We start from the raw sequence: 72,089 nt of genomic DNA, 5'->3' as shown, positions 1-72,089 counted from the left end.
CAGAAAATTTGTGGTTCTCAATCATCATCAATCATTCATAGTATTGCGGGTCCTGAGCCCGAACAAAGAATTTGTTCATCTGTTCCTCCTCTAAGGTAGGTCTAACCTTAGTAGCTTCGAACCTCTAGCGAGTAGGATACTCGCAAAACGTTTCTGTGGGCTTCTTTTTTAGATTCTGAATATAGCACACATTCGGTGCATTCTCCGTGTTGAACTTGAACCTGCTCATAAAGTTAGATGTCATGCTTACCTAGCTTGACCACTTCTTTGGATCTTGGCTAATGTACCAAGACAAAGCATCTCCCTTCAGACTCCTCATGAAAAGCTTCATGCGGATTCTTTCGTCTTTCCCTACTCCAACCAGCTTGTCACAATATGTTCTCAAATGGATCCTTGGATCCCCTGTACCATCAAACATCTCGAAATTAGGAGGTTTTTACCCCTCGGGTAGTTTGACATCGGGCTGTATACAAAGATCTTCATAGTTCAGCCTCTCGATTCCCTTGCTTCTTTCAACGCCTTGAATCCGGCTAGTCAATTTCTTAAGTTCCTCAGCCAGGTTCCTGATGAGCAAGTATTTATCATCAGACTCGGGTGTGCTTGAGATAGGTTGGGTGGAGTGTGGCATGGTCTCCATGTATATGGGGGTGTTATTGTAGGTGTGAAAGTGGTCATTCGTGGAGTTTTGGAGTTCTGGGATGAGTAGCGGAGCATTATTTGGGATATGGCAGGTGTTGCATTGGTTTTTTGGTGGAATGGTATGATGGTGAGGAGTGGGATGGTTCTGTTGCTTTGGGATATTCTGCGGAGGTGTAGGGTTTTGAGTGCTGGGAAAGGTGATATCTGGGATGCTGAGGGAAAATGACAGGCTTGCCAGATTCCAAACCTGATCGAGCTCTTCCTGGAATTTCAGCAATTTCTGTTCAAGTTGGGATACATTTTCCTTAGGAACCGGAGTACCATGACCATTAGTGACCTCTACCCGTTCAGTTGAATTCTCCTTTCTGCCGTTGTTCAAATCTTCCATCTTTCCCTTGTTCTTGTTTTTGACAAGACTAAGAGGAGAAGTGGGTGGAGGGCCCCTGGATCTCGTGGAATAGGATGATGTTGCCAGAGTACATGGACTAACCTTTGGGTAAGAGAATAATAAAGACAAAAACAAAGAAAAAGGTAACCAAGTTAGTGAGTACCATAGAAAGTGTTGCAGTATTTAAACACATAATGCAGGAATGTAAATCGTGTCCTAATTTGGGGACCTCTTTGTGCCCGAGGTAGGCCTAGTGACAGATTGATTTGGAGAACTCAGGACGCTAAATGCCTCATTTTATTGATAAAAAGTAGACGAATCCCAAATTGATACTAAATAAACAAGAAATAAAAAGTCACTAATGGCCCTTGGCCTTATTACATTTTATAAAGCGAAAAGACAAACTCTTATCTACTTGGTCCCAGAAGGCCTTCCCCAGATTCAGTATCTTTGGCTCCGTCGAACAGTTTCCCCAACTCGCGAAGTCTCAGCAATAGGTAAGCTCTGGCTAGATGTTCGCCTTCGTTTCCTTCAGCATTTTGGCAGTCTTCGACCCTCTTGAGAAACTTTCTTTGCCATTACACTATGCCTCGCTCCAAATATCCTAGCCGCTTGTTGGCACTGACAACCATGTCCTTCCATTCCTCAATCAGCTTCTGGTTGGATTCTTGTATCTCGCGGTGTTCGCCTTCGTGCTCCCGGATTCTTTTGCGTAGTTGGTTGTATTTGACCTGTGCCTCGACCCTTTCATCTATGATCCTATGAACTCGAGCAAACCCTAGCTGGCCCAGACCATCATGGTTGTCTTCCAACCAACCTGAGTAGAAAGGAGCACAACCAGCATGATATCTGTCTGGCTCGATGGTATCTCTCCCCATTATGATCTTGCAGTTCCACATATGCTGAGCCTGGCACTTGTAAGGACTATCATCATCTTGGAAGTCAGCACGAAAATGACTCATCTTGTCGACCCTAGGTATCACCTGCTTCCTACTCGCTTGTTTCATAACTCGGAGAGGGACATAAGGATAGGTTCCTCTCAGACCAATCAATATCAGGAAAGGTGCATCTCTGGATCGGGCGATGAACTCCTTGGTTGGAAACCACTTGAACATCCATTGAACATGTTCTTCAGTCAGATTATCAAATAACTCCAACCATCCCTTGGCATCCTCAGGCTGAGCGAACATATCGGGGACGTAATTCATTCGCTTTGGATGATGGAAAGCGATATGATCATCCCAGTCTCTTCGCCTAATCTCTTGTTGGTATTCACCCCTTTGGAGATGTTCCATGAGCCAAAGTTGAAGTAATAAATTGCAGCCTTCGAAGCGTTTTGCTCCTTATTGACACTTCTCTAAGGCTCAATATATGTCGGCAATGATAATGGGTATGATGCTAAATGGCTGCCCACTGATTCCTTCCATTAGGGTTTTAGTTACCATAGCCAGCCTTGTGTGGATTCTTGCTTTCTTCATCGGAAACACTATCAGCCCCAGGAAACAAAGCATGAATAGGAAGACCCTTCGATGGATGTGCCCCAAGGATGTGATGGCAAACTCGTCAGGGTAGGCACGGTAGGATTTGCTGTGACCGTACATTTCGTACAAATAGTCAAAAGGGATGTAGAACTACTTCAGACATGTCAATTCTGGATTCTTCTTTAAACCCATCATTTTGAGGAAGCCCCTGCCCTTGTGGTTCTTAAACATTAGCAAACCCGGAGTTCCCCATACTAGACCGGCTAATCCTCCTATCTCCTCTAGCAAGGGTGTCATTTCAATGTCCCCAAAGCGGAACACAGCCCTTTCACAATCCCAAAACAGTGTGACAACTTCTATGATCTTGTTATTGGGTTGGATTTCCAGGAGGGAAGGCAGATTTCTCAAATATTTTTGAACAAGAGTTTGATCACTAGAGTGAAGATCCTTCCACTAGCTTAGCAGTCTTGGGTGGATGTTGGTGACCATGCCGAATCTAGGGACTTCGTGCCTCATATTTCTGCAAGACAAATAAGGTTAGGCCCTTACCCCCACCAGACTTGACTATTTAATATCAACAATTAACATAAAGCATTTAGTTTTCCAAATAAATGCACAAAATGTAGCGATGTCCGTTTGGGTTCAGGGAAACCAGGTGGACTTTGGACAAGGCTATCTTAAAGGGTCATTATGTGGACAACATAACTGACCCGGCTAGGTTTGACCATGATGCATGCACAACTTGAACAGAGTAAGGTTTCTATGGGGTTTTAGACTGGTACCCTTGAGAGAACAACTCAAGGGGAAAGGCACAGAACCGTTGACTACACCGCTGATCGACTGGTTTTACCGCAAATATGCCTTTCTGAATTTAGGGAGTAACAATATAGGAAGAGTGCAACCATTCATTATAAGTGTTGCTATGGTATTTGTTTGGCACGAGTGGAGTATGATGTTGAGCATGATTATGCAATAATTAAAAGCATGTTGGCACGTATTTGCACGTTAAAAAAGTGATAAATATAATAGTTTCATAATTTAAGCAGTAATACAGGAAAGAAATAAAGAAGATAAGTCAGTTTTGCAGTTGGAAAAGATATTAAATGCTTAAAGGAATTAAACAAGTAATTTCACATAAACGAGGTACGAATTCACAAGAACAATCAGAAATGGTAAAAGCCTAAGAATCCCCAGTAGAGTCGCCATGCTGTCGTGCCCCCTTTTTTCCCTCTTGGTGCAATCGGGAGGTCGGGTTTATGATATTTGGTATGGGACAACTCATTTCTTTTGGAAACTGGGTTTTGCATTTGAAGAGTCGCCACCTAATGAGTTAAGGTGCATTAGGACACCTATAAAGTTCATTTCTAAGTTTGTTTGATAACTAGAGATAGGGTAAGAGCTTGAAATTATCCTAAAGGAAAGATGTTAGGCACCCCTCAGGATCTATTAGTGTGGTTCCCGTCCAGACAGTTTATTTTGTATTTGGGGAATTTAGTAAATAGACAAGTATTGGCTCAAATAGTAGGGGTTTAAATTTAAGCACATAAGAGTTAGAAAGAACAATTACAAGAAGAGTTTTGAAAGAAGTTTGCAAATAAAAAGGAAAGGGGTTCCTAGGTTTATATTTAATATGGATCACATCAATGCGATACCCGGTATGACACTCCTCAGAAGAGGGGATACACGTAGCATTAGCGCACCGGTCATCATATCCATATCTAACCTTCCCACCCCGTTAAGGTATTAAATCGCGGATTGGTCTCGATCTCTATTGCATGCTATTACCCGTCCCATTCCTATCAGTCCCGGAGGAACTTAGGACTACTATTCCTAAAGGGGAGGGATATTGGGCTGACTTTTGGCGTCAAAAAGGTGAAAAATCTAAGAGGACATACAAAACACATAATACTGCACATTAGGGGGAATCATGTAAACAAATAAAGGCTCATGTATACCTACTCAAGTGAAACACATAAATAGCATGACTTAAACATATATTTAGGGTCTGAATTTAAAAATACTAAGGTAAGTGAATTCCAATTTGTTGAGGCAGACCAGTTTATTACATAACTCAGATAAGAAGTCCGAATCAGGCCTGCCTGCTGGTTGTAGCAATTATTAATTAAACAAAGGCGGATTCAATTTTATGGTTATTATTAACTAAGGTTTGCCTAAGCGTTTAGGTGAGATCCTATAGACATGGTGTCTCTTCAAGATGAGGCAAAGTAGTTACAATTGAAGACGAATGATTTGAAGTCTTACATGCATGCTTTATAAACCGTACTAATAGGAAGTGAGAGAGTTGTTTAAACACTAGTTGAGGACAGCTGATTTTAGATTAGTCTGATTTCGGATTCTATAAACACTGATTATTACTAATTTAATTCCTATAGACATAATATCTAGTCGAACGTGAATTGAAGCATGCCGTATTCCTATAAGCATAATTTCTATGAAAGGGGTATTGATTTAAACAATGACATGATATCTGATTTTAACTAGTTAGTTCCTAAGCATGGTGTTTAAGTGTGATAATGCAGAAATTAAGACAAGTCCTATAGACAGGTTCTCTAAATGCAGAGTTCACTATGCAGAATTTAGGACCTATAGGCATATTATCTAGATGTAGAACATATGGAATTTTAATGAAAGTAGATCTTATAGGCATGGTATCTAGACACAGAGTTAAACATGTAGAGCAACAGATCTTATACGCATGATATCTAAATTGCAGAAGTAAATATGCAGAATTTTAGGTCCTATAGATATGATATCTACCCTTGAGCATACATAATTACCCAACCCCTTTTCACTAGCCAAGCCCCAAATGTTTATTATAAAATTATTACAGACTAGATAATGAATTACATCAAGGAAGAACAAAAGAAAAAGTTACAACCAGAGGAAGCCTGATTATTGACTTCCTCTATGAGTTACGGTACAAACCACCTCAAATGCCATTGTTTCAAAGCCTTTCTCAGACTTGAGTGTGTCAAAATTCCCTAAGGGTCTCAAGAGGACCCCCGACAGTGCTCATACCCAAGTAACCAGATAGAGATAAGTGCAGTATGGAAGGACCAACCCTTATGTGTCCAAGTTCAGAGGGAGCTTATAGGTCCCAAAGCAAGGCTCACACAAGAGGGGCAATACCTAAGTATAAGAGTATAGTGGAAGTGCAGGAGCAGAGGTTTGTTAAAATCTGGATTGAGAAGAGTAAGGGATAAGGGTGGTTTGAAAAACAGTAGTAGTAAAGCACATTATCAGCAATTGCATAAAGGGGCAGGGGTTTAGGAATACACTGTTGATGGCATACGACCCTGAGAGGGGTTAAGTCTGGACATGCACAACAATAAGTGAAGCTAGCATGCCCATAAGCCAGCCAAAAGACATAACACATAGAGAGGATATGAAACATATGACCCAGGGAGGGTCAGGTTTAGGTCATGCACAGTAGTGTCTGATGCTGACATGCCCTCAAACCAATATACAAACACATAGGGGATATGGGGGTATTGGGGTTCATACATAAGAAAACATTAATTCAGAAAAAGGAAAGGGCAGATTATAGCATGCTTGATAATGAAACTCGATTAAACATAAGCAGGAAACAAGCAAGAGTGAAGGAAATAGTAAAGAAACATGTTTTCTGTTGATGATGAAGATTAATCAGAACATACCGTTAAAGAAGCAAATGCAAAAAGAAAAGCAGGCAAATTTCCTCTGCCTAGCCTTGGCTTTCAGCCGGCTAGATAAGGCAGCAACACAAGTAGTAACAGAGAAAAGAGAGAGAGCTTTTAGAGAAGTGTGTGTTTTGAACTCTAGTGTTCGTGTGTTAGAAAGAAGAGGGGTGTTGGGTATTTATAGCCTTTTTAAAACATGTGAGAAATAAGGTAATAAGTAAAGTTCAATACAAATATGGAAATAATCAACAGTCAGAATCAATCAACTAAGTGATTCCCCTTTAATTGAGGAATCACTTGTTTAACGGGGCTAACAGATTCAAAATAAGGAAAGAAAATCAGTTTGTAGGCAGACTGATTATTGCCATAAAAGAAGTAGTAAAACATTAAGTAAGCAATCGAGTCTAAGTACAGAAATACACTTATTTTGGGAAAAAGATTCAGCAAGGCAAAATAAGGACATGAATCAATTAGCTTTAATAGGCGAGTAAAATTAGAGTTTCACAAAGGAAAAGTTTGAAATCAGTCCCAAGATTGAAGTTCAATCAAAGAAGGAACCTCAACATATAAATAGAGTGCACAAACACTAGACATGTGAGGCCAAACCTATTGGCAAAAGAAACAGCATGCAATAGTAGCACAAAGTTCAGTAGATAGCAAACATTCGAAGCATGATAGTCAAATAGGTCAAGTCAAGTTGAATCAATGGTGAAGAAAAAATAGAGTATCAGAAGCATGCAAAGGTCTCACAGTAACAGATGAGAAACCTTTTGAAAAGTTAGGGTTTCAAGCATAGTCGAGTTTTAAAGATAGTAGAAACCCATAGTTAGAGGAATCACATGAAGGAAAAAGAGATTCCAAAACAAGGAACTTCAAATCGAGTCAAGTATTTAAACGAACAGTTTCATACCCAAAGACATAGGGTTTTTCAACAATAATAGACCTTAAAAGATGATAAACAAACAAATCAAACAAAACTTAACTAAAGAAGCACTCTTCTAACAAACAACCAAAAGAAATTAGGATTTTCAACATGCTAACTCAGATAGAAGAACAACACGAGCAAAGCATAGCAAAAACATGTCAAAAATCAGAGAAGAGATTTGAAATAACTTAACAGAAAAACCCTAATCGGAAAAGATAAAGAGTTTTGAAAGCAAAGTTAAAGAAACTTTGAGAAAAATGCTTAAAAGTTCAAAGCAAGCATAGATCTAAAGTAGATCTTAAAGAAATCGTAAGATCTTAGAGATTAGGGTTTCAGAAGAACCCAAAAGCAACGAGAAAGGCCTTGAAAGTTACGGATCTAACCAGGAGAGTCAAAGGTCTGACTCAAACGGCCATGGCTGGCCCGAGAAAGGTTAGGGGTGACCAGAGAAAGGTCATCGGGCAAAGACTGGACCAAATCCCTTCAGAGTCTAGTAATGAGACCACAGAACCAAACACATAGAAGCCTTGGAAGGCTAGTATAGATCTCCGATGACCTCGGAAGGCCATGGATTAGGGTGGCGGCGGCTAGGTTTTGAGGGTGTTGTAGAGAGGATTTGGGAGAGGAGGGATTCAGAGGTGGCATATAGTAATAAATGATAGGGTTTAGGGGGGTCTTTTGGGTTTAATTAGGAAAGGGCAGCCGGTGGCCGTTGATATAAATGATCAACAACTGAGATTTAAAGGGTTAGGTGGGGATCCGGGTATAGATCAATTTAGTTGGGTTGGGGTCGGGTATGAGTAGGAATTGGGTCAGGGTAAATTTGGTTTAAATTGGGGTAGAATTTAGGCCATAATTGAAATGAAATTTGGCTAGATTTTAAATAGCCATTCTTTCCCATTTATTTTTAAAAAATAGTAAATTAAATCCTGAAAATAAATTTAAAGTACTAAAATGACTTGTAACACATAATTATCAATTTTAAAATACCGGACTTAATTTTTATGAATATAAACGCAATTAAATCTTAAAAGGGGCTAATTTTGCAATTATATGCAATTTAGCTTTAAAAATACTAAATAAATTTGTAAAAATATGCAAAAAAATATATTAGATATATTTTAGTACAAATATAAGAATCCAATAAATGAATCACCAAAAATGATAATTTTGAGAATTATTATTGGGTTTTATGAGTAAAATAGGGGAATACATACTTATACATGCATACATATGCTATTTTAAAAGTATTTTGCATATTAAAAATATATAGAGTAAAATTGGGTATCAACACCCCGTGGTCTGGCCGCGCCAAGTGACAAGTGCACATGTGCCTCTGTCGCCCCACCGATATCCCTCGCCAGCGCCCAACCGCAGGCAGATTCCAATAGCGCCATGCACGCAGACAGCGCCGCCCACGCAGACCCTGATGCCAATGACTATGTTGTTGACAATGAACCTGTTTCTGCCTTGTAGAAAACTAAGTCCTTTTCATTGTAAATGTAGAGTAGTTTTATAACTTTATTCCATGTACTTCCATTATGTTTGTCTAGCTTAATCAAGTCTAGTCTTGTAGCTTTGGCTTATTTTTTTTAAGCATTATTAGGGGGGATCAAGCATTCAAAACTTTCTAGCAAGCAAACAATTCTCTGTACTAGTGTCTCTCCCCCTCGACACCGCGTTGCCTTTTTGTAATAGTTTTCATTAATGCAATCAAGCTTTCTTTTATTCTCAATTCTCATTTTTGTTCTCTAAATTGCTCTTGACATTAGTTTTACCGTACGACACTGACAATCTCGTCTAGCGTACGGAGGGGACCTCAGTTGGCGGACAGTAACTGCATAGACATCAGTTGCTTAATCTTACGTCGCCCTCCCAAGGAAACTCAGGAAGGCGCCGCGTAACAGATCCTATGGCATTGTGATTAACCATATAGTTGAATGAAGCTCCTCTAATAATAGTTTTCTACCATGCCTTTAAAGATCCAAAACTACATGAATTTCATAACCCATATCTATCAAAATCCAAAAATACCCAAATCAAATTTTCTTACTTGTCCTCTTTCAACAGTATCACATATCAGTCTCAAATCTCAGTAAAAGAGGGTTAAACTAAACCCCAATCAGCAAATTCCTAATGCAACAAAGACCTAGTAAAAAGACAAACATAACAGCAATAAAAAGGAACTAGCATATTTCAACAGATATAATCTTGATGCAAATAAACAACATACTCATAACATAAGCAAAAACAACACTTTTCTACCATGCTTTCACTAGATCAAAGATCTCATACTCACATTAACCCAAAATCTATCAAAATCCAAAAGTACCCAAATCAACTTTATTACTCCTAAAAGTAACAGTACTGAAACCTTTACAATTTCAAAAAGAAAACGTAGCATTTATCAACAAATATAAGCTGAGATCTTAATGCAAATAAGCAACATACTCATAACATAAGCAATGACAACAGTTTTCCACCATGCATTCATTAGATGCATACATTTCAATAACCCAAAATAAATCAAAATCAAAAATACCCAAATCAACTTCACTTACACCTTTCTACCAACAATATCAGATGTGAAGCTCTTTACACTTTAAACTTTCAGGAAAATCATAAACGTAACATGCTGATTATCAAAATACAGCGAAAAAAGCTAAAACTTTCAGCAAAAGACAAGCCAGAATCTTGATACGGATAAACAACATACTCATATGACGTAACATAATTAAAAACGGAAATTTTCTACCACGCATTATAAAATCCAAGATTGGAAATATTTCATTAACCAAAACCTAACAAAATCCAAAAATACCCAAATCAACTTCACTGACTACATCCATTTCCAAAAAGCAACATAGTACTAATAATTCAAAATATAACGAAATGACTAGAACGTTTTTAGCAAAGATAAGCTGGGATCTTGATATGAATAAACAACAAACTCATAGCATAAGCCATCATAACAAACACAGCCCCAGCCAAAGCAATGACAAAAAGGTTTCTACCATGGATTCATACGATACAAGATAGCATGCATTTCACAAAGCAAATATATAAAAATCCAAAAATACCCAAATCAATTTCACTTACTCCTCTTCTACCAACGCTATTGTTTACCTATAAACGGTATAGTTGAATTTATACATGATTTATAGACAAGTGAATCAATTTTATCCCAAAATAATAAATAAATTAGATAAAAATGTAAGACTTAGGCTTGAAGTTGAGATAAAATAGCAGAAATCTTGATTCCGGGAGCAGAGATTCCGGAGGTAGTAATAATAATATTAACAAGCAAGAAGATAAACTATAATTGAGCTTTTGCATAGAATGTAATATTAGTTTGTCAGAAAATTCGTCCCCCTTACAGAGGTTATAGAACTCACTATTTATACTGGTGCGGGTGCTAGGGAATAAGGTCCTAGGATCGAGCCCCTATTAAATGACAATTATGAGGGCCATTGAAGAATGTGTAATGGTAGGTAGTGAATGCCATATTCTCTATATCAGACCGTACATTTAGTGTTATAGAATATTCTCCATTAAATGCTACCAGGCAGGGGCAAAGCTATGTTGGTCGAAGGGTGGTTAACTGACCACCCTTCGCCGAAAAATTATACTACATAAATTGATTAAAAATAGATGTTGAACACCCTTTAATAGTCCCCTAGCAAAGGGTGTTCAAAATATGAACACCCTTATTGAATTTCCTAGCTTCGTCACTGTTACCGGGTGGCAGATATTTAATTGGACTTATGAATATCATTCTTTTCGAGATCGTTGCCTTCGGACCAGACTGTCTTCTATCTTCGGCTCCATGTTGTTTGAGCAAATAGCTACTAAACTAATTAATAACAAACTAACGGAGTGAATCTCATTTGAACTCAATAATTTCTAGATCAAATGGAATGAAATTCTACTATAATGAAAACGGTTTAGAAGTGTTAAGTGATATACTCGACGCATTATGATTAGGAAAATATATAATAACCTGAAAATGCTATGAATGCAAGAAAGAATAATGGTCAAAATATAAAGGGACTATCACCTAATGATTGTGTGATTGGATGCCTCCTCTTTCTGATGATGTGAAACGATATGCAGCCGATATGAATGTAGAATCCAGAGATTTATGGATGAAATTTAAACAAAATGTGCTTGAGTAAAGTGAGTAAGACAATTCTTTCGTATATTCTTCTCTCCTTTTTATAATATGCTCCCTCTTCTTTCAAAGTGGCAGTCCCCTCATGTTTACCAACTTCTCCTATTTATAAGGGACATTTCCCCAAAAACCCCTAAAAAGTACAACATAAAGAATATCCAAAAGGCATATTCTTCCTGTGTCTTTCTAAGTTTAGACTACCATTACTATCTTATTTCGGCTGCCGCTCTTGGTCGTCGCCCTTTGTCATAACGGCCATCAGTCGTTGTGTTGTGGTGAACTCATTTTATGTCTTGCTTATCTGCTGTTGTGGTGGCCAAATTTTGACCCATACAGTTAGTCCTCCGCTTGTTGAGGTCGTGGCCCTGCACGTCCTTGATAAGCGGACATCGTCCGTTTCCGTTGGAGAATTTGGTTGTCGAATTATGTTGGTTTGACCGAGGCCGAGAGAGCGATGCGTTCCACGGAACCTTGGTTGATGTAGTTTATCGAGATGTGATGTCACACCTACGTGCGTCATCATTACGCACATTCTCGAGATAGCGTCTGATTGCTTGTCGCTTTGGTTTTAGTGCCATTGGCAGTCTTCCACTTTGATTCTCGCACCATCCAACCCTATAAATAGGTGAAGTTTTTGTTTTTTAGGAACTTTTAGTCATTTCCTTCCTTGTTTATGTATTGCTTCCTTTAGTCATCTTTTTCAGTTCTTTAGCTTAGTTTCAGTAACTCCGCTTCTCGTCTTTCCATTCAGTCACCGCTACTCATTCTAGGTTTACCAGCACACCTTTTATTACCAAGATGCCTTGAACCCACCGTGCATGTGATGAGGTTTCGGACGCCACACCGTTGTCCATGGCCCCTCCTTCTGGTAGCGAGGATGTAGCGGTTGAGGAAGAAGACAGTTTCCCCATCATAGAAGAGATACTCCCCAGAAACCCAATATCCAGGAATAATTTCCATAAAGAACCTGTATCTTCCCTTGTTCCAGTAATCTCTGAGACTGGGCCAACTTACATAAATGAACTCCGGTCTACGTACAATATTCCTCCTCATGTCAAGATGGTTCCATCTGGGAGGGACCTCGTGGAGGTTCAAAGATCGGGATATTGTGCTTTTTATGTGTATCCTTTTGTGATCGGTCATACCCTCCCTCTTCTTCCGTTGGTGGATGAGTTTTGTCGATTCAAAAAAGTCTACCCGGCGCATCTATCTCCTTATACGTATAAGATTTTTCTGGTGTCGACAAAGTACGCGGAGTTGGCTGGGTGTGAGGTTGGCATTCACCATTTTTTACATTTATTTTCCCCTAGTTTTCATAGAGGTACCATGATACATCTGTGACATCGTGGGACAGGGGGGTTGGTGGTTAGAACGGATGATAGGGCGAGCCGAAAGTTTTGGCACAAATATTTCTTCATTAAAATGGAGCACTTGGTGTCAGACCCCGCTGGATTTCTAGAGCAGTGGAATCATAAATGTAGGTGTTGATGGCGTATGCCTGTTGTTTACTTTTGTTATTTCTAATTTTTATTTACCCTTGGCTTTTCTGTGCAGCTGAGAGGCGTGCACCCTTTCCCGACATCAGCATTGAGGATTGGGTAGCTCGCGTGTTACCTTACGCGGTGGGGACTCGAGATTGGCCCGCCTTCATCAAACGCTTTGGGCCTTGTTTGCCTTGTTTATTGATACGACCTCTTGTTTGCCTTGTTTATTGATACGACCTCTTTGTGGTGATAGGTTGTAGGACTTCCAAGAAGAAGGCTCCGGTCCCGGCATTTTGCCAGGCCGTCGCATCGGCGGGGATGCAATTTACCTTCGCTGAGCCTGTCCGAGGGGATCGTACTCAAACTGTACCAATAAGGGATTCTCCTCTTGACGTCATTATACGTGATGATTGAGGAAAAGGAGGAGGGTGGAACTTGGGAAGGCCATTGCCACCATTCTTGAAAAGAAAAGAGTTGTTGCTTCGGGAGTGGCGTCCTCGCCTAGGTCAGTCATAAGAACTGTTTTTATGGCGGATGCTATTTTGCCAAGGAGGTCCCCTAGAGCCGAAGGGGTATGTCAAGGTGGGGGATTTGTATGATCTACTGAGGGTGGTGTGTCATCTGCTATTGGAGGGGGTGGAATGGTACATGCCGAGGATGATGTTTCAGGTTCGGACATCGATCCCGAAGATGTACGAGCTTTCTTGGAGAGACATACTCATGTGGAAGTGAGGATGGAGGGTCCTTACTGGCACATAGTCATCCCCATATATTACGACTTGTTGGCGAATTTTGAGCAGGTAGCGTCGGCGTTTGCCCCTTTGTGTGCTGCTTCCGAGAATGCGGCGCTTAAGGCAATGAGTGATGCAGAGCTATTGTGGAGTATTTCCGGAATGGCTTTGCGGGTAAGTGTTTTTCTCTTCTTTTTTTTTTGAATTCATTTTTTATACTTGACCGATTTAAGCTGGCTTTCTTTCCTCTACATGTTAGACCCTCATCATGGAGATCGAGCGTAATCGTAGGGATAAGCGAAAGATGGTCGTTTTTGGGAAAGTGGCCTCCAAATACAAGGAGTACCACACCAAGCATCGTGCGTTGGCCTATGTCTTTACTCAGGACAATGATTTTCAGCTATTCTGTAACGGGCTTAAGCAGAAGGAGAAAGAGTTGACGCAAAAGGTCAAAGAGCTGAAAGAGTGGGACGAAGAGCTGATGAAGGCCAATGCCCGATGTAGTGAAGTTGAGGCGGTCCTTAAGGCCAAGGAGGATGAGTTTGAGGTGAGAAAGGGGGTGATGGCTGAGAACGTTGACCTTCAAGCATGGATGGCCACCTTAGCTGCTGGGCTCGATCGAAGGAAGGCGGAGGTTGTCGATCTGAGGGGCGAGCTGAGTGTTAAGGCTGATGGATTGGCTCGTGCTGAGAGGGTTATGGCGACTGCCATCTCTGAGGTAGCGTCTTTGGAAGATGCCCTTCGCGTTTGTAGATCTGAACGGGGCAATGAGATGGAGACGTCCGCACTCAAGGTAGCGAGGTTTGAGGAACGTATCTAAGATTTGGAGGCGAAGTTGTCCGTGTTGAATGAACAAGTTACTGCTTTGAAGGCGGAGGAACTGCGATGGCAGTCACAACCCTCTACGTCTCATGCTTTGGCTGATCCCATCGTACCGCGGGAATTATATGAAATATGGGTCCACGCCGAGGCTCAACTTGACGTGTACAAGTCCCTGCAAGCCAAAGGGAATGTTTTCGAGGCAAAACTTCGGGATGTATGTGTCAAAGCACGTGCAACTCGTGAGGTCTGTGGTTATGACCCCAGTACGCCTGACGGGGACGATGTTGATGATGATGATGCGGACAAACTCGCCTCTGATTCTTGGTATAATGAGGAGTATGCCACGGGGGATGATGTGGCGTAGGATTTTGTTGTATTTATTTTTTTCTTTGCTATTTTTGTGAGGGCGTCCTTGAGCCCTTTGTAAGAAAAACTTTTGTAATATATCTAGTTGTAATGGACTGATTACTTTTTGCTATGTACCTCTGAATTAATATTTTTGTTTGTTGCGAGGGGGTCTCCGGTTTTTCAGCCTCGTATGATGTTTTGTCATAGACGACCATAGATCTTAGTAACTCGAACAAGGTTATAGATCTTTGTAGCCTCGTGTGATGTTTTGGGACGACGTCGGACATCAAGTAATTCGAACAACATCGAAGATTAGACGATTAGGCCGAGGTTTTTTTAGCGAAGGTCTTTGGCCGTAGGGGTGTTATTTTGAGTTGTTCGAAATGTTAACCCGCTGTAATTCGAGCGAAGTCGAATATTAAATGATTCGAGCGAGGTCAAATTTTTCATTTGGCAATGGCTTTTGGCCGTAGGGGTGTTATTTCGAGTTGGTCAAAGTGTTAACCCATTGTAATTCGAGCGAGGTCAAATATTCAATGATTCGAGCCAAGTTAAAAATTTCATTTGGCGATGGCCTCTAGCCACAGGGCTGTTATTTCGAGTTGGTCGAAATGTTAACTCGTCATAATTCGAAAGAGGTCGAATATTAAATGATTCGAGCGAGGTCGAATATTAAATGATTCGAGCGAGGTCGAATATTAAATGATTCGAGCGAGGTCAAAATTTTCATTTGGCAATGGCCTCTGGCCGTAGGGGTGTTATTTCGAGTTGTTCGAAATGTTAACCCGTTGTAATTCGAACGAGGTCGAATATTCAATAATTCGAGCGAGGTTAAATTTTTCACTTGGCGATGGCCTCTGGCCGTAGGGGTGTTATTTCGAGTTAGTTGAAATATTAACCTGTTGTAATTCGAACGAGGTCGAATGTTAGATTGCAAAATAATGATGGAGAGTAGAATGTTGCTTTATTTCATTTCCTGGAGTATTGTACATGTCGATTTCATATATAATATTGTAGCTTCCCTGTATCTAGTCCCTTCGTTGTTCGGCCTAGAGAGCTCGTCGGCAGGCGGGGCGATGGATTATAGTTAACTTTGAGACGTCCTCCTTATTGCCTCGTTAAAAACTTCCCCGAGAAAACCCGATTGGGACAAAACCTAGGTGAGGAAAAAAGAGTACGACTTGAGGGGCGTCATCTTTCAGAAGTTGAAGTGTTTGGGATGGGCGACGTTCCAGTTATTTTGTAGTAGTTTTCCTTCCATTGTTTCTAATTGGAATGCCCCTTTGCTTGCTGCTGCTGCAATTTTGTACGGCCCGTCCCAAATGGTTCCTAGTTTTCCTTCTTTTGGGTTTTTGGTCGCTTGTGTTTTGGCCTTGAGGACATAGTCCCCAACTACGATCGTATTTTGGCCTTCTTGTTGTAGTACCTTTCCGCTTGTTATTTCTGGGCTACCATCCTTAAATGAGCCATGTCTCTTCGTTCTTCTACTTTGTCGAGGTCTTGTTTCCTGTTCTTATCGTTGTTCGGTTCGCTTTCATTTGAGTATCTCAGGCTAGGTTCTCTGACCTCAACGGGTATAATGGCGCCAGTCTCGTAGACTAATGAATATGGCATTTCACCTTTGCTTGTTTTGGCGTGGTGCGGTAGGACCATAATACCTCTGGTAGCAATTCCAGCCATAACCCTTTGGCGTCCTCAAGCTTTTTCTTTAGGATATTCAATATTGTTTTGTTGGAGGATTCTACTTGACCATTACCAGCGGGATGGTATGGCGTGGAGAGTATTCGTTTGATGTGCTATTTTTCGAAGAACTCAATCGTCTTTTTTCCGGTGAACTGAGGTTTATTATCGCAACTATTTTCTTTGGGGATGCCGAAGCGGCATATGATGTTTTTCCATATGAATGTGATGCCTTCCTGTTTGCGTATTTGGGCGAACGCACCTGCTTCTACCAATTTGGAAAAGTAGTCAGTTAAAACTAAAAGGAAACGTGTCTTACCTCACCCTGCTGGGAGGGGTCCGACGATGTGCACTCCCCATTTGATGAACGGCCATGGTGAAGTGACGGAGTGAAGGAGTTCGCCTGCTTGGTGTAGCATGGGTGCGTACTTCTGGCACTGCTCGTATCTTTTGACGTAATCTGCGGCTTCCTTTTTCATAGTGGGCTAGTAGTACCCTACCCGAATGAGGCATCTGACGAGGGCTCAGTTGCCTGTATGGGCACCGCAGTGTCCCTCGTGTACTTCTTCAAGCACGCGCCTTGTTTTGTTGGGCTCTAAGCACTTTGCCAAGGGGCCTCCGAACGTTCTTTTTTAAAGTTTGTGATTTATGAGGCTATACCTGGCCGCCTGCATTCGAAGCTTTTTGGCTTCCTTTTTGTCTTGTGGGAGTGTTCCCTCCTGCAAATATGTTATGATGCGGTTGCGCTAATCACAAGTCAAGTTTATAGAATGTACCTCGATTTGGTCTATTGATGAGTGGAGGAGGGTGATCATGTTCTCCTTGGTGATATTTTTGGTTGATGCTGCTAGTTTGGCGAGGCCATCTGCTTCGATATTTTGCGCCCAGGGTATCTGGTCTAGTCATCATTCATCGAATTCTGGTAGTAGCTTATAGATTTATGCCCGGTATTTCCGTAGCCTTTGCTCCTTGATTTGGAAAGTCCCAGTAAATTGGTTGATGACGAGTTGTGAGTCGCATATGAGGATACCATATTTGAGGGCCAATTTCAGTCCTGCAATTGCGTCCTCATATTCGGCCTCGTTGTTAGTCATTTCGGGGCACCGTATGGATTGGAGAATCACTTCGCATGTTGGGACTTCAAGTACGAGTCCCAGTCCAGACCCCGATGCATTAGATACGCCGGCGGTGTCGAGGACCCAGAGGTCGGGTTGCCCAAGGGAGGTGCGGAGTGCTTCCTGCTCGACCTCGGACAATATTTCTGCACTGAAGTCGATGACAAAGTCGGCGAGTACCTGCGACTTTATCACAGTTCGCGGCTGATACGTTATATAGTGCTCGCTCAATTCTATGGCCCATTTGGCCAATTTTCCCGACAGTTCGGGTTTATGCAGGATGCTTCTGAGGGGAAAGGTCGTCACCACTAATATGGGGTGACATTAAAAATATGGTCTAAGCTTTCGTGAAGCTATGACCAATGTTAGAGCCATTTTTCGAGGTGGGGATACCTCGTTTCGACGTCAACCAAGGTTTTGCTAATATAATAAATCGGAGATTGCGTACCTTTGTTTTTGCGGACCAAAACTGCGCTTACCACTCTTTTAGTTTTCTCTAGCATCGATGCAATCTGAATTTCACTGAATCCCATTGTCTTTCTTAAGCACATTAAAAAATTTATGGCATTTGTCGGATGACCGTGAGATGAACCTTGATAGGGCAGCTATCCAGCCAGCCAGGTTTTGTACCTGTTTTTGCTGGTTAATATTTCGGGTATTCCTTCGATGGTCTTGATCTGATATGGATTGACCTCGATGCCTCTTTGTGATACCAAGAAACCGAGGAATTTGCATGAGGTTATGCCGAAGGCACATTTTTTGGGATTTAGCTTCATTCCATATCGTCTTAATATGTCGAAGGCCTCTGTAAGTGGTCGATGTGGTCCTCTTTCCTTTTGGATTTGACCAACATTTCAACGATGTAAACCTCCATTGTTTTGCCGAGTTGGTCTTTAAACATTTTGGTAACCAACCTTTGATATGTGGCCCCTGCATTCTTTAACCCGAAAGGCATGACTTTGTAGCAATACGTTCCCTGATGGGTGATGAAAGTCGTTTTCTCCTGGTCTTCCTCCTCCATGAGGATTTGGTTGTAAACTGTTGTTGAATCGATGAGTTGGTCGACATGAGCAGTGGAAAAGAGTCTTTCGGGCATGCCTTGTTCAGATCTGTGAAATCTACGCACATCCGCCATTTCCCGTTTTTCTTCTTTACCATGACCATGTTTGTGACCCATTGGGGATATTATGATTCTCAAATAGAATCGTTGGCGAGCAACATATCAACTTCAACGCTGACGGCCTCATTGATTGTGGCATTGAACTTTCTCCTTTATTTCTGCACCGGTGGATAGAGCGGGTCGACATTCATCTTATGCATAGTGATGTCTTTTGGAATGCCTGGCATATCTGAATGGGAGAAAGCAAGCATGTCGACATTGTCAGTTAAGAATTTATGAAATATACCTGGTTCCAAGAGATTGTGTTCGATATAATCCTTCTTTGTGCCATCATTGTTGTCTAGTTGGACGGGATCGAGATCTTCTATTGTTGACTTAATTTCTTCCACGATGTCGTGATCCTTGATAACATCTATCTATGTGTCGGATTTGGTTCCCAACATTGCTAATTGCTATGCTTCTGCGTTCGTTCTCTTTAGTTGCTGGGTATGTGTGCAATCTTGAGCGATGCGGTATCATTCTTGTGTAGTGCGTTGTTCGCCTCGGATGCTGAATATTCCCCATGGGGTAGGGAACTTGATTACTTAATAGAGGATTGATGGGATGTCCCTCATGGCGTGTATCCACGGCCGCCCTATGATGGCGTTGTAGACCGTATCTTGGTCCATGGTATGAAACGTTGTTTCTAAGGTGACTCCCCGGCTAGAATGGGTAGCATTATTTCTCTAAGTTTGCTCGATTGCATTATTAAAAACCGTTAGTGTTAAGCAACATGGTATTATCTTATCTTCGAGCCTCATCTGTACGAGGACTCGATGGTGGATAATACATGTGTCGCTTCCGTCGTCCACCATTATTCTTTTCACATCAGTATCTGAAATACATAAAGTAATAATAAGAGCATCGTAATAAGGGAAAGACAAACTGTCAGTATCTGACTTATCGAAGATGATACTATCTTCTAGGTCATCATACTGTTCGTGAGTGATCGACCGCTTGAGTTTGTGTGTACTGGTGAATTTCATATGGTTGATTGCTATCCCATCGCCTCCACCGATGATCATTTGGATAATGCGAGCGGGGGAGGGGGGCTTTGGAGGTCCCTAGGATTGTTCGCGTCCGCGAGCAAAGTTGGCTCACCCTCAGTAGTTCCCTCAAGCGTCCCTGGTTCAGCATTCTCACTACCTCCTGCCGCAGACCTATGCAATCTTCGGTCTTGTGACCCCACTCCTGCTGAAATTCATAGAGAGCATTCGAATTCCGAGTATTTGGATCGGATTTCATCTTTTGTGGCCATTTTACCTTTGTGCTGAGCTTTTCTAGTGCGTACACTATTTCTGAAGGGAAAACACAAAAATTGTGAGCAGATAAGAGTGGAGGCATACCTCTTTCGTTTCGCTGAGTCCCTGTGTAACAGGGAGGGCCATCTGTATGCCAAGCTGGTGGTGGGACGATTGTTCTGATGTAGGGCTGATATCTTTCTCGGCTGAGATAGGGACCCAATTGATCCTTTCAACTGTCGTTACGGCGATCCTTCCTTGATTCTTCTTGAACTGATGTCAGCCATTGGATCAGACCGTTGAGGTAGTCCTCGTCGGATCTTACCTCGGCGCAGTAGGCATTGTGGATTTCTTCCTAGGTGGTGGGAGGATATTTCATGAGTCTGCTCAGTAGTTTTCTGGTTGCTCTCGACCCGTTCCTGCTCAACCCATTCTAGAAGACCACTACCGCCGTCCCCTCTAACACATTTGGTAATTCTTATCCTATTAAACCGGGCGAGGAAGTCCCTAAGTCCCTTGCTAGGTGATTGCCTAACAGTGAATATATCATTCACCCTGGCTTCCGTCTTTTTAGCCCCTGCGTGAGCGGTGACAAGCTTGTTCGCCATTTCCTCGAACGTCGCTATTGACCGCACCGATAGTTGTGAATACCAGGTTAGGGATCCCCTTGTTAGGGTTTCACCGAATCTTTTCAGTAGCACTGACGGTACTTGCTCCTTTGAAAGGTCATTGCCCCTCACCGTTGTGGCATAGTGAACGGTATGATTTTCTAGGTCCATAGTGCCATCGTATATCTTTATATATGGTGGCATTTTGAAGGTTTTTGGGATGGTATGAGGGCTGCTCCTTTGCTGTACGGTTGTTCGATGAATCGACCAGCGTCTTGTTTTGGTAATAACTTTGGGGCGCCCGGTATTTTGTCGACCCTTTCTTGATGTTCCTTCATCTGATCACGAAGTGCCTTGTTTTCATTTTCCATTTCTTCCACTTTCTTCAGAATGGTTGTGAATGCGTCATTACCTGCATTAATAGTGGCATGAGTGTTACATGTTTGGGGGGCGTCCTGTTCTCCAGTGGTTGTCATGATGTCTATGTGTATAGTATCTCTGTTCTCCCTTGGGACGGGTTTATCGAGTATGTTGTTCAGAGTGCTTGTTATCCACTCTTCCAGTAGTCTTTTTATTGCTGATAGTGATCCTCTGTTGTTGACATGGAGGTTCCCTTTTCGCGTGAAGCAGTTTCGCTCTCGCGGGGGGAGGCGAAGCACTCCGTCTGGGTGTTGCAATCGGTGTCACATTTTCATCGTTTCCCTGCCATCTTCGTTGATTGTGTTCAAGATGTTGGTAGCGACACCTGCTATCATTTTCAACCTCGCATCTCCTTTTCCTGCTATTGTTAGTGGTGCAAACGAGGAAGAGATGTTTTTTTATGATCTAGAAAGAACTATAGTTTCAACTAGAGACCTCCCCCCAGACGATGCCAAATTGTTTGAGCAAATAGTTGCTAAACTAATTAATAACAAACTAACGGAGTGAATCTCAGTTGAACTCAATAATTTCTAGATCAAATGGAATGAAATTCTACTATAATGAGAACGGTTTAGAAGCGTTAAGTGATATACTCGACGCGTTATGATTAGCAAAATATATAATAACCTGAAAATGCAATGAATGCAAGAAATGATAATGGTCAAAATATAAATGGACTGTCACCCAATGATTGTGTAATTGGATACCTCCTCTTTCTGATGACGTGAAACAATATGCAGCCGATATGAATGTGGAATCCAGAGATTTATGGATGAAAGTTAAATAACATATGCTTGAGTAAAGTGAGTAAGACAATTCTTTCGTATATTCTTCTCTCCTTTTTACAATGTGCTTCCTCTTCTTTCAAAGTGGCAACCGCCTCTTGTTTACTAACTCCTCCTATTTATAAGGGACATTTTCCCAAAAACCCTAAAAAGTACAACATAAAGAATATCCAAAAGGCATATTCTTCCTGTCTCTTTCTAAGTTTAGACTACCATTACTATCTTATTTCGGCTGCCCACTCTTGGTCGTCGTCCTTTGTCACAACGACCATCAGTCGTTGTGTTGTGGTGACCTTGTTCCATGTCTTGCTTATCTGCTGTTGTGGTGGACAAATTTGGACCCATACACACGTGTCTCTTCCTTATGCGATCATAAAATATAAACATATTTTATCCTATATAGATAGTCCCCTGCTTTCCGGTGGCATGTGAGCACATGATTTTTGCCCTATATGTATTACTCCAACAAATTCAAAATAAAATAATTTCTGTCAGTGTTTGCAATTTTGTCGGATTTTGTGGCATTTTCTGTTAATTGTTTGCATTTTGTTTGTGCATTTTAATTGATGAGAAAATAAAAAAAATATGTTGCATTTGCATTTAGGATTTAATTTACATTTTTAGGATTAATAGAGAAATCAATTATTTTATAAAAAATGGGAAAAATCACAAAAATAGTTTATTTTGCACTTTTACTTTTAATGTCGAATTTTGGTAGTTTTTCCCTTTAATTTGATTTTTTATTATTGGTAGTAACAATTATTAGGGTTAATTAATTTAATATGGTAGGATAATTTGGTTTAGGATTCAGTTTAAGTTTTAATTTCAATTTTGGAAAAGAAAAAGATTTTTGTTAAAAAGAAAAAGAAAGAAAAATGAATTGGAAAAAGGAAGGAAGTAAAGAAGGTTCAAATTTGGGCTCAAATGCGGTCCAACCGTCCCAGCCCAAATGAAGCCATTCAATACCTGACCCAATCCACGCCTGACCCGGTCCGGATCCCCCCCAAACGAAATGACGTCGTTTCGATCAGTGTTGATCTGAGCCGTTGATCTCCACTTGATCGAATGGCTCAGAACTAAAGCTTGGGGAGTATTTATATGTCCAAATCTGTCCCACCCCCCTCAAAACCCTTCTGCTCAACACCCCACCAGAACACCCAAGCTTAACCCTAACGGAGCCGCCCCAATTTCTACCACCATCCACCGGCGGCGCCACCTCCAAACGCCACCAAAATAACACCCCATGACCCTCTCACTCCCCTCTTTCTAAATCTCGGACCGATTTCCTTCGAATCTGCCCAGAACTTCTCGAATCTTGGTCTGAAGAGAAAACCCTAAAATCCCAAAGTCCAAATCAATGGGTGTGCTGAAGGTTTCAGACTGCAACAGACTTTATTCGCGTATTTTCACATGAAAATACACGATTAAGGGCTATTCCGGTCAGGAATTTGAAAAGCCCTGCAAAGTTTGTCGAATCGGCTTCTGGCTGGCATGAGGTATCTTCTTTGTTCGTTTTGTTTAGTTGTTTATCTTTCCTTTTGTGTTTCTGCTTCATCTCCTCTTCTGGGTTTTTGTTTAGTTGTTCCAAAGTTTTGTCATGCATGCATGATTAGTTCAGGGTCCTTTCTTAATTAGTTAATCGTCTAGCAGTTCAGTTAATTCCCTCTATTTTGTGTCAGTTAGTAGTAATTTAGTTTAGGGTCTTAGTTTTAAAATTGTTCCAGTACTTGGATGGTTCTATCTCTCAGAAGCTCATAGAGTTTAGGGTTGTTTACGAATTGGGCTTTGGTTTGTTGTTGACTCATCTCGCAAATGTAGCCCGTTTAATTTGATCTATATCCTTGGGTCAATTTGACCCGTTTGGATTTATGAAGTAAATATCAGAGGTCTGATGGGTAATTTGGGGTAATTGGTTGAGGGAATCTTTTGTAACAGCCCAAGGAAACTTCTAGGAAGCTAGGGTGGGGGCTAGTTGGTAAATCTGATTTTTGAACTAAAGTTTCCTGAGCAAAAAATGAAAATTAAAAGAAGGCTAAAGTGCAAAATCACAATCTGAAGTCTGCCCTACTTTTCTTGCCTATAAAGGCATCTCTATCTTGCCTTTCAAGGAAGGATTGGAAGAGTTTAAAAAATACAGACCCAAAGAAATAGAAAAGTACAGAAAATCAAAAAAAAAACCGCTGGAAAAACAAAAATTACTGTTCAATTGAAAGTTTCTGTAATTCTTGAGGCTCTCACTTCTGAAACAATCTCTGAACAATCAGGGGCTAGAATGGTTTGAACTTGGTTGGTTTTCAAAAGTTTGGTTCAAATTTTGGCTGTTTTTTTTTATTTTGCTGGGCATCAGTTGATATTTCTGTTGATTCAAAGTTTGGTTAAAAGCCGGTGTCATTGGTTATTTCTGGGCTGACTCTACTGCTGCTGTTGATTAACTTCTTATTCTCCTAATTTCTTTCTTCAATTCCAGGTACACATCTTGATTCTAGACATGTAAAGAGGTTTCAAGTGTTATGAAGAAATGAGGGTTCTTATTACTTGCTAGATGTCTTTCTGTGTTGTTCGTTTCATTTGATTTGTTAGGCCATGTCTTCTGTTCTAGTAGGTGTAAAATAATGTTATGCCATGAACCTTTGAGATTTATTTTGGGACTTGTAGTTGGACTCTGTTTGGTGTTCATTTATTCAATCTGTGCTAGAGCTATCTGTTAGGGACTGTATGGAGTAGTCTTAGGGTCTGTTAAGTAAATATGTTCGCCTAATAGTGTTAGATCAAAGCTTGTTTTCCACAAATAATATTGACCTCTCTGTATTCATTTGTTAATAGTATGAATCCGTGATTGGGTATCTTGTGGAGACCCAAGTGATAAGTATGTTAGGTTCAGGTACTTTGATAGTATTGGGAATATGCCTATTTCAATTTGAGTTCATTAATTAATTGGAGATATAAATGGCAGGTGCTTTTTTTAATCAGTTATGCATGGACAGTTTCGGTTAGAAATGGTGCTGAAATTTCTGAATGGCTAATTAGTTATCTTGTACTTGAATAACTTGAATCCATAAGTAAAGAGTTGATTCCATCTCATGCTTCATGTAATGTCTTGATGGATTTATAATTAATTCGTTGTGCATAAAGACGGGTTCAGAAAACTTAGGCCCAACGTTGGCCCAATTAATGAAATCAAGGCCATTTGAGATTGCTAGTGACCTTCCCCGCATTAAAGGAATTGTGCACAAATACTCCGATGCCTTCGCATGCTGGGAGACTCGATCTCCAGTCCGGCCTTAGTCCATATCCGATTCTCCAAAGCCTTGCAACTCATTTGGGCCAGTTGTCAGGCCAACGCCATTTCAGCTAAACGCCTAGCTTCAATTTAACACAAGCCCAATAGTTATTAAGTTAGCTTGAACATTATCCAAGAATAATTAGAATTCATTTAAGCTCTCCTTAATTAATTAGACTCTTACAATTGGTTTGAGATGTGCCATATTAGCCAAGCCAACAATTATGGCCCTCACTTAATTAACTTTAATCCTTTAGAAATCAAGGTGAGCCATTTAATGAATTTTCCATGGCCCTCGTAAACTTAAAAATGCGTAGTTGCTTTAGGCGCGCTATATAAAAAATTACTTTCCTTAAACTCGGGTGTGCATTTCATGTGACCCAAATCAAATCTTAAAAATGTTGAATAAAATATGTTTAGGATTGCGGGTACATTTCATGTGGCGCAATCCAAAGACGTGTTTTAAGCGACATTTAATCTTCTTTAAAATTGAGTAAAAGCGATTAAAAGTTAAAATGCACATAGGTCTAAACATGTTTAAAATCAGATAATTAAGCTGAATATAACAGTTGAGCGACTGTGCTAGAACCACGGAACTCAGGAATGCTTAACACCTTCTCCCGGGTTAACAGAATTCCTTACTCGGATTTCTGGTTCGCGGACTGTTAAACAGAGTCAATATTTTCCTCGATTCGGGATTCAACCGGTGAATTGGGACCCAATAAATCTCCCAAGTGGCGACTCTGAATTTTGTAAAATAAATCTCGTTTCGATTGTCACTTTAAGTTGGAAAAAACTCCTGTATTCCCTTACTTATACACGTCAAACTTCTCCATTTACACTTCATAACATTCCAAACTCTCTCGAACTCTCTTTGCTCAACTCATACTTGTCTTCAACTTTATCAAATCTTCTTCTTCCGTAAAAACCCTTTTCTCCCTTCTGATAATAATGGCCTCTTCTTCCAGAATTCCCAGTTCCTCAAAGAGAAAAGGTAAAGCTGATGATGTTGCTCCTCCTATGTGAGCACCATCATTCCAAGGGATCTTGTCACAACTAAGGACTTTGAAGAGAAGTATCCTTCCGACAACCTTCGCACGTGGGATGTTGGTGTGTATCCTTCTTCCATCCGTCCTTCCAGCATTCCTGTTGTGAAGGAAGCTGCCATTGCCATGATCTAAACATTATTGCTCCTGATCTGGCGGAGCGAATAACCTTACTTAAGAAGGGTTTCACATATTTTTATACATATCCCTTAACTTTGGGACCATTTTCTTTAAGCAGGGAGCTTGACTCCGTTATCGTGGAGTTCTGCATCTGCTACCAGGTATGCCTAGCACAAGTAAGTCCTTCTGTGTGGAGGACAATTGCTTGTCTTCGACGGCTATGCTAGGAGAAGAGAGAGGAGCTATCCCTGGCTCGATTAATGAATCATTATTCCCCTAAAATTCACGGGGAATGATAAATTTCAGCAAACGTGGCCACCATGCTTTGCTAATCATCATGGATGACGACAACGACCGTGGATGGATGGAACGATCCGTTGCAGTTGCTACTAGAGAAAACATTCCGGCCACGACTCCATCCTTTTCGAGATTATGAAACTGTACTCGTAAGTTCATCATTTGTTCCTTCTTCTAGTTAAACATCACCCCATGCTGCTACTGAACTCCAGTATTTTTAAGCCCAAAAGTTATCACATTGTAGCAATATGTGGCAAAGTTTGTTATGAACAAATTTTTTTTATGATTCTCCGGGTTCATCTTGATTTGGTTGTACCCGAAGTAAACATCGAGAAAACTCATTAACTTGTGTTCGGTCGTCGCATCAATCATTTGATCGATATTTGGCAGTGGGAACGAGTGTTTTGGGCAGGCCTTATTTAAATTCTTATAGTCTACGCACATGCAAAATTTATTATTCTTCTTTGGAACTACTAGTACGTTAGCTAACCAGTCAGGATACTTTACCTCTCGGATTGAACCGATATCAAGCAAATGGGTTACCTCTTCTATGACAAATTTGTTTCTGACCTCGGCAATAGGACATTTTTTCTGTCTTACCGGGGGATGTTAGGATCCGGGCTTAGTTTGTGCCCAACCACTTCTGGTGGGATACCTGTCATACCCGCATGCAACCATGCAAACCAATCAATATTAAATTTAATATATTCGATAAATCCAGACTTGAGCTCGGGGTTTAGTTCTGTCCCCAAGTGGAACTTCCTCTTCAAGAACTTCTTGAACAATACGACTTGTTCAAGTTCCTCTGCCCGGGATTTTTTTGCGTCTATTTCTTATGGTACCTGGAAGTATTTTGGTACCTGATAGGATTCGGACGACTCCTCCCCCTGGTTGACAACACTTTGCTCGGGAGCAGGCACCGACTCCTGTAATTGCTATGTTGCATGCCCATACCCTTAGCTACTGGAAACTGAGATTACATCCATCTCTTTTGCCGCTGGTTGGTCTCCTTTTATTTGTTTAATTCCTTCGGAGTTGGGAACTTTAGTAGTTGATGATACGTTGACAGTACGACCTTCATCTCATGCAACTAGGGGTGGGTGTCGGTCGGTTAGTATGAAAGTACGGTTCAGTTTATCGGTTTTTAGTTTTGTAATATTAATAACCAAACCAAACCAAAGTATTTACGGTTCGATGCGGTTTTTTCAAGGTTCAGTTCGGTTATTTCCGGTTTAGTTTTTCGATTATTAACAGTGCAAGTTAAACATAGCCAAATTAATTTTTGAGAAGTGATATATGCTACTGATTTAGTTTGTTCCCTCTAGCACTACCAATTTGAAAGTTAACACTTTGTGTAATTAATGTTAACTAGCTGATTCGAAAGAAGATGATTGAAAGTGCAAAGGAAAGTATCAGACGAAAAGCTAGCAACTCCGAAATCTATGTCAACATGCAAACTATGTTCATAGAATTAGACAGTTCTACTGGTGTAAGTCTATTTTATCCAATTCTTGACCGTTGATTCACCTTTCAAGTACTACTAAGACTTTTGACACATCTTGTGATTGCATGCTCTATTTGGAGAATAAATCTTTATTTTGCCAAATGCAGACTGCTGTAGTTAAAGAGTTGGAACACTTGAAGGAGGCAGTAATGAAATATGAAGTATATTTATGATTTTCTCAACTGGTCTCTCATAACTTCAGTTTTTCGATTTAAGCAAAAACCGAAACACCAAAACCGTAAATCGCATCGAATACCAAAATTTAATAATTTAAAGACCGCACACCTACCGAATAACCGATTAAACCAAATTCAAAAAATCAAAATTTACGGTTCGGCCAGTATTATACCCACCTCTACGTACAACCATGGTCTCTCTATGATAATATTGTAACACATATCACCGTCCACTACCTTGAAAATGGTCGTTTTCATCACCCCCTTGGCATTCGTGGATAGCAGGATCTTTCCTCGGGTTGTAACGCTTGCCAGATTGAATTCGGCAAGGAGTTCTGTGGTCAGAATGATACTTCCGGTCAGCTTGGCTTGTTCCAACACTCTCCACTGGATAATATTGGCCGAACTTCCTGGGTCCACCAAAACACGTTTAATTTTAAAATCTAAGACATTTAAAGAGATTACTAGGGCGTCGTTATACGGTAGCAATAGTCCATCTGCATCTTCCCCCGTGAAAGTAATGTCGTCCTCAATGACTTCCAGGGGTATCTTGCTGTATGTCACCGACACCTTTGTTTTTTTTGCCGCGAAAAATGTGACACTATTAATCTTGTTCCCCCCTCGAAAATCATGTTGATCGTCAAACGTGGAGGATTTTCTCTTACTTTCAAAGTCTCCATGTTATCCCGATTGAGGCCATAATTGTTTTTGGCCCGATTGCTCAAGAATTATTTGAGATGGACATTTTTTGTAACGTCGCCACTTCCTCTCGCATATGTCGGCAGTCCCTTGTCCTGTGGTCGTTGGTCCTAAGATATTCTCAACACATGTTATGATCGCTCTGACTGGGATTGGATCTCATCGGCTTGGGGAACCGTGCTTTCTTAATGTTCCTCGTAGCCGATACTAGCTCTACTTCGTTGATGTTGAAGTTGTATTCGGAAAGCCTGGGGTAGGAGGAATCTCGGGAACCCGATATCTCCTTCTCCTGTAGTAACCTGTTATTTCAGCAGCGATCAACTCTCCTTTCGGTTACAAATCTATTCGCCGACCGGAAACATCCATCGCGTCCTTCGGCCCTTTCATAGGGCAAAAATCGACTCCTTGAAGACCGCTGATCTGTGTCGAAATCATCCTTTGATTTCTCTTTATTCTTCTCTCAGTCCCCGACCCTTGCTGACGCCGGGAAACCGAGCTGATCAATTGTTATCTTTGACACGTACTGATTATGAACATCCGCCCAAGTTGTTTCCTGGAACTCGAGCAAACTTTCTTTCAATTTTCGGAAAGCGTCGGAACATCTTGGATTCAGACCTTTAGTGAATGCTTCAGTTGCCCATTCATCCGGTACAACTTTTCCTTATGCTTTAGCAACATCCTTTCCTTCTGGAATCTGGTCACGACCTCACGCAACAATTCGGACTCTCCTTGTGCAATCCTAAATATGTCGGCATTTCGGGCCTGTACCTTCCTGGGCCCGGCATATGCCTTGATAAAAGAGTCCGCGAGCATCTCAAAGAAGTATATGGAGTGCTTGGGCAAAATTGAATACCATGTGAGAGCTCCCTTCGAAAGAGTCTCCTCGAATTTCTTCAGTAAGACTGACTCAATCTCGTGGGGAGCTAAATCGTTCCCCTTCACCGTCATTGTATAAGTGGTGATGTGCTCTTGAGGATCTGAAGTCCCATCGTACTTCGACACGTCTAGCATTTTTAACCGCTCAGGGATCAACTCTGGTGTCGCGCTTGATTTGAACAACAACTAAGTATAATTCTTTAAGTCCGGCCCTTTCAACACTGGTGGTGCGCCTGAAATTTGATCCATTCGGGTGTTTATTTCCCTTATAAACCGCATGAGTCCAATTTTAAAGGGATCACTCTCGTTGTTGTTACCGTATCCGCTATCGTTCCCCCCGGCCCATCGAATCCGACATCGCCTTTCGAGGTGTTTTTGTTGACCCTCTGCTTTGTTTGATTTGTGGGAGCACTGGGAGGAACTGGACCTTGTCCGTTCGCGTTGTTGGAAGCACCTGACAACGCCTGCTTCAACTCCATCATGACCTGATCCTGTCGTATGAGATGACCTATAATGGCCTTTTATTTCTCTCTCAAGATCTTGTTTCAATGTGCACGTCAGCATCATCAGGAGTCAACTCTCGAACATGTCGCATATATTGCCCGCAGTGGACCGGCGTGGCCTCATCCCCTCGTTGCGGGTATCACTGATTGAATCTTCGTGCTGAGGCTGATTTTCTTGGGCCGCAACATTGTGTGCGATGTTGACACCGTTATCTACCATATTCTATGATTTTTGCTAAGAGCAAAAAATCAAACGGGTTAGTAATAGATGCAAGGATCAACTCAATTACACAACTGTCTAAGCCCCGCAGTGGGCGCCAAACTGTTTACCCGTAAAATGATACAGTTGAATTTATACGTGGTTTATAGACAAGTGAATCAATTTGATTCCAAAATGATAAATAAATTAGACAAAAATATAAGACTTAGTCTTGAATTTAAGATAAAACAGCAGAAATCTTGATTCCGGGAGTAGAGCTTCCGGAGGCAGTAATAACAGTATTAACAAGCAAGAAGATAAAATATAATTGAGCTTTTGAGCAGAATGTAATATTAGTTTGTCAGAAAATTCGTCCCCCTTACAATGGTTATATAGCTCACTATTTATAGTGGTGCCTAGGGAACAAGGTCGTAGGATCAAGTCCCTCTTAAATGATGAAGGTCGTTGAAGAATGTGCAATGGCGGGCAGTGAATATTATATTCTCTGTAACGGACAATGCATTTAGTTCTATAGAATATTCTCCATTAAATACTACAAGGCGATAGGTATTTAGTTTGTCTTTATGAATACAATTCTCTTCGAGATTGTTGCTTTCGGACAGTTACAACTATTAGGTGGCAAGCTCCTTAAGGAGTCACAAACTAAATCCATTCAGAATATTCCTAAAAGTAACATACTGATTATGAAAACAACGGAAAAAAACTAGCTAAGATAAGCCGGGATCTTAATGCAAATAAAAAAAAATACTCTTAAGTCAAGATTGCATACATTTCATAACCGAAATCTATCAAAAGCTAAACATACAGAAATCATCTTAAACTCCCCTTCTACCAACAGCGACAAACTAAACCAATTCAGAGAATTCCCAAACGCAAGGTACTTATCAACCAAAAAAAAAAAAAAAACAATAAGCAATAGTTGAATCAAAAGCTGCACAGATCTTGCCAAAAAAGATAGCTCCTTTAGATTTTGTTGTTGCCAAAAAAGATACTTGTTAGGTTTTTCCGTCTTATTCCACAGTCACGGAGAGGCACTTTTCCACATCTGCTGCAAAGTTTAGGAGTCCGGAACCCAATTGTGATTCGATTGGACTCAAAATATTGAAATAGGTAGAAAACAAATTTGATGACCAAAATATATAAAACATACCTTTGAACCGTGTTTTCTCTTAACGTCCGTTTGGGACCTTAAGATAAAACGCCTTTTAAAAAGATGTTTTATTGAAAACGCCTTTTAAAAGGCGTTTTATACGTTACTGAAAAATGGCACTTTGAAAGTAAATCAATATAGGACAAATAAAAGTAAGTTATATTTGTTTTAAAGATTAAAGTGTATTTTGGTTCCTTTAGAACATTTTATATACAATTTTACATTTATTTTGAAAAGTATAGAAAAATAATTATTTGGGAATTCAACAATTCTTTTTAACTATGATTATGTTTTATATTTTTTTCTTTTTTAGAATACTGTTAACTGTAAAATTTTGTGATTTATAATATTCCCTAAGATCCAAAAGAATGACGAGGTTCAGAGTACTATCTTCAATGCATTTTGAATTAATTTAAATATCAATTTATTTTTTTTCTATGAAACTTATATATTTTAAAACTATGTAAAGTGGTATAAATAAAAATTGTTATTCCTTTATTAAAAAAAATCTTAAACAAAGAAAAGTATTTGACAATAACAATCAATGATAATAGTATTTTTTTTAAACTAGTTGATTGCTTTATATACTTTTTTCACATTGCAATTTTATTTTTGAAAATTTTAGGAACGGGTGTCTGAATTTATGGGTCAATTGGTTTTGTAACTCTTTACAAATTTATTTTTATTTTTATGACCCTAACTCTTCTTATACATATGTGAGATTTACTTTTACACGTAAGAGATTTGTATTTTATACATAAGATATCTAAAAAATGTTATTTTCTTATATTATAAATTGTAAAGGAACGGATTCAAACGGGTCAATTGATTTTTGTAACTCTTTACAAATTTATTTTTAGTTTTATGACCCTAACTTTTTTTTTTTATATGCGGGAGATTTACTTTTATACGTAAGAGATCTGTTTTTTTTACACATAAGAGATCTAAAAATATTATTTTCTTAAATTATAAATTGTAAAGGAGCATATGCACAAATAGCACCTGAATTTATACTGGAAATTAAATTCATTCATCCTCGTATTCTAAACTTTGTCAGTTTCTTTTAGAACAAAGAAAAGTATTAATTTTTCAAAAAAGAAGTTACTTGTTTTTAGTTGAATTAAAAAAGAAGTTACGAAATTTAAGAGGGCAAAAGGAAAATAAAGGTAGAGGAAATCCTATTATTTAGGCTTCACAAATGACCAAACTGACAAAATCTTTGATTTCCCTCGAATAATTCTCCTAATTTTTTAAACACCAAAAAAAAAAAAAAAATCCTTTTTCCATTCCGTTGCTATCCATAATCCTAAAATACTGAATCCAAAAACACACAAACACACACAAAACTCCTTCAATTCAAAACCTCCAAATTAGGAATGGAATTAAATTTAGTTGTAATTTCTAATCATTCATTTATTTTTAGTCACAAAATCTGCATGTAAAAGGTTACCACTTACCAGTTATAAATTTTCCCTTTAATGCTTCCCCTCCTTTACTTCCTGCAACTTTTCAGTTTTTCAGTTTCCATAACTTACTTTTATTTGTCCTGTACTGATTTACTTTTCAAATTCAGATTTAGTTTTGACATCATTGCTTAGTCTATCATTCATCAAAGTGCCATTTTTCAGTAATATATAAAGGCGTTTTACATAAAACAGTCTTTTTAAAAGGCGTTTTACCTTAATGTTCCAAACGGAAGTTAAGGTAAAACGCAGTTCAAAAGCATATTTTTATACTTTGGTTATCAATTTTTTTTTAATCTATTTGTATTTTAAGTCCAAAAGAATTATAATTGGATTCCGGACTCCAAAGTTTAGTTCGCTCAATGTAAACCCCTTTTCCTCCACGATTTTTTTCCTCTTGTTCCACAATTAACCCCTTTTCTTCCACGTTTTTTCCCTCTTGTTCCTGAGCAACTGCAGACAGTTGTTGGTGCTCCAAGATTGGCACTTTTTGTTCTGCAGACTTTGTTTTCTCAATTTCCCCGATATTCTGTTTCTTTCTCTTCCCTTTTCTTCCAACTCTAGACTGCAAGGGTGGGTCAAGGGTAATGCAAGGGAAACCTTTGTCTTAGGCCCCAAATATTTAAGGCCCCAGAAATAAAAAAATTCTACTATTATATTATTATTATATAACATATATACTTCATAATTTATATTTATATAATTATTAATAAAAGATTTTAAATTTTGATAATTTTTAATATTTGGTATATATAAAATTGAGTGAGTTACCTGGAAACAGCCTCTCTGCCTCTCGGGGTAGGGGTAAGGTCTGCGTACATATTACCCTCCCCCGATCCCACTTGTGGGATTATACTGGGACGTTGTATAAAATTGAGTGAGTTAATTGAATAAATTTTTCTCACTAAATTATATAATATATTTACATTCTTCATCAGTTTTATTTTTCTTCCTTTATGTATAGTCTTTTTTATAGTTCTCACGATTTTACTTTCTAATTTCATTTCAAAATCTCTAAATTACCTATTCCTCTTTGTCACATTTGATTAATCCACATACCAGAAAAGCAAATTCTTTTATGTCTCATCTTTTGTAACTAAGAAATCCCCGAGACAAAGATTGCAAGGTTCAAAACACGATTGATAATGGGCTCACCCTTTACCATTTTCACTTAAGGGGAGAATTCAATACCATATAACGTCCGCCTAACTTATACCTCATGAGTTGCTCTCGCCACTAGATCAAAGTCGTGTAGATTTTTTTGTGTCTCAATATTATATGGATTTTATAAAAGAAGTTGGGTCTTTTAATATATTTTAGTTTTAGGCCATCAGCTCTGTTGAGCCGCCCTTCATTGACGATCAACAATTATTTACAGACTACTGCTCCACCATGAACATACTGTTCAACCCGCTTCATTCACATTTGGTAACTGAATGACACACTCAGTACCTTTAATGTTTTTGTCATTGTTGCCTTATCTTAAGTGAGACTCTATAAATTTGATTAGAAATATCAAGGGTGGGCGAGTGACTCTAGTAGAAGACTACTAAAACCTTGATTTAGGTCCCCAAAATTTTTAATAATGGATTTTATAATTTTATTTCAAATTATATAATATTAATATTTGTAGAAAAATAAAAAAGTACAAAAAAATTGTAAAAAAGAAAGAAAAGTGTCTACTCTTTAGTAGTAAAAATATTTTTAAAACTTTGAATTAAACTACTTAAATCTTCATATTAGTAAATACATTTTTACAACAATATCAAAGGTAACATATTGCAAATACATGTCTAACATCTCATTTATTTAAATTATCCTTTTCTAATATAAATAATAATATTACTATGTGAAACTAAAGACTTTATGTCATTTAAGAATATATATTATAAACAACAAGTATGAGAAAAATGGCAATATTAATTTTTTGCATATATATATGTATACATACTAATAAAAAACGTATTAGGCCTCTTATTAAAATTTGACCCAAGGCCACTAATTTTATGAATCCACCCTTACTAGACTGTTTGGTGTTGTACACTGTAATTATGTCGATTCCCTCCTCATCTGAAGATGATGAAGAGGAAAGCCACTTGCTCACATCAACATTGCCTTGGTTGTCTTTGTCTTCCTGATTCAAGTCTTGCACTTTCAGAATTTGGGAGTTATTGCTCTCCACAGAATCAGACATTTTTCTTTCCTTTTTTTTTCTACTGTTTCAATATCTTGACTCTTTGGTGTTCTCTCTTGATCAAAATATTCAAAATAGAGAACATTGGAGATGGAGCGTGTCATTTTTCTTGATAGAATATTCAAACTAGAGAATAACGGAGATGGAGCGTGTCAGTTTTTTTGGAATATTTATACTTTAGATTTTTGGTTTGATTCCGCTTAACGGTCAAATCAAATTGAAATCAACTTACCTCATTTGTGGGAGGAGCTTCTGGTTATCACGTAATTACCAAAAAGACCAAGGAGTTTTAGTTTATTTCACCGGATATCCTTATAGTTTTTGGTAAATATAGCCAAGTTGAAGGCTTTTAAACACCCGAAAAAAGAACACGTGCAAGACCCCACATCTACCACAATATCTCTCCTTCTCCTCCTATAGTATTTCGACACTTATTTAATTGATATAGTTCCTCTAAAATATTTTAAAAGTGATCTGAGAAAACATAGAAACGACTTTGATTCCAAAACAATAATCATACCAAATGAATTGGGACTAGCGAGTAATTGTCTACATGATTTTAAAGTTATTAATTTCTCCTATTTCACTATCCTTATTTAGCTTACATATCAAATCAAATTTAAAAATAAAACAATAAAAGCAAAGAAAATTTAATAATAACTAAAAATTTAGCTTACATATCAAATCAAATTTAAAAATAAAACAATAAAAGCAAAGAAAATTTAATAATAACTAAAAAGTTGAAGGTAAAGATATAAAAAGGAAAACACACAAACACCAACTTCTAAAATCTTTTGGTCCTTTAACTTCTAAAGCCTGTTGGTGCTCCTTAAACTCAAAGTAAACCGCAAATGTTAAATAAAAACGCTAATTAACTTTAATATCCTAAACTTAACGTGTAAACTTTTTACGAACTCCATTTATGCCTAAAATTACATAATATAACTTTAGTTTTGAAGATTTACGATGAATAATTTTTTGCTAGAGAGATAGATGCAGAAGAAGTGTTCCAACGGTTGAAAGATACTCATTAATGTGAATCCTGTTGTGATGGTTTTAAATTCGATAGAAAAATATTTCTTAACACATTAATACTAGCATCGTGATAGCCGAGACATTTCCAATTTGCAATATATAAATGGCTGACCAAATTTACATTTTTTAATTTTTAATATAACATTGTTTTGTGAGCTGACTTATATTGTCATGATGATCGCTTTTAGATATACATTTATTTTATAAATAAAATATCTATATAAGCCTTACATAGTTTATTTAGGCGCCACATTGGCTATTACTAAAGCCTTAATTAAACTGTAGTGGATAAAATTGGAAAGTACAACGATTTTGTAATGACCCGACTGGTCATTTTGAGTATTTTAACCTCTTTTTTCTTTTGAAGCTCCCTATAGGTATATTTGTGATTATGTGACTTGTTGGGGTGGTTGGTTTGATTTTAGAGAAATTTTGGATTGAATTGAGACACTTACGGGTCGTTTGGTACGCGGACAAAATAGTACCGGGATTATAATCCTAGGTTTATAATCTCGGTACTATTTTATACCACTTGAGATATGGTATAAAATAATACCACATTTGATGGCATAAGATGGGATAATAGGTGGGATTAAATTTATACCTTGTTTGGTTGGAGGTATAAATTTATCTGGGATTAATTTATACCTCCAACCAAACAAGGTATAAATTTAATCTCACCTCTTATCCCACCTAATCCCTCTTACCAAACGACCACTTAGTTTCTTGGTTGAAGGCTTAATTAGTTGTAAGAGTTGACCGACGTTTAACTTTTGTGTAGACGGTCCTGGAATGGTATTTTGACGGTTCCGATAGATTCTTATGGTGATTTTGGATTTAGGCATATGTATGAATTTGGATTTGGAGGTCGCTAGGTTGATTTGGTTCTATTTGGCGAAAGTTGAAAAATTGAAGGTTTGGAAGGTTGATAGGTTTGACCGAGAGTAAACTTGATGATATTGGGTTCGGATTGTGGTTTCGAGAGTTAGAATAGGTCTGTTGTGCCATTTGGGACATGCATGCAATATTTGATACCATTCTGAGTTGTTTAGGCATGTTCGGCGTAAGTTTTGAATTTGAAAATTTAGATTAGTTCCTTAGGCTTGAATTAAGGTACGATTCATAGTTTTGATGTTGTTTGGTATGATTTCAAGTCTCGAGTAGGTTCATTTTAGGTTTTGCAATTAGTTCGTGTGATTAGACGGGTTTCGAGGCCTCAGGTGTATTTCGGATGGGTTTTAGACCATTATGCTCTTCTTTTTAATTGCTGATGTTGGGGTCTGGTTTTCTTCATCGCGATCACGACAAGGTAATCCATTGGCGGAGGGTATTTTGATGGCAGGTACGTTTGTTCTTCGCGTTCGTAGAGCTTAGGAGGCAGTGGCCTTCTAGTTCGCGTATGAGTAGTCACGTTCGCATAGAGGAAGGCCGGCTGAAGGGATGGTAGGCGTTTGGTCTTCACATTCATGTGCATGCGACTGCGTTCGCGTAGGACCAATAGGTTCGAGCATTGCGTTCACGTAGAAGGGTGTGCAACTGTGCATGGAAATGGTCTTCGCGATCGCGACGTAGGTCCCGCGATCGCCATGTATTTATCTGGGCAGTATCATTTAAATATTTCATTTCGAGGGTTTTGGTTATTTTATCACATTTTGAGATATAGAGCTCGAAATTGGGCGATTTTGGATGAAATTTTTACGATTTGGATTGGGGTAAGTATTTTTGACTTTTTTTTAATTTATGATTCCAACCTTGATTTTAGCGATTGATTGATGGATCTAAGCGAAGAAAATGAGAATTTTAGTAAAAGAAATTCTAAGTAAAAATGATTTGAAGGTCGGATTTGGATGAAACACATATATTTGGACTCGTATTGAAATGGACGTTTGGAATTTGTACGCTTTGACGAGTTCCGAGATGCGGGTCCAGGGTTGACTTGCATAATTGAACCAAGATCTTAGCTTTAGTTTGGGCTTGTTTCCTATCGCTTTTATTGATATTAATAAGTTATTTTTGGCTAGATTCGAGTCGTTCGGAGGTTGATTCACGTGGAAAGGGATTCTTAGAGTATTGACTTAGCTTGTTTGAGGTAAGTATCTTGACTAACTTTATGCGGGAGAATTACCACTTAGGATTTGATCTATTTACATTAAGTGCGCTATGTGAAGTGATGTGTACATGAGGTGACGATTGTGTACATGGGCGTATGTGTGGTTTGTAACCAGATTGGACCTTAGTCTATTAATATGCCTTGAATTGGGTTTGTTTGCTATATGAACATGCTTTATTGTTGAATATTTTCTATACTCTTATACTATTGTCATGTTTTTGTATCTCGTTGGGAGTCGTGTGCTATATCTTGATGTGACTTTGGGATATTCTTTTTGTTATATTGAGGCACATGTGGGCTTGTTATGTGAGTTGATTGTTGTTGTGTGGAGTATAAGGGTGGAGAGATGCGCATGTGGTGGCATAAGAGTGGTGTATTGATGCGCATGCGGCGAGATAGGGGGGCTTATGCACGTCTAGCTATATATGGGGAAATATTTCATTATGAAGCTCATGCAACGACATAAGGGTGGCTTGTTGATGATGTTATGTGATATTTTGGGTTGATTCTTGACGTTATTCATGTGTTGGAATGGGTTGATGTTTTGAACATATCCTTGTTTTCTTTAAATGACTTCACTTTGCGTTTTTATGAGTTATTGGTCGATTTTTCCCTATTATCACATGCCCCACTCTTGGTTGATATTTATTCTGTTATGTTTTCCGTTGTCAGTTTTATATTGATATCTTGCACAGGTTATTTGACTGGTGAATGTCTTGACTTGAACCTCGTTACTACTCCACCAAGGTTAGTCTTGATACTTACTGGGTACCGACCGTGGTGTATTTATACTACGTTTTTGCACATTCTTTGTGCATATCCAAGTACTTCAGATCGTTAGGGTCATTGAGAGTGGTGTCGCGCCATTGGAGAATTCAAGGTACACCTGTTGTTCCGTTTTCAGGCCTCCAAGTCACCCTCTTAGTTGCTTTATTACTGTTTATATATTCCAAACAGTGATATACATTTTGAGTCTTATTATGTACTCCTTGTAGAGCTTATGACTCAGTATTATCGAGTTTTAGGATTTTGACTGTTGTATTCACTTTACGGCTATGTTATTTTTTAACTTAATATTTAAGTTGTTATATTTTGTTTTATCTCATCATGTGATAGACTTACCCTAGTCTTAGGAACTAGGTGCCATCACAACCTTAATGGTGTATTTTGGATCGTGACAAATTGGTATCAGAGCTCTAGGTTCATAGGTTCTACGAGTCCTAAGAAAGTTTAGTAGAGTCTTACGGATCGGTACAGAGACGTCTATACTTATCTTCGAGAGGCTACAAAACTATTAGGAAATTTCACTTCTTTTATTCCTCAACGTGTGAATTTATGGATTTTGGAATTTGAGCTTGTCTTTTTATTCTCTCACAGATGGTGAGGACATGAGCTTCAGTTACTGATGCTGCTTCCCCGATGTCGGTGTTGCTATAGGCTGGGGCAGAGGACGAGGACGAGGACGAGGAAAAGGCGGAACACGTACCGCAACAAGGGGACATGCTAGGGCTAGGGCCACGACTGAGGAGCCACCAGTAGCTCCAGTTGGGAGCATGCACCTAAGCCTATTTCTACCACTGTACTTTAGGAGACTTTGGTGCATTTTCTAAGCATGTTTTGTACCTTAGCTTATGTGGAGTTGATCTTGGTTGCACCAGGTACTTCTCAGGCTGGAGGAGGAGCTCGGGCTTCCACCACCCATATTTCAAAGCAGCGGGCTCATGTTGATCAGGCTTCGAGATTAGGCCAAATGCATCGGAGGACGAGCAGTAGAGGTTAGAGGGGTTCCAGAAATATCATCTTCCTCATTTCAATGGTATAGCTTCTGAGGATACACATGGTTTCGTAGACTAGTGTCATCGTATTCTGTGCACAATAGGCATAATGGAGTTGAGCGGGTTCGACCTTACTACTTTCCAACTGGCAGGGCCGACATATAGATGATGGATGAATTATAAGGAGAGTAGACCAGCTGGAGCAGCACCACTTACTTGTTCCCAATTCTCTAATCTTTTCTTGATGGTGTTCATTCCACAGACCCTTAGGGATGTGTTGTGCACCGAGTTCGAGCAGTTGGGCCAAGGGAGTATGACTGTGTTCCAGTATGCTATGAGGTTTACTGAGTTATCTTGTCATGAAATTGCTTTGATTTCCACTGTTATAAAGACGGTCCGTAGATTAATTGAGGGACTCGGTTATAGCCTCAAATTTGGGATGGTATGGGAGTTGGAGACTGAGACTCCATTCCATAAGGTTTTGGAGATAGCTATGAGGTTGGAGCATATCCATGACCAGGATAAAGGGGATAGGGAGGCTAAGAGTCCTTAAGAATTTGGAGGGTTTAGTGGTTCCCGTTCTGAGGTTTCCGCTTGTCATGGTAGAGGCTTTGTCGTCGACAAGTTCAATCCGTGCTTTAGGTTACTCGTAGTGCTTCATCTAGTCAGAGACCTCATGGTACTCATATTGAACAGTCATCTTTCAGTTTACCTTCTGCACGGGGTTCTTACAACGATTATTCTAGTTGTCTGGGTTAGACTCAGTACTAGTAGCCACGCTCATAGAGACGTTGTTTCGAGTATGGTAATACTAGGCACATGGTGAGGGATTGTCCCACACTTTAGAGGGGAAGACCTCTATAGGGTACTCATGCTATTGTTTCCGCTCTAGTTTCTACTCCACTTGCACATCTAGTTAGAGGTGGAGGACAGGTGGGTAGAGGACGTCCTAGAGGGGGAGACTAGGCATGTTGTTATGCTTTCCCTGGTAGGACTGAGACTGTTGCATCAAATATCATCATCACAAGTATTGTTCCGGTTTGTCATAGGGATGCATCAATTTTATTTGATCCGGGTTCTACTTATTCGTACGTGTCATCGTATTTTGCTTCATATTTGGATATATCTCATGATTCTTTGAGTACTTCTATTTTTATGTCTACACTCGTTAGGAATTCAATTATAGTGGACCAGTTCTATCATTCTTGTTTGGACACTATTTGAAGCTATGAGACTAGGGTTGATCTTCTGTTACTCAATATGGTGGATTTTGATATGATTTTTGGCATGGATTGGTTGTCACCATATCATGTTATTCTTGATTGTCACACTAAGACCGTGGAGTGTTTATGCAGAGGTTGCCGAAGTTGGAGTGGAGAGGTTCATTGGGTCATGTTCCTAGTAGGGTGGTGTCCTTTTTGAAGGTACAACAGATGGTTGAGAAAGGGTTCTTGGCATACTTATCCTTTGTGAGGAATGTTAGTGTTGATACTCCTACCATTGAGTCAGTTCCGGTAGTGAGAGAGTTCCCAGTAGACTACCGGGTATGCTGCCCGATAAGGATATTGATTTTGGTATTTATTTGGTACCGGACACTCAACCCAAATCTATTCCACCATATTGATGGAACCAATGAAGTTGAAGGAATTGAAGGAACATCTTCAAGAGTTGCTTGATAAGGGTTTTATTAGACCGAGTGTCTCACCTTGGAGTGTTCCATTTCTATTTGTTAAGAAGAAGGATAGTTCTATGAGGATGTGTATTGACTACAGGTAACTGAACAAGGCTACTATCATGAACAAGTACCCACTACCGCGTATTGATGATTTACTTGATCAACTTCAGGGTGCTAGGGTATTCTCGAAGATTGACTTGAGATTGGGGTACCATCAATTGAAGATCCGGGCTTCAGATATTCTAAAGACGACTTTCAGGACCCTCTATGGCCACTATGAGTTCTTGGTGATGTCTTTTGGGCTGACCAATGCCCCAGAAACTTTTATGCAGTTGATGAATAACATGTTTCAGCCGTATCTTGATTCCTTCTTCATGTGTTCATTGATGATATATTGGGTGCATTCTCGCAGTCGAGAGGAACATGAGCATCACTTAAGGATCATGCTCTAGGCCTTGAAGAAGAAGATGCTATATGCTAAATTCTCCAAGTGCGAGTTTTGGTCAGTCTTGATGGAATTCTGGGCCACGCTGTGTCCAGTGAGGGGATTAAGGTGGACTCGAAGAAGATTGAGGCAGTTCAGAGTTGGTCCAGGCCTTCTACTACTACTGGGATCTAGAGTTTTCTAGGTTTGGCCGGGTATTATCGCTATTTTATCAAGGGTTTCTTGTCTATTGCAGTTCCTTTGACTACATTGACTCTGAAGGGTGCCCCATTCAGGTGGTTTGGCGAGTATGAGGAGATCACTCAAAAGCTCAAGACTGCCTTGACTACAACTCCAGTTCTGATTTTTCCTTTAGCATCGGGTTCTTATACAGTCTACTGTGATGCTTCACGGATTAGCATTGGGTGTGTATTGATGCAGGAGGATAAAGTGATTACGTATGCTTCGCATTAATTAAAGCCCCATGAGAAGAACTACCCTTTACACGATTAGGAGTTGATAGTCATTGTTCACGTGCTTAAGATTTGGAGGTACTATCTTTATGGCGTGTATTGTGAGATGTTCACGGATCATATGAGTCTTCAACACTTATTCAATCCAAAGGATCTAAACTTGAGGCAACGAAGATGTTAGAGCTACTTAAGAACTACGATATCACCATTCTTTATTATCCCGGGAAGGCCGATATTGTGGCCAACACTTTGATTAGGAAGACAGAGATCATGGGTAGTCTTGCTTTTATCCCAGCTAGGGAGAGATTGATAGCTTTTGGTGTTCAGTATTTGGCTAACAGGTTCGTGAGGTTGGATGTTTCAGAGCCTAACATGGTTCTTGCTTGTGTTGTGTCACCGTCGTCTTTATTTGAGCGCATCAAGGCGCGTCAATATGATGATCTCCACTTGCTTGTCCTTAAGGACATGGTGCAACATGGTGATTCCAGTGAGGTAACTATTGGTGATGATGGGTATTGAGGCTTCAGGGCGGTATTTGTGTGTCCAATGTGGATGGGTTACGGGAGCTGATTAATGAGGCTTATATTTCGCGGTATTCTATCTATCCGGGCACCACAAAGATGTACCATGATTTGAAGCAGCACTATTGGTGGAGAAGAATGAAGAAATATAATATGAAGTATGTGGCTCGGTGTTTGAACTGTCAACATATTAAGTATGAGCATCAGAGGTCTGGAAGTTTGCTTTAGAGGCTAGATATTCCGGAGTGAAAGTGGGAGCACATCACTATGGATTTTATAGTTGGGCTTCCTATGGACCTTGAGGAGATTTGAGGCTGTGTGGGTTGTTGTGGACAGACTGACTAAGTCTGCACACTTCATTCCAGTCATATCTACCTACTCTTCATAGAAACTAGGGTGATGCCGTGCCATTCATCTCATTTATTCTTTGTTACATGGTGAGGTTGAGAGTAAAAGAACAAAGGGTGATACCGTAAAAATTTTATATCATTGGTTGAAGATTTGTTTGATTATTATGTGATTTCATACCTGTCGTAGTTATCATATCTTTCCCCTTTTGCATGCCCCCTCCCAGTTTGTACGTTGTTATTCTCTGTTATTGTTACTACGTCGTATATATACTTGTACAGAGTTATTATGTAGATGTCCTGTCATAGCTTCGTCACTACCTCATCGAGGTTAGGCTCGACACTTACGGAGTACATTGGGTTGGTTGTACTCATACTACACTTCTGCACTTCTTATGCAGATTCCGGTATTGGTCCCAGTGGTGCGTGAGGTGCGTCATCTCGGATCATTGCATACGGAGACTTGAGGTAGATCTGCTGGCGTCCACAGACCTTGAAGTCCCCTTCCTCTTCCCTCTTTTACTGTTCATTTCCTTCGAAACAACTGTATTTGTTTCAGACTCTGTTTGTAGAACTTCTGGTTGCTCATGTACTCATGACTCCGAATCTTTGGGAGTAGATATTATTACATGACTTATGTTAGTACTGTATCGGATTGGGCTTCTATTTCTCATTGTATATTATCATTGTATTTAATCTGTTAAAATTTTTGGCTATTTAATTATCTCACGTCGACTTACTTAACAAGTGAATATTAGGCGCCATCACGACTCCGAGGTTTGGGATTCCGGGTCGTGACATTTATTTAAAGAAGATCAATTTCTAATCGTTATTTGAGCTAAATTTGAAGGATTTTTTTAGTGGGTATTGTTAGCCTCTCATCGCTAACGTGGAAAGCCAATGCGGTATTTCAGTTGTTTTGGCATGCTTACTTGATTTTTCGGTGAAATTTAATGGGATTTCATGTTTATTTTCTCATAAACCAGCCATAAATTCAGTAAATTTAAAGTGAAAAATATTAGTGTAATAATTTTTGTAAAAATAAAATTTGTAAGCAGCAAACCACATGACAGATTGACTCGCGGACAATAGAAATATTCAACTTTGTAACAATGCCAAAAAAAAAAAAAAACTTTAGAAATTTAAGTTGGTACTTTATAAGTTGAATGGCAATATGTTTACTACTTAAACAATTTTTAAGGACACCGGTTTTAAGGTATGTGCTTGCGCATGTTCCCCGTCAATGAGTAAATAATTTTTTAAAAGTCGATGTGTTTGAGATATAAAATAAAAACAAAAAAAAAAAAATCTAAAAATATGTTTGTCGATTCCATTTAGCTAGCTCAGTAAAAGGATAAAATTCTGCCCTATTGGAAGTCCTTGAGATAATATGAGTATCTTAAATTTTAAAGACTATAAAAGAAAATTAATTACTTTCTTATCCAATATGAAATATATGTTTAAAAGAATTTTTTTTATACTTTTACAATAATATAAATAAATAAATATATATATATATATTACCTTATTTATATATTTTCATTATTTTTTATCTTTTTTCTACTGCATTATTTTAAAAATTGATCTTTAAATTTTTCATAGTACGCAAAACTTTTAGATGATCAATATTAAAAATTATAGATAGTCAAAACATAAATTACACTTTAATGACAAAAGTATATTTGTCAAGAATATAATTATATAAATTAACGTATATACAATTGTCAGAACCTAAAATCTAACCAGTCGTGATGTCACCTGACCCATCCCGTTAGGTAAGTCAATTAACAATAATCCAATTGAATGAGATTTACTGAGAAATAACTGAACTTTTATATAACAACCCAAGGATTGACCGTACAAATCATGAACTTCTAAGACTTAGAGTTTACAAAGCTAGTATTAAATAAATACATCGTCTGTTAGAAATATACATAAACAGATTTATAAATCTAAAGTTACCAAGAACAAAGGGAAGCTATATCCGGAATGCATGTACATCTTCAATGCCAGCTCTCGCCATACATAGCAACATCAGCTCCAAAATCTGCACGCAAGGTACAGAAGTATAGTATGAGTACAATCGACCCCATGTACTCAATAAGTAACAAACCTAACCTTAGGTTGAATGTAGTGACGAGCTCGGAGACACCGTCAAAATCCAACATCAATAACCAAAAACAACTCATAACAAGGTTGTACTAGTAATAACTCAAAAGATATTATGCTCAGCTCGTTCACAATTATAAAAAAATAGACATGCTTCTCAGATATAACAATAAAACTCAAATCTTTCACCGAAATCACCAAAATATGAGTATATCGAAAAACTGTGGTTTTTTCCAAACTTTCAATAACAGATAATATATATTTCATTATTAGATAGCATGAGAAAAGTACATCTCTATGCCTACATGTCAATATGCATGTCAAGTCACCACTTATCATATACCATAAAGCATGAGAAATATACATCTCAATGCCTACATGTAAATCATGAATGTCACAATACTGTGTAGTATGAGAAAAAATGCATCTCTATGCCTACATGCCGAGCATGCATGTCAAATGACTAATTTCACGGTGATAATCTCAGATACTCACATTCTCAGAGTACTTAATCTACCTGTCTCAAACTCCCACTCATCACACATAATCACTCAGCACTATAAGGTACTTGCGCTAACTGCTAGTATGTCAGACTCCGGAGGAGCGGATTCTGCACAAGCGCTAACATAAAGCCAATATGGCCTGCTGCGGCGTGCAACCCGATCCATAATAATAATAAATCCTATAAGACCTGTTGCGGCGTGCAGCCGATCCATAATAATAATAATAATAATAATAATAATAATAATAATAATAATAATAATAATAATAATAGCCAATATGGCATGCTACAACGTGCAGCACAATCCATAATATTACTCACAACACAGCTCTCAGACCCCAACTCAATCATCAATCTCTGCAATCTCACAAGCTCACATATCTCATACCACTCAGCTCAAACAATGATAACATAAGGTGTAACAATGAATGATGAATAGAAAATGAGATATGATATACAAATGAAGAATCATAAGTGTGTATATAATTACATTTAGAGCAGATAACTCAAAATAACAGAAATAGCCTCATTAGGTCTCAATCGAATAAGCACAAAGTCTAAACATGATTTCTAACATGATTCATGGCTCATATAATCAAACAAGTAGGGAGAACATGGATATAACAAGATATAACAGCAAAACAATTCCGGTCACAATCTAATAGTCAACTAGAATTATGATTTTTGCGGCACGCCCACACACTTATCACCTAGCATGCGCATCACCTAAATACATCTCTTATAACATAGTTCCCAGGGTTAAATACCCTCAAATTCAAGTTTAGATATGTTATTTATCTCAAGCCAAATCCAATACCAAGCTCACCAAATAATACTCTAGAAATGTCATCTCACGTGTAACTACCTCCGAATGGCTCGAAACTAATCAACATCAACTCAAACACATCAAACAATGCATAAGGAAACAATTCCAAATGATAAAGGTTGAATCTTTAATAAATATACCAAAGTCAACCAAAAAATCAAACTTGGACCCGCATCTCAGAATCCGATAGAACTTACAAAATCTGATAACCCATTCAATTGCGAGTTTAACCATACTAATATTACTCAAATCCGACTCAGAATCGATGTTCAAAACTCAAAAAATCACTTTAGGAAAGTTAAAACAAAACTCCTCAATTTCTCTTTTGAAATCATCAATCAAATGACAAAAACGAAGATGGAATCACGGAGTAAAATCAATACAAAGTATAAAATACTTACCCCAATTCATATGGTGAAAATCGCCTCTAAAATTGCCCAAATCAGTGCTCCATAACTCAATCTTTTGAAATAGAGTACTTATTACTTTTTAGTTTATGTTATTTTCTTTTATTCCTTTGGTATTAGTCGCTTTTGTTATTTTATTTTTTTAGAAGTTTTTAGTCATTTTTAACTTTATTCCTTTAGTGTTTATTTTATTTTCTTGAGTAGTTTTTAGTTTATAATTATTTTTACTTCTTTAAGTAATAATATACTTTATAATAAATCTTAGGTTTTCTTTATGCTACGGTTCTTTCCCGAGGAATATTTTTGTGTTGAACGCCTATGATTGATGGCGTGACAATTTTATTAAGGAAATTAGTCATGATTTTTTATGTGGAGACTTTTGAATTGTTTGATACTAATAAAATTAGTCTCTTGTATGTGAAGTGTGAATTAAGTTGAAAAAGTAAGTTGCATGGGAAGAATAATTTTTGTGATAACATTTTGGTTCATTTTGTGACTCTTTGCCTACTAGTTGGCATGATATTTCTCTAATTATTCTTATTAAGAAGTGAAATTGACCCGTCTTGAATAGGTTCACGTGTCGCGTGTGTTAGTTTTTGTTAAAAATAATTCGTGTGTTAACTATTATCATCTAGAACTTGCCCGATTTGTGTAAAGACCCGACCGATCAATTTGAGAGTTGTATCCCCGTTCCCCCATTTACTGCTCATTTTACGCTTTATAGCTTCTATGTGACTTGCTGGGATAGTTGGTTCGGGTCCGGATAGGTTTAAGAATGAATTGAGACACTTAGTCTCAAGGTTGGAAGCTTAAGGTGAAAGGGTTGAACGGATGTTGACTTGTGTGTAAATGACTCCGGAATAGAGTTTCGATGGTTCCGTTAGCTCCGTTGGGTGATTTTGGGCTTAAAAGCATGTTCGGATTGTGATTTGGAGGTCCGTAGTTGAATTAGGCTTGAAATGACAAAAGTTGAAAATTTAGAAGTTTGACCGAGAGTGAAATTTATGGTTACCGAACTCGGATTGGGGTTTTGGGAGTTGGATTAGTCCATGGTATCATTTTTGACTTGTGTGCAAAATTTGAGTTCAATCGGACGTGATTTGATAGGTTTCGGCATCGAATGTGGAAAAAAGAAGTTCAAAGTTCATTAGGCTTGAATTGATGCACGATTCGTGATTTTAGCGTTGTTTGATGTGATTTAAGACTCGACTAAGTTTGTATCGAATTTTAGGACTTTTTGGTATATTTGATTGAGGTCCCGGGGGCCTCGGGTGGAGTTCGAATAATTATCGGATCAAGTTTGGAGATAAATAGGTGTTGTAGCTGGAGTCTTCTAGTGCAATCGCACCTACAGAGCTTTGGTCTTTGGTGCGAGCTGGGAAGTGCAGGTGAAACCAGGTGCGACCTGGAGAGGATTGGCCAGTGGTCGCAGCTGCGAAGAGTAGGTCGCAGAAATAGAGTCACTCTTGCAGAAAGGTGGTCGCAGAAGCGGAGAATGAGAGAGGTTGAAGGGTTTAGGTGTTTCCGCAGAAACGTACGTGTGAGCGCGGAAGCTATTTCGCAGGTGCGAAGTCTGGGAGCTTAAGTGAGCTTTGCAGATGCGGAGGTTTCACCCTGGTGCAGTCCCGCAAAAGAGGAAATTTTGGCCGCAGGTGCAAAAGCACCAGGCAGTGTTTAAATTCGAGGGTTCCCGAGATTTTCATCATTTTGGACATTTCAAACTCGGACTTAAAGCAATTTTTGAAAGGATCGGGGGTTTCTTGAGGTAAGTCACTTGTGGTTAAATTTATTCGATAATTATATTTTCCCATTGAATTTACCACCTAGATTGTGTGGTTTTGAGGTAATTTTGGGAGTTGAGGCTAGGATTTGGAGAGTTTAAATTGGGGATTTGGGTGTCGATTTGGTGTTGGATTTTGGTAAATTTGGTATGATTGGACTCGTGGTTGAATGGACTTTCGGATTTTGTGACTTTTATCGGATTTCGAGGCGTAGACCCGGGGACAGGCTTTTGAGTCGACTTTTTTATAATAACTTAGTATTTTCTTATGAAACTGATTCCTTTAACTCGTGTTGATTATATCGAACTGTATGTTGCTATATTCGAGGCATTTGGAGGCCGATTTGCGAGGCAAGGACATATTAGTAGGAATTTGTACGGTTTGAGGTAAGTAACAGTTTTAAACTTGGTTCTGAGGGTATGAAACCCAGAATTATGTGTCATGTGATTGGTGTTGGGGTGACGCACATGCTAGGTGACGGCGTGTGGGCGTGCACCGTAGGAATTGTGACTTGGTCAATTCCATGGAACTATATAGTTGAATAATTTGTTGTTATTAGTATATTCTCCATGTGTTATAGAAATTAAGCTACAAATCATGTTAGAAATCATGTGTTGGTACTGTAGGGACCCACAGAGGTCGTGTTACATATTTAATTATCTGCTAAATTGCTACTTTGTACTCAGTCACAATCTTTACTTGCATATTATATCTCGGTATCTGTTATTCTTTATTGATACATTATATCACGTTGTTTGGGATATTATCATGATTATTGAGATCCCGAGAGACTAGAGAGATTGATGACTGCGTGAGGTCGAGGACCCAATTATGTGAATATTTATGGGATCGGGCTGCATGCTGCATCATGTTTTATTGATTAATGTCATGATTAGCTTATTATAGCGCTTGAGCTAAAGAAGCTCTTCCGGTGTTTGCACACCCACAATGAGCGCAGGTACCTACCGAGTGAGAGTGCCGAGCGCGAGTGTCGAGTGATTGGGAGGATTGAGTGATTGTGAGGATGGAGTAAATAGGAGGACTGAGTGACTAATACTCGGAGAGTATGCACATAATTTCATTACTGTTTGTACATCAATTGGCATATATATGACAACCATGTAGTTACTGAACTGTGCCATATTTTGTTTCAATTGGACGTGACATGATTTAACTATTTTGGCTTTAAATGTCGAACTTGAAAGTGTGCCTATTTTTTTTGTATTGTATTTTCTGTAATTGAATTGTATTTATGATGCTCGTCACTACTTTCAGTCCAATTGTTAGTCTTGTTACTACTGAGTTGGTTGTACTCACGCTACACCCTACACTTCGTGTGTAGATCCATGTGTTTTCGGACACGGTGGGTGCTGATTATCTGAGTAGCTTAGTCATTCGGAGATCTTTGAGGTAGCTACCTGGTATCCGTAACTCTCCTTCCCTATCCTTCAACTTTATGTATTTAGCTTTAGTTTTTCATAGACAGTGTTTCATACTTGTGTTGTATAGACGCTCATATAATCAGTGACACCCTGGTTTTGGGAACTTCCGTATTGAGTTTTGATTTTCTATCTAGTTTATGAGAGCTTTAACTATTTAAACACATTTTAGTTTATTTTTCATTTTAAAGTGTTGGAAATGTTTTGAGGTGTCGACTTGCCTAGTACCACATCAGGCACCATTACGATAGGCTAAGTTTTGAGTCGTGGCAATTGGTCTTTCAATGCTAATATTAATTATATTTGGTTGGAGGGATGACCTTAGGTGTTCTTTGTGATATTTGAAAAAGCCTCTTTAGCCTTTCAAGCCTACCATTGCATAAATATTATCACTAGTTAACTTTATTTGAGCCTTTAACCTTTTCTTTAGCTACCACATTACAAACCTTTACTCCATCTGTGAAATAATTTCCTATTTTGAATCTGTCCCTCCTTGAATTTTAAAAATGAGGCTAAAAGCCTAAGTTAAGAGTGTTGGTATTAATTGAGAAATGGTGAAGATGTACATTATGTGTAAAAGCATATACCGTAAAGTCCTTTAGATGAAGATACTCAAGCTCCAAAAGAATAGCAAAAGAAAATATATGTTTATATATAAAAAAAATATGGAGTCTTTTAAAAATTAGAGAGGTACTTTAAGGTGGTTCTATGTTGGTAACTAGAGGTCAATAAGAGCTATGCGGTTTATAAAGAAGCAAATTGTAAAAAAGAAAGACAAATGTGAGTTGTGTTCAAGGATGGTTTAGTCACTTGTATCCCAAATGCTTATCCTACCCTTCTCCAAGCCTACATTACAAGCTTAAAAAGTTCTTATGGAATATCCAACCGAACTTTCTTAAATTGGCGGTGAATTAAAATAAGGGCAAGCTTATGGCATGATATTTGTAATACTTGAAATTCTTTGTTGAGAGTGAGTGTCTTTGTGCATTTGTCACGTATGTTGTTATTGTAAATATGGTTATTTTTGGTACTTTCTTTCTTGTGAGGACACATGGATTATGATGGATTGGTGATATTGATAGATTCCGAATTGAGTAAATTGAGCATATGTAGTAGACTAGTGCTTTTGAGTCATTTCTTGAGACTTGGTTGTTATCACTTGATTATTTTGAAACTCCATTGTTTTCTTGAGATTGAGTTTTAAATGAGGGAGTTATTTGGCTGAGGTTCATATGCTTGAGCCTAATTATTTGTATCAACCAAAGCCATAAGTATTATGAAAAATGTGATTTGAGAATGATAGCGATGCTACTTGAGTTTTAAATGGTAGAGCCTCATTAAGTATTTGATTTTGATTTGCTTGAGGACAAGAAATTTTTTTAAGATGGGGGTGTTGATGAGTGGTGATTTTACCAATTTATTTGAGTCCCTTTTCTTTAGTTTTTATATTCGTTAATTGTAATATGAGGTTATTTATTGTGTGTATTGCTAGATTTTCAGGTGAAAGTAGTCATGAAGAGAATTGAATTAAATTGAAGTGGAATTGAGCAAAAAAGAGTTGAAGAAGTGCAAAATTGCTTTAGTGAAATCGCATCTGCGGAACAGTGCTCGTTTATGCGGGGCCGCAGATGCGAGAATTAGGCCGCATCTGCAGTACAGGAGAAATTCCATTGGAATCGCACCTGCGATTGGAATTCGCTTCTGCATAGCCGTTTTTGCGCCGGAAGTCTGCATCTATGGACGCGCTTCTGCGGCAATATGTCCGCTTCTGCAGATTAGTCAGTTTTCCACAAGGCTCAGAAATTCTACATCTGTGGAGCCGCACTGCAATGATCCTTCTGCAGGTGCAATCAACGGGTTTAGACATGGGCAGAATTGCCAATTCACATTTTCTCTACCCCAAACCCACAAATACATGACCTAAATTATTAGAAAGACATCTTTGGCTAATTTTCAGTCTCTTGACCAAGAGAAATAAGCTTTGGATCTAGGGTTCTTACACACACTTGTGACTTGAAGATTTGAAACTTTTGATTGAGATTTTCTTACCCATATTTACTCATTTCTTCATTTTCTTGATTTGTACTCCCTCCGTTCCAATTTATGTGAAGCCGTTTGATTGGGCACAGAGTTTAAGAAAAAATGAAGACTTTTGGAATTTGTGGTCTTAAACAAGTCAAAAAGGGGCCCAGAGTATTTGTTTGGTTATAAAAGCTTCTCATTAAGGGTAGAATTGTAAGTTTAAGCTAAATTGTTTCCAAATTTAGAAAGGGGTCATTCTTTTTGGAACGAACCAAAAAGGAAATAGGTTCACATAAACTGGAACGGAGGGAGTATTGATTATCTAAGTGCGGTGTATTTATTCCATTATTTGAATCTTGTTTATGGGAATATTCACATTTAAAGTTTGGATTAAATATTTTGTTATGCGTAAGTATTGAATGATTTTTATTAATTATGAAGTGAGTTAATTGTTTCTTTAATTATTCTTGTTCTTTAATGTTTTCAAAGTGAATAGCCAACCCTAAGACTCGCCCATTAACTTTGAATTAATCTTGGAAAGAATAATTTGAGGTTGGGAAAGATTAGTTAACAAGAACTTGAGGCGTTAACCTTCATTTTATAGATTCTACACTTATAGCCACTTCGGGTGCTCTTAATCTCTTAATTGTTTTAGGGATAATTCAATTAAGAAGTATTGTTAGTCTTCGAAAGAAGCTAATAAAGAATTAATATCCGAGGCAAATTAACATAAACTCGCTCATATTTGTACAATCATGAAATATATTGGATCGTTACTTGAGTGCGATTCCCGTTGCATCTACACTTGTAGCCATTGATCATTTTACTTGCTTTCTAGGTTAGTTTACATTTTCTCATTTAGATATAAATATTTTCTTAAAAGCCAAGTGTTTGGCTTAGCATACTAAAGGATAATTCTCTTACATTGCCTAATCGCCTACATATTATTCTCTATGAGATTCGACCCCGACTCATAGTTGGGTATATTATATTATATGCGGCCGTGTTCATTTACTTTTTAATAGTGGAACTGGCCGTCATCAGTCACCCTCTCATGTTTCTCTCTTGATAGTGTGCACGCGGTATGAGAAAAACTTATCAGTATTTGGTTATTACATCTCTTCTCTATTTGAAAATACCTTAGATGTATACATGTTTTATCCGCATATCTTCTCCATATGCTAGATTAAGAATGTATACATGCCTCGTGCTGCATATCTTATCAATATGTTGTTTGAGCTATTCGAGAGAGCACGGTACATATCTTCTCTATATGTCTACATGTGCATACGAGAATCATATATATGCGTATCTTCTCTATGTGCTAGGTCGTTAATTGATACATGGCCTCAAACATTATCTCTTTGTGCACCGAGGTGATTTTATCTGTGCTATATGATTAGATGGTACTATTGTTGTGTACTTGTGAAATTCATGAACTAGGCAGGTTATTAGTGAGTATCATTGATAATTCTTGACACTATTACTTCGCCGAGGTTAGTTATGATACTTTCTGAGTACATAGCGTCGGTTATACTTATACTTCACTCTGCACTTAATTGTGCAGATCCAGGTATTGGACCTAGCCGAGAACCGTTGTGATTTGCTGTGAGCTGCTAAGAGATGAGGTAGAGCTGCATTCCGACCACAATCTTTGACGTCTCTTTCCGTTTTAGTTGTTCTTGTTACCATTAAGACAATATTTTCATTCTGTATTTTCAGACTTATGCTTTTATTGTAGAGCTCATGACTTTGTATCACCAGTTCTGGGAGATTTTATGTATGCAATTTATTTATGACATTTGGCTTTAGATTTTTGTTAATTCCGTTAATTTTAATATCTTGTTCCGCTATTGTTATGTTTGGCTTGCCTAGCAAGTGAGTGAGACGCCATCACAATCGGATGGTGATTTTGGGTCGTGAAAAAATCTTGGAGAATATTTTTGGCCTATTTCACGCCTATATAAGCATCATGTTGTTGATATTGCCTTGGATACTTTTACATAGGCACACAACAAATCACTCTCGACAAATAACAATCATAATAAGAAAGTGCTTTCAAGGATTCAAGTTATTCAGCTGAAGAACCTGGTTAGAAGACAAAGATGTTTAGTTCTTTAGTTGGTTAAGTCTTGAGTCATTGTTCTTTAAGTGTAACCTACTCTACTTTTGAGAAGTGTATTGATAGAAAAATATTTGACGGATGCATTTTGAAGTTTTAAGCTAGAGATTATAGTCCCTTTAATTATTAAGTTGTAACCAAAAATCGCTCTTGTTGTTTAGTGAAGTTTGAGAAAATCCTACGCGTGTAGTTCGTAATTTTTATTCTCTTGAGCAAGAAAGATTTTAACGTAAAATTATTTGTATTTGTAAGTTTCTGCACTTTACTTCGTGTTGATACTGAAATCTTTAAGTTAAAGAACTAAATTCTTTAACATGCGAAAATCGAGCAAGACACGAGTCACCTTCTCCTCTTATGTGTAGACTAGTATGGATAGGCCCTGATGCGCACGGGCCCAATAACACTGCTAAACAATGGAGTATAACTTTTAAAAGGAGCTTATTTCATGATTAAATTTTTTGCCTAAATTTATATATACATACTATAATATCAAGTTATTTAAAACAATATAAAATTTAGCCCTAAAAATTCTGCTTAGTAGATTTGTCAAAAAAAAAATTATTATTATAAATAAGTTCTCAAGTAACATTATTTTTCTCTCCCATTCAAATTTAAGGTTTAGGCAGATCTATTAAGAAAATCATTTAATAGCATTACTGTAAGAATTTTAATCGGGTTATCATTTATATTTTCTCAGATTACTCTTTATATATTCTTATTTTTTTTCAAATTATTTACCGGATCAAGGATAGATTTGAAAAAACTAACTAATACTTTCTTGGTTTCTCAAAGAAACTTACAATATATTGATATAGCGTTCTACAATATTAAAATTAAATCGATTAAATTTTCATTAAAAAAAATTAGTTTACATTTAGTAAATGAGTTAGAACTAAATGAACAATGTGCTTGAGGAAAAGTGGGTAGGTCAAATTTTGCCCCAGGTGTGGCTCTTCATTACTTACTTCATTTTGAGTTATATTCTTATTAATCAAGGGCACTTTTAACTCTTTTTAGTAATTATGCATTCTTTGTAAGTACCATACTATACTCAATGCTCCAGTTGTAACTATACGTCGTTCTCTCTTGTGTACGTCCAAGTATATCTTATCCTTGTTATTCCTACAACTCTCTATATATTTTATTTCCCCCAAGATTAAACTCTGGTTCTAAGTAATACCTAATTGATTGGTAAGGAACTTTCTTTATTTCAACCCCCAACTTTTATAATAAATGCATTATATATCGTGCATTAATATTTACTTGATTTAAGCTCTGCAGCTTTGAAGTTGCAGCTGATGACAATTAAATATGTGATGAAACTTTTGTTAGCTAGTTTGATGGCAACGAAGAATTTACTTCATTTTGTTAGATTTTGAAGTTTGAAAAATCTTCCAACTTTTGTTGTAGTTTAGCTAGTTTGTTATTTTTAGTTGTAAAATGTAAACTTTAAACTTTGATAAAAGAAAAAAACAAAGAAGAGAAAGATGAAAACACGTGCTTCAAGGCTTTCATTTTAAAGTTGTGTATGTAATTACTAAAGAGAATGAAATTGGACATGGAAAGAAGGCCACGTTCCGCCCACAATAGCTCACGGTTGAACAGTCATGCCAAAATTAGCTAATGAAGTGACAAAAGTATCCTTAGTTCACACTATAATTCCAAGAAGCACACATGTTGACCTCGAGGTGTTATTCCCTCTTATTAATAAGTAGTATATAAGTAATAGTAGTGCACGCTAGATTTTTTCTATCTATTATATAGATGACCCATGGATGGTCGACCACTGCATTGAAGAGTTGTACAAAAAGCTATGTTAATTGTACTTGTACTTGGCATAATCCAATTTCTTCACCTTTTGCGACGTGTATTCGCACTTTCCTTTCTTTTTGGCCACCTGTGCTGACGGAACTATCGAGAATCATCTCTGTGCTCTCTGTTTCGAAGGCTACTCTCCATCATCCTCCCATCCGATGACACCGTTACTCTTTCAAAATTCCTTTTTGTCAAAGAAGAATCCAGCTAATTGATCAGCTATGAATGTCAGCCATTAAAATTGAAAAATCTGAAGAGAACTGGGTGAAGATTTAGGCAAATTTTGAAAGAAAAGGAGCTTAGATATAAATATTAAAACTGTAACTACGTTTGATGATATTAAAGTGTTCACTCATGTACAGATGGCGAAATTAATCATATAAATTTATTAAGGACATTTAAAATATAGAATTAGTTTCTTTCATGGCTTCTTTTAATGTTTTGACCTGGAGCACCCTAGAAATACTTGCACATAGCTCAAATGAGTTCACCAATAGTAGCATCATTGGTGATTTGTAGAAGATAAATAATGACCCAAAAAGGGGGAAAAAAGAGATACGTGTTTAAGATTAAAACCCAAATATTTTTACTACCAGAATTGTTTATATATATATTGATAGCTAGCTCTTCCTATCATGTTATTTGAGTTGATTTAGTGAGATCATCGGTTACTTGTGGTTTTTGTTTCCTTCTAATTATGGTTTAAATAAACATGTCAAAGCTTCTTAAGACTCTTCCATGGCTTATGGCTGGCTTCAATAGCTCCTGATTCATAGAAAGTTTGTAATTTTTTTTTCAAATGTGTAGTTTACTGTTTGATAAAAGTTTAGGTTGTCACAGTGTGGATTTGTGACAACATGATTTTTTTTTGTAGGTTTAAGGGTATTCCTTCAAAGATGGTTCTACTTTAAATTTCCTTATGTTTTTATGGAAGTCTAAAGATAGAACAAGAATTCTAGGTTCTCTGGTACTGGGATATGCATATTTTCCTTCCTTCTTTTCACAAATGAAGGCTTTGGAACATTTGGTCACAGTATGAAACTTTAACTACATGTTAGGCATATCCTGGATTTTTCCGGATGCTGGACAAGAAGATGTGCACATTAGCACAAACATGATGAATATTCTGGCGTGAATGCATAATCTTGCTTACCTTCAGGATTGTCGTCCATGTCCCCCGGTGTTTATGAGGAAGTGCTTGGGAGGAAATGATCAAACTGGTCCTTAATGTATAGGGGTTGGACTATTTTGGTCCTTATTATATATCAAGTGATAGTAATAGTCCTAAATGTATTTAAAAAGAGTATGGTTTTGGTCCCAGCCCTAAAAACTAACGGTACAAAGCAAATATACTGTTAAACTTAACCTAGAGGTTCTGGACCCATCAAAAGAAAAGCTGGACAGACCCCTCTTCGATCTCTCTTTCAGCGTTCATGGAGCTTTGCTAGCGTAGAAAGCAAATTAGATCAAAGTAAATCGTCTTAGTGCCCCTGTTGGGGTGCTCTCATCACTTCCCTTAAATAAAACCTTTCTTCTCCCACCAATTCATGCCATACAAATCCAAATCTTTATTTCTACATGCATTGCAAAGAAAGAGCGAGCTCCCTGTATAGAAGAGGCACCAGAGTCATGAACGATCTTACTGTGGTTGAAAATGTTACTGTCCATGAACTCAAAATTGCTGACGAGAACAACTCGCTCTTGAAACTCTTTCATAGCTACAAAGAAAACAAAGCAACATCTACTTTCGACATGAACCAATTCATGATTTCCAGTAAGAAAGCGAATGAAAGTACCGAGCCCATATGGGTCGCAAATTACAGAGAAATTTCAGTAAAGTACATGATACTGAGTCAACTCGATTGTGTAATGGCTCGGTGATTGGTTTCTATGCTGATGAACTTGACCGGGAAAATTCCTTAACTGGGTTTTTAATTAGACCATGTCCCAATGAGCTTAATAACATGGCCTGTTATATCCAGTGCACTTGGTAGAAGAAATTTCAAGCATATAATGCTAGATGTGGAGGAAATTTTAATACTTGGTAACCCACAAAATTGAATCAAGAATCTGAGATTAGAATTAGTTCTTGTTGCAATAGTAACTAAATAGAGTATATTGTAGCCAAGTGAAGACAAAACTCGGATAATACTCACCCAAACAAGCTAGCCCCCGCGGGGGGGGGGGGGGAGGAGGGATTAGCTGATTATCAAATTTGATGCCAACAGAAATTCATTTCGAAAAACAGTGAAAGAAAGCAGCAGAGGGGGAAGAGTCTGCTTTTATTTTAATTGATTCAAGTTAAGTTTAACAGTATATTTGCTTTGTACTGTTAGTTTTTAGGGTTGGGACTAAATCCATACACTTTTTATATACACTAGTTTTTCGGCACACACGTTGCGCGTGTATCTCATCTCCACAAATATAATTTTTTTTTGAAAAAATTACATAAATATAATAATGAAGTTGTGTTTGAATTATAGAGTAAAAGATAAAGACAAAACTGTAAATGCAAGAAAATGATGATTGTTGATTCTTAGTTAGCCAACCTCAATCATCTCAGCTAATATATTCAATTTAAAATTTGTTTAAGCTTTGTATTTTTATTACTTCAATTTCACAAGTTATCATGCTTCCCTTTTAGCTTTAGCATGAATACCTTAGAAGATTTAGGTATTTTTCTGAATTTTCTTAAAAAGTTATTTCCTTTTAAATAAAATGGTCAGGTGACGAACATAAGATGTCTTTTTTTTTCTTCTCACCAGCAAAATACACAAAATGCCAATTGTCCTATTTCTTTAATCCATAAGATATACTATAAGAATAGTTTCCAACAAATTAGAAAAGAATAAAGCAATATCGCAAAAATGCAATTAAACCACCATATTTTAATTGATCCGCTGTTTCTTTATTCTAGGAAAGCTTAATTTCTCTGTCCAAGCACATATTCATGCACTCAGATGTTGGGTTTTTGTGAAGCAAGAGTTTATTATCGTTATCGAATTACTTTTAATTGATGGATGTTGAAAGGACTGTATTAATTCTATCCCATAAGAAGTAAAGATATAAAAAAGAGATTAATATCATAGTTAGAATTTATTCTTTCAACCAGTTCCCACAGTATAGTGTTTTACTTTCGTTTGCGTCTATAATAAATTATCATTTAAAGATTTGAATTCTTTGTAATTGTTTCTAATTTGTTAAAGTATTTTCAAGAGAAATATATTACAAAAATACTTTGTTAATTTATTTCTAAAGATATTTTATTCAGATGATTTAAATATGTTTTTTCTTCTTCCATACACCAGATTTCTTTTTTCTATTTTTCCTTTCACTTAAATGGTAAGTGCTTTGATATTATTTAGATATGTGCACTAATTTACGATATAATAGCTTGATAATCATTGAATTACATAGATTTCTTATTTTGTTGGGGTTTTTTTAAATCAAGAATCACTCGTATAAACTATTCCTAGATTTCAGTCTACCTATAGACACTCTTGTAACTCTCTTGTAATAACTTAACTTTATTTTTGTTGTAATGTATTTTATTGTAACAAAAATAGATACAGATAACTATAAAAACTCTCCCACTATAGTATTGCCCGATAAAAACATATTATTAATCAAGGTGTTTTATCCTTTTTATCCATAAAAATCATGAGAGTGTGTCTAAAGTTTGCAAATTTTCCATTACATCTTTATAATTTTTATATTTTCATTCCTAAACATATTTATATTTTAATCTCTCTTTCCTTCACGTGAAAAAGTATATAAAAAAAATACTTCACCGAGATCAGTCATCTCTCTTTTTAAGTCGGATCAAGGAAAGAAATTAAATTAGAAACTTATTATTATAGTAGTACATACTAACTAAACCAACATATATGCAATGCAAAAGGCAAAAAAATAGAGTCGTACATCTATTATCACACAGGGAAAATTTGGTCGATAATGATAATAAGACAATCAAGTTCCAAACATTATTTAAAAAAAAAAAAAAAAAATTGCGCCGTTGTATATAGAGAAATTAGCTTACCGATTGAAGAAAAAAATATTCGATGCATAATGAACTCCTTCAATGATTTTCTTTTTAATCTCCATAATTTTAAGAGAAGTCAAAAGATCAAGGAGTGAAAAGAATAAAAGAATATTACTGTACGCAAATAATTATTGTCTGTTGACTTAATTTTCTTCAAAAATGACATCCTTAATTCTGAATTTCTACATTATTTGTCACGTTGTATGGAAATAATATGATTTTCAGAACTTCCGAAACTCAAAGAACACCACAATCTTGTAGGATCTTTATTTCTTTGAATAGAAAAATAATCAGTGTTATGATTTTCAGAACTTCTGAAACTCAAGAACACCACAATCTTGTAGGATCTTTATTTCTTTGAACTTAACCGCATATTTGCATCGTTACTATAGTTATCTTTTCTTCTCAACTTTTAAGTGTTTTATTCCTTCCAATTTTTTCCTTTGTGTTATTCTTAAAATTCCAAAGAGTCATTCGTTAAATGACTTCCTTTCCGAAAGAAAAGGCACCTCTTCGGATGGTGAGTTTTCTTATAATTTGTAAGTAGGATAATTAGATCTTTAAGAAGGGCATTTTAGTAATCTAACTTTGTAGTTTAGGTCTTCCCACTTTTATAATAATATAGATATAGATAGATAAAGGACTATTACTATCACTTGATATATAATAAGGACCAAAATAGTCCAACCCCTATACATTAAGGACCATTTTGATCATTTCCTCAAGTGTTTGGTCCATGTAACATTTGAGTTGAAAGAACACAAATATAATATTAGTAAGTTCCTTCCTTCTACAAGGAAAAATATTAATGTATGTTTCGGGTGGGCCAAATAAATCTGAATACAATTGGAGAGCAGTATAGCATACAAGGTTTGATTCATGTTTTCTTATTTCCATTGTACCTATATCGAGAAGGGCATATTTCTTGTTTGGTTGCATGCTATACAATCTCATAACTACTAAATACTTATAGCAAAATTTATAATCTAAACATAAGAAATATTCATGACAATTAGGAAGGGAAGGAATAATCGATGTTTTGAAGACATTGCTTCTGTAATATACACACTACAAAATAAATGTTTGCGCCAGTTAGCTTTCTGGACAAACTTGCAGGATGTATATAAATAAGATAGATTTTGAGTTACTTCATCGCATTCAGGAACAATAAGATTCCATACTTTGGAGTGTTGGCAATTCAAAATTGTATATACGTTATCATCTATATCGGTTGATACCATTTAACATTTGAACATTGCATTGAAGCTTACTATTTTATGGCACAATTATGCCCAAAAGGACAAAAGGAAAAGAGAAGGATTTCTAAAACTCTTAAAAGAAAAAGCCTCATAGCGCGTCCAAGTAATATAGTTTAGCAGTAGTTTCTAATATTTCATACAAGAACATGTTATGTGTTCCAGATGAAATCTGAAAATTGTATGCTTGACGCTTTCCATTTCAAATAATGCCTCATACTTTTAATCACCATTTTGCTCCCATTGTTCCTATCAAAGTTAACAAAGCAGTTTTTTCAAACAAATCTATTCTCCCATATTTGCTTCAAACTACATAATTGAATTTACGAAACGGCTTTTGTTCTGTGTATTTGCAGGTAAGAACATGTAATACTAATAGCTAGCTCAAAATGTTGGGTTCATGCTCCACGGGCATCAAAGATCTAGTTAACATGTAAAAATAGCACGGACTAGCCAATTTTCGGACTGATCATTCAAAAATAGCCAGCATTTGCAAAGTTATTAAAAAATAGCAACTATTTTGCTGCAACACGGAAAGTTCCAGCATAATATACAGGAGATCGGTGCACCTATGTATGAACTTACAGCATATTATACTAGAACTCCAACACGCGGAAAGTTCCAGTATAATATACTGGAGTATTTTTTCGAATTTTGAACAGTATTTTCGTTCAAATTTATTTTTACATGAAAAGTAGTAAAATTTCAATTATTTTTGAAACTATGACTATTTTTGAATGATCACTTATAAATCTAGCTATTTTTGAATTTCTTCCGGTTAACATAGAGAAGGGTTGAAGGCCTAACACCTGGGGGATAAGACGGTAGAAGAATATCTTCGTAACATACTTCCTTTAAATCCTAGTCCTGTTGCACTGACATGCATACACTAGTTTGAAGAGGGCAACCTCCAGTTGACATTCCAACAGGATTTACCAGCGTAAGCATCTACAACAAAAACTATTCTGCTTACAGTCATATTCACAACTCTCACATTTAACAATGATTTTGGATCAGATGAAAAACCAACAAACTAAAACACTATGTCAGTGTTCTCTGAGTTTTATTTTTAACTTTGCAGAGAGCATTGTCTATTATTTTCTTAAATGGTTTGGCTATCTCTTAACCCAGGTAACATTACTAAGCATCCGTTATAGTCTCAGCATCTCCACCTCAAAGAGATTACGCTCTTACTTACAAAATTATTTTGCCTTCAGAATAAAAAAGAAGGATTTTTTTGAATAAATAAATAAATAAAGAGAATAACCCTCCCCAAAGTGAATAAGTTATTGTAGAATATCCCGAGTTCAGTCACACTAGTTTACTGTCATTGTAAGAGACAAACTACAAAAAAGAATTTCCTTATAAACAACACTCATCCCTTTGGGACATCCAATAAAATCGGAACATACAGAGAAGAATAACATGACCGTTATGCAAGGATGATGATAGACACACAATTCACTTACAACATTCTATTAAAACAAGTGGAGAAGCCTAGATAGTGCATTTACATCATAAAGGAAGTTCTATAAGTTATACCTGGAATACACCCAAATTGGCGGATCTAGAGCACAATCTATGGGTTCACAAAATTCCAGTAACTTTTGCTTAGACCCTGTATATGTATCAAGAAATCACCTAAACATCCAAAAATATTTGATTGTAAACCCAATTATTATTATATAGTAAGTTAGTAACTGTCATGCCATAGGAACCCATAAACTTCAAATCTTGGATTGAATCTGCTTCCGCTGTCATATCCAAGCTCCACTCTTTCCATTACTTTCTGGAGTTAGTACACCACGTATGGGAAAAGACCTCATGGCAGGGGCGCAATAGCGACATTGCACATTGACTTTAACATGGAGGATCATGAAATTGCCATTCTCGATGGGACATGAACAGTTGACTTATTAGTATGCATATCAGCTTAAAACTTGGGAAGGAAAAATAAACTATAGTTTATACAGTTTATAAAACCATTGCTCCATCTCAAGAATTATGAGTATTTATACTCACAACAGCTAACCTCAGGCACTCAGTGACATGGAAATGACAGAGGACAACTTATATTTGCGTGGTTTAGTTGAACCTTGGGTTTGAAATTTCACTTCTGTGCTGGATCGAACAGTGACTTCCTTCCATTCAGAAGCTGATACTCCTTCTTCCCGATAAACTCGGGGGCAGTATAGAACTTTGAGCTTTGAATGAGCTGCATCTCGCAAAGCAACAATGCTTTATTTAGAATTTCATCTAAAGTATAAGATCGATTTGCCATGCAGAACATGTCTAACCAACATAATGAAGATGCAGAACATGTCTAACCAACATAATGAAGATATTATAAGGAATCCTTCAACTGAATCAGGCCAGCAGAATTTCCTTACTACAGAGTATTTTAGTTTCCTTACCCAGACCAAACATGCTCGTTTTCTGGATCTCTAATCTACTAACTTTTGATCTCCTGATACTTCTCATTTCCTGAACATCTTCTCTGTTTCCTTTGAACTCCAGAAACTCTCCAAGGAGACATTTATTACCTTTAAGCTCTAATCTGCATATATTCAGAAGAATTTTAGTAAACCTAGAACGAAAAGGTTAAACTTGACTGAGAGTATACCAAATTAAAATTTCATTTTACAGAATATGAGGAAAATTATTTCCACACAAGCTGCTGTGCTTCCGTTGAATGACTTTCATTTCTTTGAAGTTCACATTCCGCCTCTCATTACAGGGGCGGATCTACTGTATATGGTATGGGTTCCCGGGAACCCAGTAACTTTTGCCTCGATCATATATTTGTATTGAGAAATATATTAAATGTATAAGTTAATTTTAGCTGGGAACCCAAAACTAAAACTGGTTGTTGGTTCAGCAGCAAAGGACCCAAATTTTGGCTTTGTTTTGAAAATAAATTGGCGAGGGTTCGAATCTCATTTGGCAGTTTTTAACTTTACTTCTGTCTTTCTCACGAAATAGGCACCTGTGCTGTTTCTCTTTTCTTCTTAGAAAAAAACACTATGAAGCCAAATTAAAAGAGACCAGCCAATTAAAAAAAGCTTGCTGAAAGCAAAGTCCATATCAGTTATCGTTCTTTTATCTGATTATTATTGTATATTAATTTAAGATCGCTGGGAACCCATAAGGTTCAAATTCTAGATCTGCCTCTGTCTCTCCATCACACGGAAGACATATCTTGGATGTTTTTTCCAAAGAAAACTGATATTTTCAACTTTACTAGTAATGCTACTAAATGCTTACTGCACTCTGTCACCAAAATCCAAATAGTGGGTCTCATCACTAGATAGACTTCCTATGACCATGTGGATTAAACAGCCAGCTTCCTCTAGATAGATGCTATTCTTCAATATCTTCCCAGTTTATCACAATGCAAATAATTTAATTACAGAAACATCTGAAATACATTACTTCTGGACAAACAGTTGGACCAACTGTTTCCCTCCAATTCCTGAAAACATCATCGAATTTAGACATGAAAACAAACAAAAATATACGCAAGACAACAGACCTATCCGATGTTGGAGCTGTATTAAGAACGAAGTTAAGCTTCTCATTTATTGATTCCTGCATTTCCTTCTTCCCACTACGAAATGCACCTTTAATCCAACCAGAAAGCATGTTTTTATATTCTGGTTTTAGTTGCATCCACTGGTCATATGTTATGATCTCGGGCGGAAAAGAGGCCGAGTTAATGGCACTGCAAAGGCAGAAACAGGCTTTAGACCAGTCCATGCAAAGCAACTTTAATAATCACAAGACAAACAAAATGTGACATTTAAACGTCAAGTCGTCAACAATGGTTTATGACAGAAAACCCGATGGGACTCCACTTAAGTACATATTTTTGCTTCCGTTTTAACACATTGACTTATTCCATAGAAGCAGTTAACATAAACTGACACTACTACGCATTTGCTCTAAACCGGGCTCTGGTATTATTAAGGCCAGAGAGCCTACATCGTTGTTGGTTAATTTTGCATGAAATAAAAGTCAAAAGGCTGCAAAGAAGCAACTCAATTTTTTTAATTTCATAGTAAATTGACTGGTTGATCACTGAGGAACTCCAACCAGTGAAATTATGTAAAGCCTACGTGGAAAGGATGGTGAAACGTGCAACTGTGCGGACAGACGGAAAAATCAAGCACTGAACCTTGGAAACGGTCCATGACAACCGAGGAAAACATGTCAAATAAGTTAAAGACTTAGATGCTTAATTAGGAGTTTGGATGGGTCTTTTATGTCTTAAGCATCAAGGAACAACCCATTTAACCAAGCTATGTGTAAGCTACATTAAGTTCAAACTATGGCTTTAGGATTCAAAACTATGAAGAGAAACAATACAGCAAGCTCTGAAACAACTGCTGCTGGAGATAACTAGTTTATATATATCTTCTGATTAGTGACAAAGTCTTCCCTTCAACACTATGCTTCTCGATGATACTGGATCAGGAACAAAGGTATTTTTATTTGGGACAAGGACAATCATTGAGCCAGCATTAAGGTCACACCTGTTGTCTGTTGACCAACTCTAAGTCTAGAAGAAGTAACTTGAGAAAGTAGCGTGCAAGAAGTACTTTAATTTCAGCATTTAATAAAATGCTTGCCTGAAATTGGGGTTTGAACATATAACTTTAGAAGACAAGTATCCTTCAGGAAGAGCAACCCCCCTTTGTTCGAGATAAGATTCAAGAATGGGAACTAATCGTGCTGCCTCTGCTACCTGAAATATAGAAACTTAAATCATGCGATGGAATTAAGAAAAGCAAAATTCCACATGCAGTCCTTTCCAAAGTTAAGGAACCATATGATCAAAACTTAATTACCCGATGAAAAGATATTGTCAACCAGAGCATGCACCACAACAGAAATGATGCAAGAATGAAAAGAAGAAAGCAAAAGAGGGTATTTGAATTAAATTGTACCCCCACCAATTATCCTAGAAGCGGCAATTCAATGCAGAACATAATAAAATCTCACTATAAAACTTTGCGAGGACAAGGGATTATAACTACCATTGCATAAAGATGAGCTTACTCTCCACACAATCAAACAGCCAGTAGCAAATGCCAACTGCTAATCTCCTGGTTGCATCTCCTCTCAGAGAGAGCCTTTAGGGATATGCTTCATCATATGAACAGCAGTGGCATAAAGCTGTGCCTCCAAGAAGATACTTTTATTGCCACACTGTTCAAGCCCATTCATTGAATAAGAGATGACCATTGTACTCCTACTTGGTTCTTCAGAGAAACTAATATGGAAAACTCATATAGTGAGTTTAATATTATTAATCGAGCTCCGAGTTGTTTTCTCTCTGTAAGCATTACCATCCGAAGCATAATGCTGGACTCTACGAAGCAAACTGCATTTCTTTTGCTACTTGAGTTAATTATAGGAAGTAATTCATAAAAAGTGTTGGGGGATTATTCAGATTTCACAAATTGGATTTCAGAAATTGTTCATGCCAACTCCAGCATTAGTTGGGGTAGAAATAATCAATACTATCAACATCCAATCGCAGAAACAACAAAATAACTCTGCAGTTTGGTCCAAGTTTATATTTTGTAACAACAGAACAGTTTCATGAGAGGGGATATAACTGGTAGAGTGTTTTTAAGGGACAACTAACTTCAGCGAAAGAATGTCTGCTGCAGTAAACATAAGCAAGGAAACTTATCTCTTCAGAGGGTGTTTGATATTCAATTTGAAATTCGACATGTAGAAAATCATGGGATTTATCTCACCATTGCTTTCCGTTAAAGACTTTTTATGAAACCGAATATAAACAGCTAAAAAGATAATAGTTCTTCTTGGAACAATATACAACAACAATAACAACCCAGTATAATCCCACTTAGTGGGGTCTGGGGAGGGTAGTGTGTACGCAATAGAGAGGCTGGGGTAGAGAGGCTGTTTCCAAATAGACCCCCGACATCCTTCCCTCCAAGAACTTCTCACCTTGCTCTTGGGAAACTCGAACTCACAACCTCTTGGTTGGAAGTGGAGGTTGCTTCCCATCAGAGCAACCCCTCTTCTTGGAACAATATGACGAACAAATTTTAGACAGCTTATTTGCATAGTCATGAAGACTAAAAGGAGACAATAATAGCATGTAGAACTAAAGAGAATTACTCGGGTACAGGCATTAAGCAATTTTACGTTTAGAAATTTGCACAATATACAAACTCTGCGCGATACTTGGCCTCATGAGTAGCAGTGCAAGTGTAGAAGCATAAATTTCACTAAACTTGTGGCACTAAGGCAAGGATTCGATGGACCTACCAAATCTTTCAAACATCAACTAGTTTGAATCCCTAACATCAAACAAATAATAAAACAAAGATTTTCAGCTCACAGGATCTGAGATATGCTGGGTCTTGTGTTTATGCCCTCCAGTGCAAACCCATCTCCCATCCTTATCAACGGCCACAAATCCCGAGACATTCTTTACAAAGATTACTACTGCTTCCCTGCAGAACGAAAAGCTTATATTATCCCCAGATTTTCTTTCATGCTAATGAAGAGAAATAGAACTCTTTAATAACAGAGAGTGTTATCCTTGAGGTACCTTCTTGAGCTTGAACATCACAACACAAGTAAAAGAATATCGAAAACCAGAAAAGAGAAATCAACTTTAGTGTGTAAAAAATACTCAGACACAAAGCATTAAGATTACAGCAATAACCAAGGAACTGTTTAAAGATATACTAAACATTCGGGTTTGATGTATTTAGATATACATACCGCTGTGTGACGAGAACTATATCAATACTTTGCCGAGAACCAGAATCAGCGTCAGGAATTTGAAGCCCAACATAAACCTTACCCCCATAAATCTTCTCAAGTCTAGTTTCACACAAAAAGGAAATGAGAATTTTCATCAAATCACCAATCAGTGGAAAAGACCACAAAAAAGAAACCAAATAACCTCTCTGTTCCAGACACTATTTTTAAATTAACCCTTCCAAAAAGAAACTAACTTTTTATATTTGAAAATAATTTAGCTTTAAATTTCTCATTTGGAGTAAGTTCAAAAATGATAGTACGACCACCTATAGGCTATAGCAGGTAAAGGGTGGATTAACTCAGAACCACAAGCTGACCCGACCCGAACACATATCATTATCTTAAAGCTAGTGTGATATACCTTTGTGCAACGGAAAAGAGGGCATTGAAGTCAGAGGTTTCGGTGTCGAGAAGGTCGTCGTCGTAAAAGAAGCGCTTAACGACTCTGTAAACGACTAGACCACAAATCAGCTGCACCCACATCCCGATTTCCTCACCGTCAGTCGCTGTTGCCGATTATGATTAATTGACTATTGATAATTCCAGTATTAATTTAGCTGCACTACAAGTATTGATAGGGAGCTGGAATATCTGGGTGACAATAGAGAGAGTTTGGGAAATGGGGACAATATACTTCCTATGTAGTTTCGGAAGCTGGACGTGGATCATTGATTACACAAATTGCCCGCTGGATTCAATATTTACTTTTTTTTTAATTGATATATACATTATACATTAATTAATTTTATATATATATATGTGAATTATATTCGACAATTGGGTTAATTCTTCTTTGTGATTTTGGATTTCACAAACAGCTTGTTACCCCCATTGTATCGTATTGGATTGTATTATTATTCCAAAATTATATTTATTTTAATTATTTATTTAAAATTAATAATATTGTATTGTTAAATCCATATATTCTCATTTTGATGTGATTGTTTTCTATTTTTCTTTTCAATTATGCCTTGTTTATTACTCCATAATTTTATTTTACCCTTTATTTTTTATTTTTTTAATGTTAACTTCAAATCTCCAACATATTGACCTATTTTGTTTTCTTCGATGTTTCTAGAATTGGTTCGTGTCTTTTCATCTAAATCTCCAAATTTTCTTTCCATCATTCTATGATTATTATTTTTTGCTAATGATAGTTAATCTTTTCTCAGGTTTCTGATCTTGTTTCCAAGCTACATAAATGGTGATAAATTAGTAGAAAGATCTTTTTTTAAAAATTATGTTTATGCGTAATTCTTGATGTATTTAATATTTAAAACAATTGACGCTATTTTAGTAAACTTATCAGTTATAATATATTACGATATAGTCAAATCAAACAATAAAAATATTATTTAGTAACAGCAAACAGTACAATCTATTTAAATATTATATTTATAAAACGATATAATATATTATATTATAAAATGATGAGTAAAAATCATCGAAACAGAGTGTAAAAGAACCGAGTCATGTTGGATTTCTTTAAAGAAAACAAATCCCCTACACGTTTCTTAATTACAAAGAGAACCATAACGCTAGGGGTGGGCATATATCGAGTAAAACCGATAACCCGAAAAGTTAATTATTTATTGGGTTATTGGTATTGGGTTTATTGGGTTAACGGTTCGATAACGGTTAGAATTTTTTCATTATTGGGTTATCGGTTCGGGCTCGATTTGGCAATTCTGTTATTGGGTTAACCGATAACCCAATAAGGATTAACGAATTTACTACTTTACCCTTAAGTATATACATACTAATGTTTCATTCTTTCCCTATTCTTTCTCAGCCTCAGCCTGTCAGCCGCATTCTTCAGAGGTCAGACTTCACCCCCTTCACTTCACTCTTCAGCCGGGTTTCTCAGCCGCATTCTTCAGCTTCATCTTCATTCTTCGTGTAAGTTTTAGTTGCTTCATCTTCATCTTCGATTGCCTACTTGCCTTCATCTTCATCTTCAGTTGATTCAATCTTCGTGTTAATTTTTTAGGGAATCGTTTATTTTTGCATGTTGATTCACTTCACTATTGTGTTGATTCACTTCACTATTGGGTTATGCTCTGTTTATTTTTGCCTTGATTCAATCTTCGTGTTGATTTTTTAGGGAATCGTTTATTTTTGCGTGTTGATTCACTTCACTATTGTGTTGATTCATTCACTATTGGATTTTTGTGGGAATCGTTTATTTATCTATTTTATGAAATTATCTGTTTCGCTAAAATGGCTTGAGGTCTGATTTTAGTTCTGCATAGTTTTTATCTCCAGCTTTTTCCTCTACTCTAACTGTTCTGTTTTGTTCTGTTACTTTTTTTTTCTTCGTTTGTTTTTGTCCTATTTGTTGGTGTCAAATTATTAGCATAAAGTACCTCATTTAAAAATAAATCAGATTTAAGAATGAAATCACAGAGAAGTAGAATCAGCTTTAAGAATTTAAACTCATTGCTTGAACTACTAGTTAACTGTTTCTATTGTTTTATGTTGCAGATTTTAGTGTTAAACTATTAGTTGCAAAACAGCTTGTCTTTATACCTTTCTCAATTACAAATAAGTTGTTTTATAAAACTGTTTTAGCTTGCAAAAAAGTTGTTTTATAAAATTGTTTTAGCTCGGTGCAAGAAATATTGCAAAATAGTTTTATACCGATATAAAGCTGTTTTAGTTGATTTATCTTATCGGGTAAACCGATAACCGAATCGATAATGATCGATAACCGATTAACCGATAACCAATATCTTATCGGTTTGGTTATCGGTTTATCATATTTGTAAACCGATAACCGATATGCTAAATCGATAATATTCATAACCGAACCAAACCAACTGATACTCACCCTTACATAACGCGGAAACGAACTTAACACTTCTTCCCCCCCCCCCAAAAAAAACACCAAGTTAATGGAGAATAAGTTATTGGCTTATTATGCTTTTTGGTCCCCATGAAATTCTATAAACGCATTTGATCTTAAACTAAACAAATTAGATGATTTTGATCCCATCACTAAAGAAGTTTGAAGATAAAACATATGGTATTGTACCATAGGCTAATTCAGTGGCTCGACTCAAATCCCACCTTAGGAGTCAGGTTGACATTTAGTTTCTAAAACTAATTAAGTCAATCACTTATTAATATTTAAATTAACAAAATATAATATAATAAAGTAGAGTTTAACATAAATTCAAAAATAAAGATGATACAAGTCATAGTAGCTATACTCAAATCATTCCTAGAACAAGAAAGTACAGAGTCACGAGCTCTAACAGAATACATAAGAATATCTCAAAGTACAATACTGTTCGGATAATAAAACGACAAAATCAATATAAGGATAGGACTTCAAGGTACCGCGTGGGTAATGCAGCTCTACCCTGAATCCTCGCAGTCAAGTAAGCTCTCACT

General features: G+C 37.4%; 1 protein-coding gene across 1 annotated transcript; it reads right to left on the bottom strand.

The window, feature by feature from the left end:
- Positions 1 to 63,243: 63,243 nt before the first annotated feature.
- On the bottom strand, positions 63,244 to 69,367 carry LOC104241622 (uncharacterized). The gene is made up of 7 exons (XM_009796561.2): positions 69,055 to 69,367; positions 68,652 to 68,753; positions 68,263 to 68,377; positions 66,515 to 66,630; positions 65,419 to 65,607; positions 64,301 to 64,443; positions 63,244 to 64,101 (listed from the first exon to the last, which is right to left on the bottom strand). The coding sequence occupies exons 1-7, from the start codon at positions 69,174 to 69,176 to the stop codon at positions 63,920 to 63,922; spliced, it is 969 nt and encodes a 322-aa protein (XP_009794863.1). The 5' UTR covers positions 69,177 to 69,367; the 3' UTR covers positions 63,244 to 63,919.
- Between the last annotated feature and the right edge of the window lie 2,722 nt (positions 69,368 to 72,089).

Source organism: Nicotiana sylvestris, chromosome 10, assembly GCF_000393655.2.
Source record: "Nicotiana sylvestris chromosome 10, ASM39365v2, whole genome shotgun sequence".
Classification (NCBI taxonomy): Eukaryota; Viridiplantae; Streptophyta; class Magnoliopsida; order Solanales; family Solanaceae; genus Nicotiana; species Nicotiana sylvestris.
This window is presented reverse-complemented; position numbering and strand designations above follow the sequence as displayed.

Bases quoted from the DNA above. Each gene is read 5' to 3' on its own strand.
- LOC104241622 (XM_009796561.2), bottom strand. From the start codon at position 69,176: ATGTGGGTGCAGCTGATTTGTGGTCTAGTCGTTTACAGAGTCGTTAAG. The intron at 65,608-66,514 runs GCAAGCATTTTA...CTGCCTTTGCAG, and splicing joins TGTTCAAACCCCAATTTCAG to TGCCATTAACTCGGCCTCTT. The intron at 64,444-65,418 runs GTCTGTTGTCTT...GAATATATGCAG, and splicing joins ACAGCTCCAACATCGGATAG to ATTAGAGCTTAAAGGTAATA.